The sequence below is a fragment of the Kogia breviceps genome, chromosome 19 (assembly GCF_026419965.1).
Source record: "Kogia breviceps isolate mKogBre1 chromosome 19, mKogBre1 haplotype 1, whole genome shotgun sequence".
Taxonomy (NCBI): domain Eukaryota; kingdom Metazoa; phylum Chordata; class Mammalia; order Artiodactyla; family Physeteridae; genus Kogia; species Kogia breviceps.
Window position 1 is genome coordinate 38,375,818 of NC_081328.1, and position 72,089 is coordinate 38,447,906.

Consider the following 72,089-nt stretch of genomic DNA (forward strand, 5'->3'; position numbering starts at 1 on the left):
AATCCCTAGATTTTTATTAAGTAAAACATGTGTTCATCTTCTCATGTCAGATGGGTTAGTTTCCTGGTCTTTGTTTGCAGGATTTTCCTCCTGAGTTCTTTCTCTTAAAGACAGACCTTCCACTGGAATTCCCTGGCAATCCAGTGGTTAGGACTTGACCCTTTCACTGCTGGGGCCAGGTTCGATCCCTGGTCGGGGAACTAAGATCCTGCAAGCTGCCAGGTGCGGCAAAATAACAAAAAACAAAAAAACCTTCCACTCTGTGCAATTTACTGATTGCTTGCTAGATGATACCTTTCTTTTTTGCTTTGAATAACAATTTAAGATCCTGTGACTGAATGAAAGAATATTGAGTTACTGACTTTTATGCTGTGCTTTTGAGATGAGGATGAACAAGGATCCTGGTGGTCACGCTTGAGGATAATTTCTGGATTTCACAGCTCAGTGGTTCTCAAAAGCAGGGGAGGATTGTGAGAGAGACGAGGAGGAAGATAAAATAATACCCTGGTAAGGTGAATTTTGGAAGTGAGTCTAGGAGAGAGAAAACAGATGTTTAAAGGGAAATTTAAAAGTAGAAATTGCGTACCAATGCCTTAAGACGGAATTGTTATTTCAGGGTATAAACCTGAGACTGCTCTCCAGTGAGTGAGAGTGAGAGCAAAGGGTATCCACTGGTAAAGTGTTTATTTAAAAAAAAAAAAAAAAAAAAAAAAAAAAAAAAAAAGTGTTTTTTTTTTTTAAAGGGAACTTTATTTTTATTTATTTATTTTTGGCTGCGTTGGGTCTTCCTTGCTGCGTGGGCGTTCTTTAGTTGTGGTGAGTGGGGGCTGCTCTTCCTTGCAGTGTACAGGCTTCTCATTGGTGTGGCTCCTCTTGTTGCAGAGCACCGGCTCTAGGTGCGCGGGCTTCTGTAGTTTTGGCTCGTGGGCTCTAGAGCGCAGGCTCAATAGTTGTGGCCATGGGCTTAGTTGCTCCGTGGCATGTAGGATCTTCTCGGACCGGGGCTTGAACCCATGTCCCCTGCATTGGCAGGCGGATTCTTAACCACTGTGGCACCAGGGAAGCCCGACTGGTAAAGTTTTGATTTTACATCATTTCATGTCATTCTTCTTTTTAGATGTTGTAAAGACTCAGTGAGGAAGTAATTCCCAAAGCCCAGAAAAAAAAAGATAATTCTCTCCATCCTAACTTCACCTCTAGGGGTTCCCTCTGCATTTGATAGCTCCACTTCTGCACTGATGATTTCATATAAAGTCCTGAAACACATTGATGATGATTCTGATGTGTGATAAAGAAACCTGTATATAAAGACCTACAAATGTTCTCTGGATCTGCATGCCTGTCAGAAGTAGGATTGTGCTGTTCTGGTTCTTAACTTGTATAAGAAGTATAGATACATTAAAAAAAAAAAAAGAAGTATAGACAGATACAGAGATTAATGCTTCACTTTCACACAGTACCTACTGGTAGAACTGGAGGTTAGAACCATCTGGTTCCACGTGTATGTGTGGTCTCATCTTCTTTGAAAGATTACGTGGAAGAAACTAGGGATAGACCAAAAAGTGAGGATTAATCTTCCTTTTTTATGGTAGGAAATTGAGTCAAAAATAATAATCCTACCTCTTTTGACAAAGCGTCACTATTACCATATGACAATGGCCATGCCTAGTGAATTTCAAACCCATCTCCTGCAAGTTTTTTATTAATTAGACTCACAATGTCTGGTATTTGCATGTCAGTTTCAGGAATGTGTCTTGGTATGTGAGAAAGAATTCACTTCTAAAAGTTCTTAACATCTTTAAAAGCAATTTACTAACAAAAGGGACTTAGAAGGAAATTAAGAAAAAAAAGTGAGAGTGAAACCTCTTTACTTCTTTGAAAAGGAAAGGGATGAGAAGGGGTGAAAATAATATCTTTTCTGACAAAAATTGTGCTGAATCAAATCTTGTGTGTGATGTTAGCTGGACATTTGTGACAATGGGTGTTGTAAGTGTCTGGCTAGTGAAAATGACAATTAGAAAACAACAACTCAGGATAGGCATTCATTTCAAGTGTGACTCAGTAATTATTTGTCATGTAATTAATTGCTTAAAAAGGTATCATGACTTTAGACAAACAGCCCTGAGGTTCAGTCTTGCTCTGTTACTTGGTAACTGTGAATTTGGGAAAGTACTTATTTCATGTCTTCATATATAATTCTCATTTGTCCTTATATGAAAAATAGGGATAATACTATAAGGTCAAACTGCTATTTTTGAAGGTCAGAAACGATCCCATATTGGCAAGTTCATATGATTCAACCTAATACCCTCTACCTCATGGGTAGAAGATTTTAATTTAATTGTGAAGATTAAATGAGAAATGCATATAAAATGCTGGCATACTGTTTAGTTCATAGTACGTGCTCAATAAAAGGGTAGATATTACTATCCTAAGTGAATCACATGATTATTTTCAATATAATAATCACACTCAAGATCATATATATATATATATATCTTTTAATTTTTGACTTCGTTGGGTCTTTGTTGCTACTCACGGGCTTTCTCTAGTTGCAGCGAGTGGGGGCTACTGTTCGTTGCGGTGCGTGAGCTTCTCATTGCAGTGGCTTCTCTTGTTGTGAAGCATGGGGTCTAGGTGCGCGGACTTCAGTAGTTGTGGCTCATGGGCTCAGTAGTTGTGGCACACGGGCTTAGTTGCTCCATGGCACATTGGATCTTCCTGGACCAGGGCTCGAACCCGTGTCCCCTGCACTGGCAGGCAGATTCTTAACCACTGCACCACCAGGGAAGTCCCTCACAATCCTATTTATTTACAAACTTAAATATTAAAATTTAAATCCAAGCTATTCATTTACTAGAATACAATGACAGAGGGCAAATTTATTTTTTCCTGGAAACATTTGCAAGGCAGTTATTACTCACTAAAATGCAAATTTAGTGAAATTTAGAATTTAGAATGCTCACTAGAGCATTGTATCTGGTTTCTTTCATGTAGCATCATGTTTTTAAGGTTCATCCATGTTGTAGCATGTATCAGTATTTCATTCCTTTTTATTGCAGAATACTATTCTATTGTAGGGATATACCACATTTTGTTTATCCATTCATCAGTTGATGGGCATCTGAGTTGTTTCCGCTTTGGGGCTATTATGGATAATGCTGCTATGAACATCTGTGTACAAAAGAACACATTGTATGATTCCATTTATATGAAATGTCTGGTCTAGATTAGGCAAATCCATAGAGAGAGCAAATAGATTAGCGGTTGTCAGGGGCTGGGGGGAAGAGGATTGGGGTGACTGCTAATGGAGCTTCTTTTTGGGGTGATGAAAGTGCTCTAAGATTAGATAGTGGTGATGGCTGCACAATCCTGTGAACATACTAAAGACGACTGAATTGCATACTTTACAAGGATGAATTTTATGGTGTGTGGATTATACTTCATTAAAACTGTTATTAAAAAAATAGTGAGAGGGCTTCCCTGGTGGCGCAGTGGTGGAGAATCCGCCTGCCAATGCAGGAGACACGGGTTCGTGTCCCGGTCCGGGAAGATCCCACATGCCGTGGAGCGGCTGGGCCCGTGAGCCGTGGCTGCTGAGCCTGCGCGTCCGGAGCCTGTGCTCCGCAACGGGAGAGGCCACAACAGTGAGGCCCGCGTACCACAAAAAAAAAAACAAACAAACAAAAAAATAGTGAGAAACATTTCATAACATACAATTACCACGTAAAGAAAGAAAGCACCCGATGATGATTTATGCAGTTTATTATCATAAAGAGAAGCATTCTGCCTTGAGAAAGTTTTTGCTAATTTTGCTTTTCATCTACTTCCATTTCAAGCATAATGTGCTTCATTCTTTTTTTAAAACGATTATTATTATTATTATTATTTTGCAGTACGCGGGCCTCTCAATGTTGTGGCCTCTCCGGTTGCAGAGCACAGGCTCCGGACGTGCAGGCTCAGCGGCCATGGCTCACGGGCCCAGCCGTTCCGCGGCATGTGGGATCTTCCCGGACCGGGGCACGAACCCGTGTCCCCTGCATAGGCAGGCGGACTCCCAACCACTGCGCCACCAGGGAAGCCCTCGTTGGCTGGTTTTGAACGTTTTTAGTGGGAGCCTGAGAAGAATGACCTGTTGGCAGAGGGGCAATTTAAACACCTTTGCCTCACATCCCCACGGTTCTGAAAGCCCAAACTAACTTCCTGTGGAATCTGAATCAAATTGCACTCATGTCTAATACAACGCAAGAAAAGAGAGTGGTCTTTGCTGAGAAGAAAGAGGAATGTTAAAATAGAAATGAAAACGAAAGGGACACTTTTCTTGATTAGATAAGAATTTTAAAACAGAGTAAGTGCCCTGTGTCATATTCAAAATCTTCAGTTAGGAGCGAAGTCTTCTTTTATTTCACATAATTGATGAAATGGAGAGCTCCAACTTTCTGGTATGACATGGGAGCAGGTACGATTGCAATAAATTTGAATTGGGGGCAATAAAACATTTTATTACTGTAGAGATGGTTTCTGAACTGCTTGCTGATGATGATCAGATTATTAAACATTTTAAAGACATTTTAAAATCCACTTATCATTAAGACCAATACCCCTGCCCCCATTTCCACCCTGACTCACTTTATCATAGAAATTTATGATCCAGTGTTCTGGATCATATTGTAATACTTGTATTACAACTTTTATATAAATGAAAGGAGGAAAATCTCTAAAGTGACTGGGGTTTTAAAAGTTGATGGAAATTAGGTAAAAAAACTAAGAAAGATTTATTACCACATAAAAAAATCTGAGATCTTTCCAGAAAAAAAATGTTCACTATCCACTTAGTCCTGACTTGGTAAACTGTGACAAAAATACAGATTATAAGCCTGGAGGATAAAATGTTAATATTTTATATGTAATTAGATTATTTTTTTTAATGTATGGTTTACAGTCAACCTATTATGTAGTCAGGTACTCCAGCTCCAAGGGTAGATGATAGAATATGCCATCTTTATAGAGGTAGCATTTAAGCCTGATTTGCTTTACAATGTCCATTCAGACCCACCTAACATATGTGCCCTTCTTGATGTATGATGCAGCTGAACAGTGGAGTAGAAAGCACAGGTGTCAGGCCTCACCTGATTTCGCAGCTCGTTGATTTGTTCCATATATGCACTGTGGTCCCGACAGGTGCCAGGCGTGTTGGTTTCATACCAGTGCTTGATCTGCAGTTCAAGTTTGGAGTTGGACTGCTCCAGGGACCGCACTTTTTCTAGGTAGCTTGCTAGGCGGTCGTTTAAGTTCTGCATGGTCATCTTCTCATTGCCAACACACAGGTTCCTTCAGCGAGGTCACTCCCATAGCTCACCATGTGTCTAGAGGTCGAGATGTGGGTGCCGTGGCCTCCAGCCCCCCCATACACACTGGGCGTGACCCTGAGGTGCTCTGTGCCCCCTTCCTATATATGGAGCTGCTCAGGCTGAGTGCAAGGCCCTGGGAGGAGGAACTCAGGCTTCAGTGGAAGCTTCTGTGATTGAAATCCATTGGGGATTCTAGGAGGAAGCAGCTGTAGCTTCAGAAGGGATGGAGCAGAGTCTGTCTCTTGGTTGTGGATGACCTTTTATAGAATTATATTATTATATTTTAATTTAATTTAATTTAATTTTATAGAATTATATTATTATATTATTATTATAGAATTCACAGGAGAAACACCTCCTCTGCTGACATGTCACCCTACGATAGACACTATAGTCCACCTTGCTTTGCCTTTTTTTTCCCCTTTGTACAGCAATCTATTTAATACCATTCCAGAAATTACCACTAGAGGCCTTTCTTAGAGGCTTTTCTCAGGGGTGATTTCTTTTTTTTTTTTTTTTTTTTTTTTTGCGGTATGCGGGCCTCTCACTGTTGTGGCCTCTCCCGTTGTGGAGCACAGGCTCCGGACGCGCAGGCCTAGCGGCCATGGCTCACGGGCTTAGTTGCTCCGCGGTATGTGGGATCTTCCCGGACCAGGGCACGAACCCTTGTCTCCTGCATCGGCTGGCGGATTCTCAACCACTGCGCCACCAGGGAAGCCCTCAGGGGTGATTTCTTTTTTTCAACAGAGGAAACAAAGGAAAACAGGAAGCTGTGTTCTCTTAGCCCTTGCACCTGCCTTGGCACATTTTCTTTCATCCTAAGATACACATAAAGCATATTTGCAATCTCTATGAATAATTTATCTAAAAAGACAGATGTGGGTACATAATAGTAAACCACACTAACGATAAAAAACAGTGTTTAAAAATTAAAAAAAGGGGCTTCCCTAGTGGCCCAGTGGCTGCTAGTCCGCCTGCCGATGCAGGGGACGCGGGTTCGTGCCCCGGTCTGGAAAAAAAAAAATCTTTATTTAAAAAAAAGAAAAAAAAAATTTAAAAAAAATCTTTTTCTCTTTTTGGTGAGAACATTTAAGTTCTGCTTTTTTAGTAAATTTCAATTATATTATCAACTATAGTCACCATGTTTTAAATTACGTCTTCAGAACTTATCCATCTTATAGCTAAAAGTTTGTACCCTTTTACCAGCTTCTCCCCATTTCCTTTAAACTTCCTCCTCCAGTCCCTGGCAGCCACTTTTCTAGGCTCTTTTCTATGAGTTGGACTTTTTTTTTTCTTTAAGATTCCCCATGTAAGTGATACTATGCAGTATTTTTCTTTCTCTGTCTTGGCTATTTCACTTAGCATAATGCCCTCAAGCTCCATCTATGTTGTTGCAAATGGCAGGAGATATATATATATTTTTTTCTTATATTCTTCTTCCTCTTTATCTGTTCATCCATTGAATGACGCTTAGCTTTTTCCATATCTTGGCTATTATGAATAATGCTGCAATGAACATGGGAGTGCAGATATCTCTGAGACAGTGGTTTCATTTTCTTTGGATATACACCCGGAAGTGGAATTGCCTTATTGTAGGGTAGTTCTACTTTTATTTGTGTGTGTGTGTGTGTGTGGAACCTCTGTATTGTTTTACACAATTGCTGTACCAACTTACATTCCCACCAGCAGTGCACCAGTGTTCCCTTTCCTCTACATCCTTGCCACCATTTGTTATCCTGTCTTTTTGATGATAACCATTCTAAAAGGTGTGAGGTGATATCTCATTGTGGTTTTGATTCACATAAGAACAATGGTTGATATGTATTGATAAGTCACTCTTCAGAGTCTCTGTTTTACTTTTTTGGGGGGCTGAGTTTATCCTGTTTAAAGATCATATTTTATAAGATGATTAAAATACTTCTTACAAACATAAAACCTCTAATATTTAAAACAGGAATAAAACAGTTATACATCTGGAGATGTAATTGGGGAAAATGAATAAAATGAATTTAGGTGGATACATGATTTTGAAGTTTTTTCCCTAATTCTGATGTCCTAAGACTAGATAATGCATCTAAATTTCTCAGTCACTGCCTGGCTTTAGGTCTTCTCTAGAAACTTAGAATAGATACCATAGTGCTTTGCACCTGACCTGGTGAATGGGGGAGTCTCTCTCCCTGTGTAAGTTCAGCGCAACACCCACTGTGACAGACGGTGCTCCATCCATCCTAAAGCTGTAGCTGCTCGCTCCTAGAATCCCCAGTGGATTTCACCAGCAGAAGCTTCCACAGAAGCCAGATCTTTCCCGCAGGTCTCCCTACTCACCGCTCGAGCAGAGCAATTCCATGCACAGGGCGAGTGTGCTCAGTGCCTTGGGGCTACACCCAGCCTCCATAATCGCACAGTAAACCACTGCAGGTGTGTTGACCTCCATACTCATGGTGAGCTGGGAGTGTGTTCTCACCAGTGGGGATCTGATGAATGGAATTTGTTTTTTCACTCCACCTCATTCAAACTGTCTGGACAAAGAATTCATACCTCCCCTGAAACATTTAAATTGTTTCCTTTATCAGATTAAATCGAAGAGATTGGAAATGGCACAGAAAAAGCCTCATTAACACTCACGCTGATCATTGAGGTTTGCATATGATTAACGCAAGCAAGCAAGCAAAGAAACAAACAAAAAAGAAAAAAAAACCTAAAAAATGGCTTATCAAAAATCCCTGCACTTTATTTCTGAAAATTTTGGAATTTACTGGTTTTAGTGGCTCATTTTTGTTGGTTTTTTTTTTTTTTTTTTTTTTTTTTACTGAAACTAATGGCTTTTTTACTTTTAAGTGTGAGGGCTTTTTTTAAAACAAACATCCTTCTTGAAAAAGGAGATGATACTATATTATTTCTCTTTTACAAACAGTATACTTTAAAATAATACTTTGTATTAGACTTTGCTTCAGTTATATTATGAAAGTAAAAATTACAAGAGAGTTAAACCTATTTCATGCACTTTATGGTTTATGTGTGGACAGTTCTTATATTTTTATCCATTCATATATGCATCAGTCAACACTCACTGAGAGTTCACCACCAATGAAGAATGTGAAATAAGCAGACCTTACTGTTTATTACAGAGCTGTAAATTACCCTGTACATAGATGTCACAGCTAAAATCTGCAGTGAGGAGCTTTTTATAAACACATGAACTGTGTTCTTTTTATATATGTGTATTCACAAATGTAACATGTTTTTTGGTTGTTGCTTCATGGGGGAGTAGGAGGTTGTTTGACTAAGGTCATTGGAACAGCATACTGTTTAAATTTAATGTTTTGCCACAATAGTTTGAGCTAAGACTTTCATACACTAACACGTGTGGTCAAGGTAGGTAGAAACCTTATTTAAATCAAGAGTTAGTTTTATAACTAGAAAGGAATATAAGCTGCAGTTATTAAACATGATAATTTTACTCTCTTCTTTAACACAATTAATTCTTCCTATGGCTGGAGCCAATTACGTTTAAGTGAAAGAGTTAAAATCTCATTAAAATGATGAAAATCGTTTTTAATTTTTTTGAGAAATAACTTTGTCTATGTGTTATACCATGAAATTTTGGCTAGTATTTGTAAGCTTTTGAGACTTTAAACTAAAATACGACATAGTAGGGTTATTAATGTGGGGTACAGTTATCCAATCTACTTATTTGCCGCAGTAGAAAAATTCGTATTGAGAAGATTTCCACATGTTTCTGTAACGGCAGGAGAATTTGATATCTCCTCTATCACACTGAGTTTTGTGCTTTGGTAGATCATTACATCTTATAATGTGACCACAGGAAACCAGGCTAGTATTTCACAGCAATTAACTTTTCTGAATTATACCTAAGGACTAGATACAGATCCTATTAACTCTTGCTCATATGTAAGTCATAAATTTAGAGGCCCTGATATTCCAGTCTGTTGGATGACTGTATCTGTAAATAAATATTTTTTATATCCCAACTTCCATATAACTAATAGGAAGTGCATTTTGCCCTCTGAGACAGATTCCGCTAAGGGCGTTAATGATTAAGTATAGGTGGTAATTTGGAGAGTTATCATAAGTACTATAGTTTCCAGAGGACTTTCAGTTTGTTTGTTTTTTTTCCATCACGGAGAAACTATTGCAGCCCAGATGTAGTAGATGTAGAGTCTGCAATCTCTGGGGGTGCGGTGTTGATGGAGGGGGTGTTTTCTTCCCAGACATCTTAGTTAGGATGCATGCTTTCACTGGTGGAGAAGGATGACATATAGGAACTGTGGGTGTTTGTAGGCATCGTGGTTCTAGACATCACACAGTTAAGTCAGAAAAAAACATAGCCTCTGTGCTTTAAAAACTGATGTACTGACTGAATTAGTTACAAGTCAAATGATACGATGTCTCCGATTTCCTTCAAAATAATATGAGAGGGAGAAAGAGGTTGGGAGTATGGATGATGAAGGAAGTTTGGGTATGACTTGTTTGTTGAAGCTGGGAAATGGGTTTGTGGGGGTTTGTCATACTGTTCTAACTGCTCTAGTATTTGTTTGGAAATTTCTATAAGGAAACATTTTGAGATGCTGATATAGTAAACTTACATTATTGTGTTTTACACGGTTAATCTCTTATATTCAGGTTTTGATTTGTATTTACTTGGTGATCCTGCCCTGCTGTGCTTCAATGAGTTGACAGATTTATTGTCTCACAGTGACTCAAACCTAGTGGGCACTCGATATGACTTGCCATGTAAATGATAAATGAATGAATGAATAAAAGTGCTGATTCCCAACTTGGAGGAGAGAAGAAACATTTGCCAGTGTGGAGAGGTTCTTCCTGACCATTGGCTGCTGTTTCTGCTAGTCATGTTAAGAAATTAAAAGAGTTGCAACCCAGGAGTTCACGTCATGGAGTATGGCATACTGGGTACATCTAATGCCCCTCTCCCGAATATTTCCAATGGATACAACTCAAGTGCATTATACTATTTCCTCCCTCCCCCCTCCCTCCCTCCCTTCCTTTGTCTATCTATCTGTCTATCTATCTACCTACCTATCTTTCTGTCATCTATCTGTTTATTTTTTTCAAACTTATTGAAGACCTAGTATGGAAGGAAAGATTTCTCAGAGATCAAAAAGGAAATGAAAATAGGAATCTTAGGAGAGAAGTAGGTGAGAAAGTTGTCTTGCACCCTGTGAGTTTTGCTCTGTCGTGGAGACATTGAGGTTACTTTACCATGTCTATAAGGGCACAGGAGAGACCAGCACCTGCTTAAAGTGGGAATACTAACAGGGAACATCTATGTAAACCTAGTATCCTGAAGAACTTATGCCTTCAGAGTAAAGGTACATATAAAGAAAGCCACCATGCAGAAGGGTACCATGAGGAAAATATTCTGTCTCAGCCTTGGTGCTTGGTGCAGAGGAAAAATAAATCTTCCCTGAGAATTTGTAACCACAGCTGGCCCAACACAGTTTGTTGTCTTTATTTACATGTGTCTGTGTGTAATCTGAAAGCCTGAAGTGGAGCATTGAATTTAAAGTGGTCCTTGTGGGCTGAGTGGTGCCCTCAGCCAACTGGCAGCAGGAAGCTGAAATCTTCTCTAAAATAATGCAACTTCAACGGAGGCTCAGAGAATCCCTACAGATAAAGTTGCGTGGAGTGTGAGCACACCAACAGACAGTGGAATTGGATCCACAAAGACTTTAGCTGTGGAATTATTGGAAGGAGAATATAATCTACTCATATTAAAGTGTTTTCGTAAATGAAAGGTAAGCTTGAAAATTGGGCAAGTACTAAGAGATTATAAAACTTACCAGAAGCTTTGAAAAAGAACCCAGAAGAAATGAATGCTATAATAAAATGAAAAGTTCAGTGGATGAGGACTTCCCTGGTGGCGCAGTGGTTAAGAATCCACCTGCGGGGCTTCCCTGGTGGCGCAGTGGTTAAGAATCTGCCTGCCAATGCAGGCGACACGGGTTCGAGCCCTGGTCTGGGAAGATCCCACATGCCGTGGAACAACTAGGCCCGTGAGCCACAATTACTGAGCCTGCACGTCCGGAGCCTGTGCTCCGCAACAAGAGGCCGCGATAGTGAGAGGCCCGCACACCGTGATGAAGAGTGGCCCCTGCTTGCCACAACTAGAGAAAGCCCTCACACAGAAACGAAGGCCCAACACAGCCATAAATAAAAATAATTAATTAATTAATTAAAAAAAAAAAAAAAAAAAAGAATCCGCCTGCCAATGCAGGAGACATGGGTTCGAGCCCTGGTCTAGGAAGATCCCACATGCCGCAGAGCAGCTAAGCCTGTGCACCACAACTACTGAGCCTGCACTCTAGTGTCTGCAAGCCTAAACTGCTGAGCCCACGCACCACAACTATGGAAGCCTGCGCGCCTAGAGCCCGTGCTCCGCAACAAGAGAAGCCACCACAACGAGAAGCCCGTGCACTGCAACAAAGAGTAGCACCCTCTTGCCGCAACTAGAGAAAGCCTGCATGCAGCAACGAAGCCCCAACGCAGCCAAATAAATAAATAAAATAAATAAATTTATTTTTAAAAAAAGGTTCAGTGGATAAGTCCAACAATGGATTAAGCAAGGCCAAAGGGAGAATTATTGAACAAAAAGATAGCTCTGAAGACCTTTTCCAGAATGCAGCTAAGTGACAAAAGAGGAGTCAAGAGACATGAAGGCTAGAGTAAGAAGGTCTAACTACGTCTGCTCAGAGTTCCAGATGGACAAGGGAGAACGGGAAAAGAAAACATTCAATGACATAGGAGGTGAAATTTTCCAGAATTGTTTAAAGAAACACGTTCTCAGGTTAAGAGAACTTAAAGCATTCCAAGCAAAATGAATAAAAATAAATCACATTTGTACACATCAGAGCAGAAAATCAAATAATAAAAAGAAGATCTTGTAAGCATGTAACAAGAAAAGAAAGACAAAGGAATAGTGATTAGACTGGTGGCTGATTTCTCAAGAGCAACAATGGACCCCGGAAATGGAACAGCATCTTCAATGGGCTGGGAGAAAATAACTGCCTGGAATTTTCCTTCTCAGTGATAGTATCTTTGAAGAATGAGAGTAAAATAAAGACATTTTCAGGATAACAGAAACCAAGTTTGCCCTCAGCAGGCTCACTAAAAGGAATGCATTTTAAGCTGAAAGAAGATGATCTCAGATGGGAGATCTGAGGTGAGAAAAGGATGATGAATAAATAAAGTGCTAAAATGTGACCAAATTTTAGTGGATATTGGCTTATGAAGGAAAAACAAAATAGAATTAAACTAGATGAGAGCTGGAAGAGATAAATGGAGTTAAATAATTGTTCTAAGGTTCTTGACCCTTCAGGAAAAGGGTAAAGATACAGATGAACTTTAGACTTTGACAAGTTAAGAGTGCATATTACAATTCCTAATTTTGTAGTTTTGCCCTTCAAATGATGAGTAATGGCTCCTAAACTGACCTGAAAATAAACCAACGGACCAGCACAAAGAGCTCAGAAACAGGTCGGCATATGGAAAATTAATTTGTAACTGGTTCAGCATCACAAACCGGTGTGGAAAGGACTAGAGTATTTCCACATTTAAAAGATGGAAATAGTATTCCTATCTCAGGCAAAATTACATATAATATACACAGATATATTCCAGATTCATTAAAGATATAAATGTGAAAGGTAAAATACTATACAATGTTTAAAGGAAAATACAGAATAATATCTCTAGGAATCAGGGTAAAGGAGTATTTCTTAAGCAAGACACATAAAGTGCAAACTATAAAGTACAAAATTGCTACTAATGTAACAATCTTTGTTCATTAAAGGATATTGTAATTATAATGGAGAAAGCCTCAAACATGGAGCAGATATTTAGAATACACGTAACTGACAAGGAATTCGTTTCCAAATCAATAAGGAAAAGAAAAACAACTCAGTGGGAAAATGGGCAAAAATATGAGTAGACTTGCACAGAAAAGGAAAGCTAAATGTCCTGTTTCACACCTGCCAAATTGTTGTTGAGGAAAATTCTCATCCATTGACAGTGGCTGTGTAAATAGGCACAATTGCTTTGGAAAACAGTTTGACAATATCTCAAAAATGTGACCGTGCACATACCTATCATCCAGTAATTCCATTCTTGTTTATATATTCCAGAGAAACTCTTGAACGTATTTATCTGAAGACATGTACAAAAATATTCACAGAAGCATTGTTCATGATGCTAAAACACACACACACACACACATGCACACACACACACACACACACACATACACTTGGAACAATTTAAATGTCCATCAACAGTAGAGTGAATAAATATGTTGATGTATTTTCATACAATGGAATAGTATGCAGCAGTTTAAAATAGATAAACCACATTCTTGCATTCTTGACATGGGAGAATCTTAAGAAGCATGATGTCTAGTGAAAGAAACAAGACACAAAATAATGTATCCAGACAATTCAATTGATGTAAAGTACAAAAACAGGCAAAACTAAATTACATGGGATGAAGGGTTATATGTAGATGGTATGGCTGATTGCAAATGATGGCCACAGAATCCTCCTGCAGCTGTGTGCACAGTCCTTTTGCAAGTCCTTTCAGAATTTGAAGGGTATCTGGACCATTTCCATATTTGAGCCTCCTGATATATTAAATAAATGAAAAAAAAATCCAAACCAAAATTATGTTTGTGTTTTAATTTCCTACATATTACCATTTTCAACACAAAATATAATACAATATATGTATCAATTACAGATTCATAAAAAATACTAACTTTTTTTTTTAAGTGCAGTATAGGCTGTGTGGTCCAGTGCTGGGACACAGTTTGTTTTTTGTTTTTTGTTTTTAAAGATTTTTTTTGATATGGACCAGGAGGGTGGTCTTGGGATGCCAGCGTGTAATAAGGTAATAAATCCTTAGATAAATCCTGCTTGGGTGTTAGAGAGTCAGGAGGAAACAATCCCATTGTGAGGAATCCTGTTTAACCTGGTTTAGAAAAGTGAAGGTGGAAAACTACCATCATCACTACAAGATTCAACAGTGACAATAACCATTGCAGATAGCATAGATTTTTGCAGTTTTGAGTTTTGTTCCTGTGATATGTTTCCTACCCTTATAACCAGGGGCTTTACACCTTTCTGGGGACTTACTAGGTGTCAATGGAGACTTGGCTTATCAACATTTTTTTCAAGAATGAGTTGCTACTATTCGACTCTCACAATGCAAATATTTTTTATGCCTTGTGTTCCACAATGGTCTCTTTGTTTGGTGTTTTCTACTCTTTTAAGCAATGAAAATGTAGAAAAAGCCTGGAGCAATTTCTTATATGTTTGACACATATGTTGAGCGTTACTTAGTAATTGCTACCCAGGGCAAAATATAACAGGATTTTATGGACAAGTCTTCTGCTGATAGAGTGGACGGGCTGGTAGCCACACACACTTTTTCAAAATAAATGCATCTCTGTGAAATGAGCTGTCAGGAGGACTACAGGCTTTGAAAGCCTGGAGTAATTAAGGAGCAATGTGTTGGTTCTGAGGAACTGATATTAATGTTGACACATGATATTTCTGGGCAATTTGATCTGTACCAATAATTCATTTTGTTTCTTACTGCAGGACTCATTCTGTTCCTAAGTCAGTTGAGGCTTTATTAAAGATTTACCTGGTGGCTTTTTAAAAGCCCAGTATTTAATGTGGTGTGTGTTCAGTCATCATTTATGTGTATTGAACATCATAAGTATGACATTTGACCAAAGTTCAGGTTTTAAATCTCTAATTCAGATCCTTTTCCTTCCTAGATTACACTGACATAGTGCCTTAGCATTATCAAAATGGAAAAACTATACAGCAAAATTGACCCTAGAAGCAATGATCAACTAGTTGAAGAGTAAACATGGAAACTGATTATTCTGGCCTGTCACACATGCTAAAACCATGATCCTTAATCTGTTTCATCACAATGATTATGATCATTTTGTCTCCATCATTTTGCATCTCAATATGCCAGGAATTTTATCCAACATTTTTATGTGGAAACTTGAATGAAATATTTTGGGGTAGAACTACAAGAAATTTTTAGAAGATTTTGTCCTTTTTACAGTTCTGTCAGAATGGAATTAACAAGTAGTTTGTATATTATTTCAAATCTTTAATGTTTTAAAATTGTATACATATATACACAGGTGATAATCTCTGAAGTAAAACTGTCATCATTAAATCTTCTTTTCTGGATGAACCAGCTCTTTTGATGAAGAAGGAATAAAATCATTAGAAAAAAAATGACTGCAAAACTGAAACTGATGCAAAAATCAAAAGTCTGTCTTTCAAAGACCATTCCAAAACTTGTGCCTTCATCATAAAACAATTCATTGGTAACTGATTTTGAATTATTCTTCCATTTTTCCTTATAAGCTGATTTGTCCAATGCATCAGTCTGATATGCCCCGTATTAATAACTGAAATGCAGTGTATGTATATATACACATATTTGTATACAATCTGTATCTTTCCCTGGAATTGATTTCTAATCTCATAGCGTTGTGGTCGGAAAACATGCTTAATATGATTTCAATTTTCTTAAATTTACTGAGGCTTGATTTGTGACCCAAGATAAGAGCTATCCTATAGAATGTTCTGTGCGCACTTGAGAAGAAAGTGTAATCTGCTGTTTTTGGATGGAATGTCCTATAAATATCAATTAAATCTATCTGCTCTATTGTGTCATTTTAAGCTTGTGTTTCCTTATTAATTTTCTGTCCGGATGATCTGTCTATTTGTGTAAGTGAGGTGTTAAAGCCCCCTACTATTATTGTGTTACTGTCAATTTCCTCTTTTATAGCTGTTAGCAGTTGCCTTATGTGTTGAGGTGCCCCTATGTTGGGTGCATATATATTTATAATTCTTATATCTTCTCCTTGGATTGATCCCTTGATCATTATGTAGTGTCCTTCCTTGTCTCTTGTAACATTCTTTATTCTAAAGTTTATTTTATCTGATAAGAGTATTGCTCTTATCCTGTTATATTTCTGAACCTTGAAGTTTGAGGACTTTGCCAACAATTGTGTTGAATGAGTAAGCCTATAAAGTGCAGTGACTCTGGAAAGCTCATCCGGAAATATTATCTCCTTCATATCTGCTGTAAATACAAGGATACACCTACCGCCACAAGTGTATAACACTGACAGCCACATAAGGAAACACAGCACAATAATACCCAGTATTGGGTCCCACAAAATGGGCTATCTTAAGAAGGGGCTAAAATATCCCAAACTTCAGTACAGGGCTATGGAGGGATCTTAGGTGAGGTCTGGATACAGTGTCTAACATAGCAAGTACATGGTTGATGGTTAATAAGTGAATGAATGAGCATGAGGGGTCCAATTTATCTGTTTGAAAGAGGAAGAAATTTCTTTGTATTTTTCTTAAAAATCCTTCCTGTTTTTATGGTGTCTACTGACAAAATGTATTTTACTATGTTCCTTTCACTACACAAGGAATTTGATTGCACGTTTCTGTAGGTAAATGAGCATGAAAGAATCATTTCACGTCAGCTTCGTCCTGGGAAAGAACACAGGACGAGGAGTCAAGATTCGCAGGGTTTTAATCACCGTGTTACTGTGACCAAGTTTCTTCATCTTTCAGGAAATAATATCATTGCAGATAAAAGGAAACATTTGGGCTCTTAAGTCTTAAGATCCATCCCATTTTATGGCTTTGAAAGAAGTACCGTATTTATTTACCTCTTGCTCACTCTGCTGGATGATTGGCTTTCTGCTTTGCTCTTACAATGAGTATACTATGTAGCTGTAGCATTTTTTCTCTTTTTATTTTATTTTTTATTTTTATTTTTTTTGTGTGGTACGCGGGCCTCTCACTGTTGTGGCCTCTCCCGCTGCGGAGCACAGGCTCCGGACGCGCAGGCTCAGCGGCCATGGGTCACGGGCCCAGCCGCTCTGCGGCACGTGGGATCTTCCCGGACCGGGGCACGAACCCGCGTCCCCTGCATCGGCAGGCAGGCGGACTCAACCACTGCACCACCAGGGAAACCCTCTCTTTTTATAGTTAAAAATACCCAAGCTTATACTGAATTATAATTAGACTCAAGAGAAACCCTTTGACCCAGTGGTTCCCTTCCTTCAGATGCACCTTGGAATCCCCTGGGGGCTTGATGTTATAGGCTAAGGATATATTCAGGCTTTTACTGTGTTCAGTGTTCCTGTCCTGGAGGATAGCATTTGGCCACAGTTTCTTCAAATCCAAGTACTCAGAAGCCATGGTTCTTTTGTGTTTTTAACCTGGGGACCATTGCCTTAAGCCATCATGGACACTTTAAGGAATGTATCAAAGTATTGGACCAGCTCAGGGTATGGGCACCCCTACTTTCTCCTGACTTGATCCTTCAAATAAATCTACTTGGAATTTGCCTTCAAGGTCCTTCCTGCTAAGTTCTAAGACTGTTGTGTGACAGAGTTGCTGTCCTACCCTTCTACTTTCATTGTTAGTTTACTTCAAAGTCTTCCTATAACTCTTGCGGTTTTTGTGACTCTTGTAACTGACACTCCTGAAAAAGGAGCCCACAGGAGTACTTATTATCTAGGACATTGTGGTCATGAAATCCATATTCACATTGATTTTATTGCAAAAGTCAGATAGCTTAACAAGTCTATATGTTAATTTGCTTAGTATTCAGATTTTAAAAATGTTTTAGCTTCCCAGATTCTCCCACTTCAAATCAGAAGTCCCTGACCTCGTAATACTTGGTCTGTGGCACTTGTCTGCATCTCTGCAAACCTCGACCACCCCTGGTCTCCATAGCATGGCACCCCCCTGCAGTCAGTGACAGTCAACAGGGGTTTTACTTCACCTCTGAGCAAACAGAGAATGAGGCAATGTGAGATCATGATGTGAAAAAATCTCCTTTTCCCTGAAACTCCTTTATTAGGATGCTTGCATTAAAATGAAAAAAAAAAAAAACCTAATTAAAAAATGTTTATGTATAACGTGGAGCAGAGTTGCCTAAATGAGCAAAAATACTTTAACATTCTAGCCTCTACTTTCATTGGTCAGAGGAATTCAGAGGCTGCCCTGGGGAAAATTGTGAGGCCAGAGGGTTTATGTCCTGCATCCCCAGCCTCCAGTCAAGAAGGGAAGCCTGCCAGCTCCATACCTTCAGGCTGCCCTGTGTATCTTTGTCAATTGTCAATGAAGTCATTATATTCAGGCTGTTTGTGGGTCAAACAACTGGAATATCGGCAATTTCATAGGGCTCGACCTATTTTGCTTGCTGTTTAGTTAATTAATTAGGCTGCGACCAGGTCTTTGCCGCATGCGGATGTTTAGTTGCGGGCATGCGGGATCTTTTAGTTGCCGCACGTGGGATCTAGTTCCCTGACCAAGGATGGCCCCCTGCATTGGGAGCGCGGAGTCTTAACCACTGGACCACCAGGGAAGTCCTTGGTTCGACCTATTTTGAACAAAACCCTTGGTCAGTATTCTATTTCAAATGAGGAAATAAGTTCTTTTGCTCATTGTTAAGGTAATTTGCGTCAATGAGCTGTTGTAGAAGGCTGCAGTTTAATTTTTATTTTTAGTGGGAAGAGAGTCTTACGGGAGATGATTCCTGGTCGTTCTTTGCTACCGTACCTGTCATACAAATTACTGAGATTTAAAGTTGCTAACGTGCCTTGGGCATGAACTGTGAAGGTTTGTTATTCTTTTTTTCGGTACGCGGGCCTCTCACTGTTGTGGCTCGTGGCAGAGCACAGGCTCCGGACGCGCAGGCTCAGCGGCCACGGCTCACGGGCCCAGCCGCTCGGCGGCATGTGGGATCTTCCCGGATTGGGGCACGAACCCGTGTCCCTTGCATCGGCAGGAGGACTCTCAACCACTGCGCCACCAGGGAAGCCCGGTTTGGTATTCTTTTACTCCCTCAAGAGGCTGTGTGGATTTTGATTTCAGTTCAACCCGAGAGCCCTGACCAGGAAAAAGAATATTGAGTTCAGGCCTAAATTGCCTCTCTGGTCAGCAGGGGGAGCACTTGCCCTTCATATCTCATCACGGCTAAAGCGACCGCTCCAGCGCATCTAGGGAAACTCGTTTGTGAGTCACCATTTCCACCCTTCCTACTCGGTTCAGTTGGCACTTTGCAAAGAGCAGCATTACTTCTCGGTGAGCAACAGTTGGCCAGTCACCTCGAAAAGCATTTAGCAAACTAGACAATTTTAAAAGTAAAAAGCAAAATATATCCTTTATCTTATTTTTATTTTTTTGCCATAAGCGTGAATGACCCACAGGAAAAGCAGATTCTTTTCCATCTTTTAGATTATTACACCAGCCTAAACTATCCAGGTGTTCTTTAAATTAGCCGCGTTTGTGTTTGGTTGTGTGCCAAACAGTCAAAGGCCCTCTCAGCTGTAGGAAAGTTTTAATAGTCTGTCCCTAATTCCTAGCAGAGATGTTGGCATAGATGGACCAGACCTTTCCTGCTGTAATTTCAACTCATTTTACCCCGCTGTAATACCTATAGACGGGGTTGGCACTTTTTTTTTTTTTTTGCAAAGGCCAAATGGTAATTATTTTAGGATTTGTGGGCCAGAGAGACTCTGCTGTAACTACTCAGTTCTCCTGCTGTTGCCCAAAGTTGCAGACATGTAAGCGAGTAGGTGTGGCTGTGTTCTAATGAAACTTTATTTATAATATGACCAACCTGTAGACATCTAAAATATTAAAAAGCCAGTTAATATCTTACTTACATATCTGTTGTTTTGGTTGTTTGTTTTTTGCGGTACGCAGGCCTCTCACTGCTGCGGCCTCTCCCGTCGCGGAGCACAGGCTCCGGACGCGCAGGCTCAGCGGCCATGGCTCATGGGTCCAGCCGCTCCGCGGCACGTGGGATCCTTCCGGACCGGGGCATGAACCCGAGTCCCCTGAATCGGCAGGCGGACTCCCAACCACTGTGCCACCAGGGAAGCCCCATATCTGTTATTTTAGGTTTCTTATAAACTCAAACTCTTTTACAGTTAACAAGAAAATAGTCAAATCGGAATGTCTATCTTGTTCCATTCCTATTTGGAATCGAAGCCTGGTCCCCCTTACGACATTCCTGACAGGGGTCATTGCCCTCTGCTTGCGAAGCTCAGGCTTTCTGTTTTCCCTGTAAGCAAAGCAGTGGCCCCAAAGAGCTGAGAGGATGATAGAAGTCCATGGAAGTTTTTAAGTAGATAACACAGCAGTTTAGAAACCAGTGCTGCTGGAAGTGTGAACTTTTAATCTTTTCAATCATCTCATTTAATCCATATGTTAAAGGAAAGATGCCACAGTATAAAGCAACAGGCACTGACTGGCCTGAAATATCCCAGGAAAATCTGGTTTAAGATTTTTCTGGGTGTTGACCCAAGAACATTTTTCTTTCTGCCTTTTGATCTGTTGAAAGATACACAAGCTACTTGGATGCCTTGAAGACATAGATGCCAGTGTGGAAATACTTTCTGACAAGTTGTCTTGCAAAGGGAACCCGCACTTAGAGCATGGGTAATTGTCAAGGCAGGAACTGGAACTGTTTTTTTCTGCTGCCTGACCTCAAACCCATTTTTGTACTTGTTCTGTAAATGGATTTTGTCTCTTACAAGCCTGAGTGGGTTTAGGGGAAATCGAGGTAACACAATTGCTGCCTGCAGCTTTAATTCCTCTCTGGTTCCTCCTAACTTCCCCTCCCCCACTCCACTTCTGATAAAAAGAAGGTTACATGCTCCTGTCCCTGCCCTCAAAGAAACATTTAGCTGGAGCTGACCACAGAGGACAGGAAATGAGAAGTGAACAAGAGAAGGAGAACCTCTGGAGGTGCTTTTATATTGAGATGATTTTATGTAAATATGTAAATGTCAGAGGTTACTTGGAGGCACCTAAACAAAGCTGGTGGTGGGGAGAGCAGGAAGCAAATATCTGCGAGCCCCAAGCCTCCCCTGCTCTGGGACCCAAACAAGCACAGGGGTGCCTTCCAGACATCCTTTAAGCGTAGCAGAGACCACATAGAAAGCTTTATTTCTAAAGGGTTATGGGAGAAGGCTCTGAATTCTCCCACTTACACATTCCTGGTGTGGGGGAAGTGAGGCAGATCTGATTCCAAGCACTACCAGGAAGATCCTGGAAGAGTGTATTTGTGTATCAAAGCCTTGAACTCCCAGACCCGGACTCCACCGTTCCCCCACTTCAGGCGTCTATGTATCCCTCTCACCAGCTTCCCAGCGTCTGGGCCCCTAGAAGGGTCTCAGGCTGTGGTTTTAACCCTGTGCCTGCTGTACAAATAGTTAGCGGACCTGCACTTGTCACTGCTGGGCTTTTTTCTTCCTTCTGCCTCCTGCGATGGAGGAGGGAACCGACTCTGGACATCTGCTATTTGAAGGCAGCACTAGTGTGGTGTGACACAGAACCTGGCCCTGGTCACTCTGACCTCTGGTTGGCCCAGGGACAGTGTGGCTGGAGTGGAAGAGAGGAGACTTGAGCGCTATCACGTCCTCCCTTGGGCCATATTGGCCTCAGGGGCATCCACACGAGAAGTGGGGGCAGAGGAGAAAGATAGATGATGCCTTGTCTCCTGTAGAGAGGCCTCTTCCAGAACCTTCCAACCACCTAGCATTGTAGAGGGAAGAAGAAAGGACAGCGTGAGAAATGGAATCACTCATGTCCCTACAAAAAGGTCTCTTACCAGTGGTCCAGCCCCTTGTATATGCAGGAAAGATTAAAGATGCTGTCTCCTTCCCCAGAGCTGCCTATCCATAGGTGTGTTACCTCTCCCAACAGCACTGTAGCAAATGCTGTTCATAAACTTTTAGGTGACTCTTGTCTTTGTGTGTATGTTAGACCTTCCTTTGAGAACCAAAAGTTAAATAAATTTAGATTTTCCGTGGCTTCCCCAAACACTTGGATTAATGTTTTCTTGGAATGCCCTTATTTGATTTGCCAGCTGATTATAATTTTCAGAGGACACTCATGACAACCCAGGCGTGGTGTCTACAAAGCTCCACGTTAAGGCAGCTTGCATCGCAAACCTGCCATTCAGGTAATGACTGCCACCCTCTGGAAAAACAGGCTGGGGCTTCATGGGGGAAGTCCATGTGGTAATGCCTGGATGCTTGGGAAGGGTGTGAGGCCAGCTGTAGGACTTGACTCGGTGGAACTGGGCAGAAGGGTCAGGGATGGCTGTATGAAGGTTTTGTTGAGTGTAGGAGAAATTTTCAAGAGGGTGGAAAGAGCTTTACTGAAGAGACATGCCTTCTTTTTTGTCTCTCAGCTCAAATGAATTTCCTTATAATGACACCAGCAAAGGTAGTAATTATCATGACTACCTACCATGATTATGGGTGCCAGGAATTGCAGTGGGGCAAAGGGACTGTTTTGTATATTTTAATTTACTTCTCTGAAGTTCTGACCTTATGAACTTCCTTGTTTTGTCTTCCTCATAGTGACTGACTCCATAGCGACATACGCTAGGAACATCATCAATACTTCTTTTTTTTTTTTTTTGCGGTATGCTGGCCTCTCACTGTTGTGGCCTCTCCCGTTGCTGAGCACAGGCTCCGGACGTGCAGGCTCAGCAGCCATGGCTCACGGGCCCAGCCGCTCTGCGGCATGTGGGATCTTCCCGGACCGGGGCACGAACCTGTGTCCCCTGCATCGGCAGGCGGACTCTCAACCACTGCGCCACCAGGGAAGCCCCCGGCTTACTTTTTTCTTGCAGTTATTGGCATTTTGACAAATAGGTTCCAGCTTAAGAGCTAATACCTTAAATTATTTTGGCTTTTCAATAATTCATGCATTTGCTATGAATTTTAAAAATTATGTGATGCTTTCTTCAGTTCTGATGTTTCCATGTGTCAGAGGTGCTATATATAGGTAGGAATGAGATTTGAGTCCTAGGAGGGCTTGGCTAACCTTTCTAGACTTTACCTTCCTCATCTCTTAAACAAGTGGATTCAATCAGTTGCTTGCTGTGTTTTCTTCTAATGCTACTATTTTTTGATTTGAACTTATGCATGATGCCTAATTAACTATTAGAGAAATATAAAATGTGCATTTAGGAAATTTAGGAAATACTAAAACAATCTGATATTTCATTAAGGACAAATTTACTTAGGTGTTTCTGATATTAAATCTTTTAGTCTCTTGGCTTAGAGATGTTTTCCCTAAGGAGCCTCTTATCTGCATATGTTAATATTTTACTTTGCTGTGAAAAAATTCTAAGAGGTAAAAGAAATGAAGAGGCTAAAGTAACATGACAATTTTTTGTCATAGAAACTCATTATAGGAGCTTCACACTTTGGGAAAATATTTGACTAGGCACCTGAAAGATACCTTACTAAACTCAGGTAGAAGTAAGTTTGCAAAATTTTGTGAAATATTTTTTAGTATTTATCTTTCTTTTAAGTTTTTATTCAGCTGTCCTTCCTGGATGCAGCTCTCTACAATTCTGTAAAATGAAACTGTTCACAGCATTTGGGAGTGACATGAAGGAGGTCTTATTTTTCCATTAGTTAATTCTTATGGGATTAATAAGAATTAATTAATTCTTATGGGAGTATTAAAAAATTAATAATATGGAGAACATGCAAACAAATACAAAAGCACTCACCTGAAGCTGCTAAAGCAGTAAGTTCTCAAAATTAGTTGTACGTTGTAATTACTTGGGAATCTTTAAAATATATGGATCCCTAGGTTCTAACCTTCAAAAACCTTGATTTAATTGATCTATAATGTAGCCTAGGCATCAGAATTTTTTAATCTCCCCAGATGATCCTGAGGTGCAGCCAAGTTTGAGAACCCCTGTGCTAAAGTAATCCCTTTCTCTTACCTACCTTTTCCCACTGTAACTTGTAATTCAAGTTCTTCCTCTCCTCTCAGCTTTATGACCTTTCCACCTATATACAATTGCTACATTCCTTAATAATGAACTTTTATGAAGTTTAGTTTCCAAATTCACACATCATTAACAGAGTAGGTGTATAAGAGCATTAATGGAAAAATGAACTTTTAGTAAAGGCATGCATTTGACTGGATTGAAAAATATTAAATGGATCTATCCATTCAACCATGTTATTATGGTACTATTGGAAAATATGTTGACATAAGTATTCCAAAATAATACTTGATACCTCTCTGGATTAGCGAAGTATTTCTTTAATTGGATTTTGGGTAATGGAATAGCTATTATTTACTTAAAGTGTTTCTGTAATGGAAACAATAGAATTTGTAACCAATTCCTTTATGTGGATTGGGTGTGTGGGGGTCAAAACCAAATACAAATGAAAATTTCTTTAGTTGGCAACTCGCCTGAACCTACAGGCACTAATCAGGTTGTAATGGGTATTTTGAAATATTTTTGGACTTATTTAGATGTAGGAGAGATGTTATTCTGTATTGCCTAGAGCCTAAACTCATGCAATTGTCTCTTTATTCAGGAAAATGGTTTAATTTCTCTCTACTTGTCTGAAAAATTTATATGTTGAAATCTTAACCCCCAAAGGTGATGGTTGTAGGGGGTGAGGTCTTTGGGAGGGGCTTAGGTCATGAGAGTGGAGCCTTTATGAATGGGATTAATGCTCTTACAAAAGAGACCCCACAGAGTTCCCAAGCCCCTTCCATCATGCAAGGATACAGGCTATGAACTAGGAAGCAGGTCTTCACCAGAATGCAACTGTACTGGTACCTTGGTCTTGGACATCCTAGCCTTCAGAACCTCTCCAATAGTAGATTGGACCACCCCCTCCAGTAATGGGTTCCCCATCCCTGGACATGGCCCAAGAGAGGCTGAAGGACCATCTGTTGGGATCTTGCAGAGAATGAGACCAGCTGTTCTGTGATGGTTACTTGGACTCTGAGTCCCTGAACCTCTAATGCCTTAGAACATTTTAATCATAAACGAATCAGAAAGTGCCACCTGTCCCAAACTGTGGCTTCTTAGAACTTTTCTGTGAGATGTTAAAAGTAATCTGAGAAAATAGGGTTCCCAGGTCAAAGGTATTTGGGAACACTGGGTTAAACTAAGTAAAATTTTTGCTGTGGTTTCTTTCTCTTTCTTTTTCCTTTTCTTCCCTGCAGCAGTATTTGTTCCATCTTTAATACTAAAATACAGCCTGATTTTTCACAAAGAGGATAATAGTACACAGTATTCCCAGCCATATCAGGCCATAGAACACATCTTTTATAATACACAATTAAAATCTCATGGGACACTAGTGTTCAACAGAATATAGTTTGGGGAATTACGTGAAGTCACTTCCTCTTAATTTTCTAGGGGTTTGGTCAACAGATCCCATAACTTAATAGAGATATAATAATATTAATGATCATTTTTATCTACTTTACTGCTTGCAAAGAGCTTTTATATATATTCTTTAGGACAATATTGAGAGCTCACTTTGTTCTGTCTTATCTAATTTGTTAATTCAATATTCCTGGCAATTTGGGAAGAAAATACAAATTGAACACAGAACATTCAGGAGTACATGAGGGGTTATGAGTACTGCAGAATGGATAAATGTGCTGATTTATTTTTAAAAAGTAGATTCAAACAATGAAAGAATTTTTTTTACCTTTCACACTCGACTTAGATTCTTCCATTGTCCTATAAAAGTGATAAAGGCTCGTTTTAGTATTAGCAACGATCATAAAAACTTCTCAAGATGAACTAACTTCTTTTGCCTGCTTGTAAATTCATAGCTCTTTCATGAGGATAACTGTCTGAGTTCTGTAGTCTCAAGGTCGTGAGTTCATGGGAGAACCTTCCTGGACGCAGAAGGCAGAGAGTACTGCCTCCTGCTGACCCTGGGGTCAGGAGAAGTCTGCTGGATCACCTCCATCCTTTCAGCCAGCTGTAGGCTTTGCCTTCACTAGGATCCTTTCCAGGGTCTGGATCGGAAGCTTGGAATCCCTGGACTTTTCAGATTGTTCAAAGCTTGTTACAGTAACATTTTATTTATGTGTCAAAAACACTTCTAACCCTTTCTCTTGGATCATAAAACATATGTGCCCTTTTTGTGGACAGGTATACCAAAAGTCAGAGATACTAGATTGAAAATCTAGACATCTCAATCTCTTATGAATCTTTTCCTGCTGTTAGAATAAAACATTCCCCCCACCTTTCTTTTTTATTTTGGAGCCAAAATTGTGTGCATTCCCACTGGGAAATACTATAGCCAAACCTTCTTAGTTGGTTCTTTCTAAAGATTTTAATATATTAGTTGAAACTGTTGACCTCATATCTTAGTGTCCTGGGAATAATAGCTGATGAATTCACACTTGCTACTTAATGGAATGCAACCTGATCTAAATATCTTCAGAAGAAATTCAGCATCAACCTTTCTTTCTCTAGAGTGAGGATGGCCAACAGGACCATAAAGTATGTGAATGCACACAAGGGCGGATACCCTTTCCGTTCTCCTCCCTGCCAGCCTTTGCTTTACTCTCCATTCTCTCCATCCAGGAGCTGGCGGTAGGTGGCGATTTCCTCCTCAAGGTGGGTTTTGATGCCCAGGAGGACCTTGTATTCGTTGCTCAGATGCTCCAGATCATGGCGTAGCTGCATCAGTTCCTCCTCGTAGTGGGAGATGATTCTTTGTATGTCCTGGAGCTGGCAGGAATACCGAGACTGGGTCTCTGATAACGTGTTTTCTAAAGCGGATTTCTGAAAGAGGAATGATATATTATTTTCATCAATTGACTGATGGCCTGATTCAATAGCCTGTGCTTGCTGAGTAGTGAGAATACACCAACCACTGTGCTGGGTGTCTTTGGTGGAGCTGGGACTGCATGACGAGGAGCAGGCTGACTTATAGGTTTGGAACCAGGCAGCGAGGCGTCAGGACTTTCTGAATCCCATTTTCTGGGCATAGAGCCTTTGTGTCAGGGAGCTCTCGGCAACTTCCCTGCATTTCTGTAGTGCCTATTATTTACGTGGCTTGTTTGGGAGTGGGTGTATGCCACCTTGCCCTGATCTCTTCCTTACCTCCTTATGCTTACATTTTGTCTCTGGCCAATCTGAAAACTCCTAGAGGGAAACAGCAGCTGGACTGCTGCCTCTTTGTATCTTCAGAGAAGGGTCTAGGGTAGGGATGCCAGAAAAAATAGGGGACACCTGACTCAGTTTGAATTTCAGACAAGCAACGAGTAAAGTTTTAGTATAAGTATTCCCCAATATTGCCCCAATATTGCACGGGACTTGCTTACACTAGAAAAACCATTTTGTTGTTTATCTGAAATTCAAATTTCACTGGGTGTCTTACATTTTAATTTGGTGAATCTGGCAACCCTAGCCCCAAGCAGTGCTTTTTGATTATGACAATGGTAACATTTGGTTATTTCTGAGGAAATTCTGAAAGCTGCAAAATGAAGGATACAGAGAATTGAGTTCAAGTCCCTGTTCTGTTTGGATTTACCACCTGCTTTTCTGGAGCACATAACTTTGATCTTAAAGAGAAACTCATAACTGTGCTAGATACTCTCACTTTATCAAGGCTGCTAACTTTCAGGGGGCCCTTCCTGCTGCCTGGACATTAAGCCATATGTCCCTGGTCTCGTCACTCTCCTGTTCTCCCAAAGGGCTATTTCATTCCTACTCCTCTGTCCTCAAACCTCCCTCCCCCCATCCTTTCGTTTAGCCCATGGCCTTGCTTCCTCTGTCGCCGGAGAGATGAAAGCCATCAGGAGAGGACTCCCACCAGTTCCCGCCATCACTTCCACCCGCAGATGTGAATCTGTGTCTGATACTTATTCCCCTCCTGTTACAACGCATGAGCTGTCCATGCCCCGGTTATTTCAGCAATTGCCCACCTTCTTGCAACGTGAATGTTTTCCTCTCTCCTAGATTATTTCCACCAGCTTTCAGATAGAATAATTTCTCCCACCTTAAAATTTGTTCTCTCTTGAGCCCATATCTACCTTCAGCGATCAGCCAATTTCTCTGCTGTCCTTTGTGTATGGCAAAGTTCCTCAAAGAGTTATCTATACCCTCTGTTTCAAATTCCTCCTGACCTTCCTCCAAGGCTCAAGGCTATACTGTTTCCCCAGGGCCTCCCCTTCTCTCCCCTCCTTTTTTCTTCTCTTTGTTCACTCACTGCAGCCACACTGGCTTCCCAGCTGTTCCCTCCACCTGGAACCACCTCCCCATAGCCACATAATGCACCTCCTTATCACTTTTAGGGTTTGGCTCAACTGCCACCTTAACAGTAAAGCCTCTCTCTACCATCTTGTTTAAAATGACTGTTCTTCACCTGGCATGCCTAACCTACCTCTCATGGTTTGTTTCTTTATAGCACTTTCCTCCCTCTAACATATTACATATTTTGATGATTTGTGCATTTTTTTGGTCTATCATCCACAGTAGAATACAAACTTCCTTATTATCGAATCTTCAGTACTTAGAATAGTGTCAGATACTAGGATGCGTGAAAATGGATTTATATGTCTTGCTGATCTCACAGGGTTGTGGTGAAATAGCTAATGTTAAAATGTTTTGAAAGCTATAAAACACTGTAATCATGCTTGTGTTCAGTATTATCACCTTGACAGTGTACATTTTAAATGTCTGTTCATCGTCACCCATTCCTAAAGCATAACAGTAATATACCACGTGCACCTGCAGCAAAATGAACTAATTATTTCTCCTCAAGACTGAGGGCAGAGTAGCACTTGGGAATGATATTGATGAATGATTAGAAGATTCAGATAGGCTAAAAAGGGAATCCAATGATAGGTTTTATTTAATGACTTTTGAGTGCTTATGACGTGCATAAAAACATTTTACTGAAAACCGTGATGATTAAAGAAATAACTTATACACAAGAACTTACAGTTTACTGGGTGGTAAGATACACACATAATGAATAAAGCAGTACTTTGGAGTCAGCCAGGCCTGGATTTGCCTCCTATTCATGTTGGCACGAGAATTTCTCTTTATTGGAATTTGGGGGGCAGCACGGTTGTAAGTGGGGAGAGTACTGATAGAGTTTATGAAGGTGTAAATCTGCCCAACCCCCCTGCTACAAACCACCATGTGGCTTCACCATTGGCCACTTACTAGCTGTGTGACCTCGGCCCATTCACTTAACTGTTTGGGGCTTTGGTCTCCTCATCTCTAAAAGGGGGACACCAAGACCCACCTGGCAAGGTTAATGTGAGGATTGATGATATTTAATGTAATGAATATGGCACAACACGGACACCTCAATAAATGGTAGCTCTTATTATCCTCATCATGGGCAATCTGGATGGAGAGTGGGAATTTGGATGGAGAGGTGTCCCAAGGGAGTTGGGGAGATCTGGGCCTGGGGGAGAGGTCAAGGAAGGCTTTGTGGAGAAGGAGGTACCTGACCCGGGGTTTTCCCAGCTCAAACTGACCTTGTTGCACTGTGCCTGCGGGTCAATCTCCAGGGCCTGGAAAGTGCGCTTCAGCTCACGGATATCACTTTGGCTGCCCTGCACAGCTGTTGGACGGGCCACCTCCTGGGTCACGGCTGCTAACTGTGAGACCAAGCAAAGAGCAGAGGCATTGGCATTGGGACCACTTGGAAATGGAACCTTTGGGAAGTTTGGGCATCTTTCTTTTACCTGCTCTTTATACCAGCCGTCCAAGTCTTGATGCTTCTTTATTATAAACTCATATTCCTGCCTCATGTCCCCCAGGACCTTAATCAGATCTTCTCCCGGGGTTGTATCCACCTTCACATTGACCTTGAAGTCATTTGGTACATGATGTTCTTCCATTTCCTGTTTAATAACAGAGAGAGAAAATGAATCAGCTGTGACATCAGAAGGCTGGAAGTGTGTTAATGGACAGCAGTTCACAGATCTTTAAAAAACTCAGCTGGAACTTCCCTGGCGGTCCAGTGGTTGAGACTCTGTGCTTCCACTGCAGGGGTCACGGGTTCGATCCCTGGTTGGGGAACTAAGATCCCACATGCTGCATGGCGTGGCCAAAACTAAAATAAAATACACATTAAATTTTAAAAAAAACTCAGCTTATGTGGTGGCCACTCTTTCACTGGTTTGATTTGGTTTCTCATTTGTTGATGACAAAACAATACGTTTTTTCTCTTATAATTTTATAAAGTAAAGAATAGCACCAGGCAGGGTAATCAAATGGCCTCTGTGATTACTGACTTAGTCCCTGGTTGAAAACGTTTTGCAAAGCATTATGCTTACATAGCATGTAAAGAACTCTTCGGCAAATGTTCATACATGAAGTGATGACACAATGAAACAGTTGAACATTTCAGGTTATAGGCCAAACTTTGGGAGAGCAGTTCCGTAACCCAAAGCCAAAAGGTGTAGAGACTTTCAAAATCTTGTCAGTGAATATGACTCTGTAGGGCTGACGCCCATAGGGTATCATAAAACCAAGAAACCACAGGAAAGGTTTCATTAACAATCACTGTCTAACCAGCTGTGCAGAAGCTGAGGCTCTTTGATGTTCATAAGCAATTTTGTTTGCCTAAAATGGGGATTGTTTTTCTATCCTTTCATCAGAGTCTCAGGGACTTTAGATGGATGGTAACTTTTTAAAAGTGAGTTAAGGACTTCCCTGGTGGCTCAGTGGTTAAGAATCCGCCTGCCAGTGCAGGGGACACGGGTTCGAGCCCTGGTCTGGGAAGATTCCACATGCCGCGGTGCAACTAAGTTCATGAGCTACAACTGCTGAGCCCGTGTGCCAAAAAAGAAAAAACAAAAACAAAAAAAAGTGAGTTAAATGTTTCTGGAAATTAGGACTCAGTTTTTGCCACCAGTTATATTTACCTGGATCAGTGGCAGATTCTCTTTATTCTGTTGTCCCCAATTTGCTGCACGTTGGGTTAATGAAAGATAGATCCCACACATTTATTTTTCTGGTATATTTACAAACAGGTCTAGATAAACATTGTATATTAACAAAACTGTTGACCTATGTCATCGTTAATTGCGATTGTATTTTGGCTGTTGTATTTGACATCTGGGTAGATAACCCTGAACTTGGAAAAATTAGACATTGAGATGGTTCCTTATGATTATTTAGGTTGAAGACAATAGGGCGGGCATTCTGACGGTGGTTTCTCCTGTAACTATTGAGTCACCTGAAATGTGCAGATTAAGAGGTATGCTATTTACCTGGAGGCCTGGGAATCCTACCTGCTCATGATGCTTCTTCATGAGGATGAGCCCTTTCCTCACCCCCTCGACCTCCTGTTCCAGGTCTGTTGTGACAATGGTCAGATCATCCAAGTTATTTCGGAGACTCTCAACTTCAATTTCCAAGTTTTTCTTGAAGAAGTGTTCATTTTCATACCTTTGGTTAGAAGGAAGAGAAGAGTACACTTGCTGTTGGAAGGAGTCACCTTAGTTTAGAGGTTATATCTTACTTTTTACGTTTAATAAGAGCAAATGCATACAAGCTGTGCATCATTCGTATGTCTGTTTCATGAAGGGTTTTCTATGATGGTGACTCAACGTTATTTTTTTTTTTACTAAAGAAAATGGAATAATAAACAGCCATATGCCCGTCACTTAGATTTAGCAACTATTAACATTTTGCCATATTTGCTTCATCTATATTCTATTTTGTATTTTAAAGTAAATTATAGACATTATGACATTTCACCCCTAAATACTTCAGAATGTATCTTTTAACAAAAAGACACTTTTCTAAATAAGCATAATAACATTATCACACCTAAAAAAATCAATAATAACTTTTAAATATTATCTAAGGGTTTGTATTCAAATTTCCCCATACCAAAACTACTTTTAAATTTTTTTGGTACGCAGGCCTCTCACTGTTGTGGCCTCTCCCGTTGCGGAGCACAGGCTCCGCACGCGCAGGCTCCGCAGCTATGGCTCACGGGCCCAGCCGCTCCGCGGCGTGCGGGATCTTCTCAGACCGGGGCACGAACCCGTGTCCCCTGACTCGGCAGGCGAACTCTCAACCACTGCACCACCAAGGAAGCCCCAAATGGCAGCATCATGAAGGGACTTTCGTGTTCCTTGGTCCAAGCCACTAATTTTACAGATGAGGAAAACTGAGGCCTGTGGGGCAGGGAGGGCGTGGAGGACAGATCGTGGGTTAGTGGCAAAGCCAGGGCAGGACTCTTTGTGCCACATAGCATTGTAATCTTTGAGTCGAATCTTGATGGAGTCCTGTACCACACTTCTCTTTCATAATGGTGATAATGGGACTTCCCAGTTTACATAGCCCTTTGATATTCTTTATTTAATCCACACAACAACTCTTGATGTAGCCAGGCAAGAGTAATTTTTCCCATTTTACAGATCCGGGGCTCATGGATGAGTGATGGGGAGCTGATCTGCATGTGTAATGTCAATCAGCAAGGGAATTGGCAGTTGTTACGGACTTGGTCTGTGCTGTTTCCACTGCTTGGAAAGCCACTGCTTATGTAGCCTAGGCCTGCTCCCCTGCCTTCCAGACGTAGTTCAAGGGTTATTGATTTCAGCAATCGTTTTCTGAATCTTCTTGCGTGAGTTGGGTGCCCCTTCTTTGAGGAAACTGCCTTTTCTAGATCCCAAGATGCTCCAGGGGGCAGACAGTATCCCCACCCCAGAGTAGAAGCTTGGAGCCCCACAGTGGAAGCCGGGAATCCCCCAGTGAGGTCCAGCCACCTCTGGGAGCTAAGTCCACCCCCATTCTTTCACTCACTACATTATACTGCATTTGTTACACTCCTTGGGGACTGCAGGCTTCTTGAAAACAAGGATAATGTCTTCTATCTTTAAAGCACCAAAGTCTGGCTTCTCATAGGCATTTAATAAACGTGTGTACTAACTCAATAATGAACTTTTTTAGAGTCAGGATTTTAACTCAGGCCTCTGATGCCATCACCTCCTGCCTCTTTTAGGAGTGTGAGTTGTAAAAACAGAGAGTAGGAAAAAGCCTCCCCAAGGGGGAACCAGCCAACCACAAAGGCAAAATCATTCCTAATTACAAATAAAATCAACTAAAGCACACCGGCTCTGTTTGTCCGCCCTAGCAACAAAACCTTGCAAAAGTCCTCTGGACCTTCCTCATCTCACTGTGTGAAAGATGGAAAAATTTAGTCAAGACTTAGAGGGAGGGCTTCCCTGGTGGCGCAGTGGTTGAGAGTCCGCCTGCCAATGCAGGGGACATGGGTTCGTGCCCTGGTCTGGGAAGATCCCACATGCCACGGAGCGGCTGGGCCCGTGAGCCATGGCCGCTGAGCCTGTGCTCCGCAATGGGAGAGGCCACAACAGTGAGAGGCCCGTGTACCACAAAAAAAAAAAGATTTATTAAGTACTTACTTGTGTTAAGTACTATGCCAGGTGCTGGCACTATAGAAATGAACACGATATTCAAGTTCCCCCACCCTTATTGTACTTAGTGGAATACAAACAGGAGATGAAATGTATATGCCATAAGTGAGGATGATGAGTTTATATCACTAATAATAGAGGAAGAGTGGTTCAAAAGGATTCTATGTAGGCAGGATTGTACCTGGCTGACCCAAACAGGGAAAGAAAGAACGAAGGAAAGGAAAAGAAAGAAAGAAAGAAAGAGAGAGAGAGAGAGAGGAAGGAAGGAAAAAAGAAGAAAGAAAGAAAGAAAGAAAGAAAGAAAGAAAGAAAGAAAGAAAGAAAGAAAGAAAGAAAGGAGAGAAGAAGAAGGAAAGGAAGGAAGAAAGGAATAGTGAAGGAAGGAAGGAAGGAAGAGAGAAAGGGAGGAATTCCATACTGATACCATGAATCAACTTAACATGTAAAAACAGCAGGGGTGATATTAAAAGAAGAATTTGGGTACAGATGTTCCTCAACAATGTATATGCAAAAACAATGGACACTGACTGGTTGGAATATATCAAGTAATTTTCTCAAAAACCTGCAGTTAGTAGGTTAAGAACATGCATGACGCAAATACTCATCTGTCTGATTTCAATCCTCATGGTCCAACCTCTCCTGTCTTCTTCTGAATGGAAAATATATGGATGAACGTAGGAGGAGTGATTCACAGATGACCTCTCACTATGTGAGCATGCTATATAGCCTTCCTGACCACACACAGAGAACTGGTGATGCATTGAATATACAAATCACAAAATGGGCACATATGCAAGGAAAAGGGATGAAGGGACGTCCAAATCTCTGGGTATGGCACGGGGGATCTCAGTGTAACTAAAACAGAGTAGAAAGTTCCTAAGCATCCAGGTAAATCACTCTGAAATTGATTTTAACAATGAGGAGGACCTGCTAAGCAAAATTAATGATGATAAACTTGCTACAGACAGACTATTTTAACTTTGTGATAACCAGTCAAGAAAATTGCTTGCCTGACTGGCACTGTGTTCTAAAGAGCAAAAACATAATTGCTATGTTTAGAGGAAAAGGAATGCAATTTCCTGACAAAGGGCACAGAAATAAAGGGCAGAGTTAATAAGGGTAGGAAAAAACTCAGAAATGTCATTCTGATTGTACAGTCAAGATGCTTCTGATGGAAAAACAGTTCAGGGGGCCTAGAGTAAGTGTAACCTGAAATATGGAGAAACTCTTTAAAAGAGCTTCCCAAGGATGGAACAGACCTACCCAGGGCGTATGAATTTTTGATTTCTGGACATTCAAGCCCTGGAACTGACAACCACTTGGCAGAAAGTTTATCAGGATTCCTTTCATGCTTGAAATTCTTTGAGGTCCCTAAACACTCTCTGCCTTGACCCAGCCTTATTTGATTGGTTGGTTCCTGACATGTTATCATTCTCTGAAGTTCATAAGCATTCAGCCACATAATGCTGGGACTTCCCTGGTGGCACGGTGGTTAAGAATCTGCCTGCCAACGCAGGGGACACGGGTTCAAGCCCCGGTCCGGGAAGGTCCCACATGCCGTGGAGCAACTAAGCCCGTGAGCCACTACTACCGAGCCTGCTCTCTAGAGCCCACGAGCCACAACTACTGAGCCCACGTGCCACAACTACTGAAGCCCACGTGCCTACAGCCCATGCTCCGCAACAAGAGAAGCCACCGCAGTGAGAAGCCCGCACACCACACAGAAGAGTAGCTCCCGCTCACCGCAACTAGAGAAAGCCCACATGCAGTGACAAAGACCCAAAGCAGCCAAAAATAAATAAGTAAATAAATTTAAAAAACAAACAAACACATAATGCTTGAAAGAAAATATACACACTGTCACGATAATGGTCATTCCCTTGTAGAGGGGTGAGAAAGGCTATTTCCCAAAAGGCAATCAGGGCAGAATTCACAACTTTGATAAAGTTATCAGGGACTGGCCTTGAACCTGCAGACTCTGGAAGACCTGATTTTGTTTAAATACTAAGTGGGAAGCCGTCTCTTGGAGCAGACTCATGTTAGCCAAGCCCATAAAGCAAGGACACCCATTTATGGACTTACAGGAGAATTAACTGCAACAGGAACTTCTCAGCCACCACACGAGCAAGGAATCAGCACAGGAAGTTAAAGGAACTAAATGTCAGATAGCATTTGACGCATTCATTTCGCAATAGGTCTCACCGGTGGAACCTGAAAACTCACAGTACCGCGACTAACTCTCCATCTCCCCTGAGCAGTGCTTGGCTGGGCACTGCCAACGTTTGCTTGACTTAACTCTGAGATTCCGGTGTTCACCAACACTCAGTTAAGTTTCACATTTCTTATATCTTCAATCAGACCTGAGCCGATTCCTCAGACTTTGAAGATATCCTTCTTTTTGACTTTACGTAATTTGATTTTGCTCCTTTTTAGTGTGGATCCTGACTCTTGGGTGGGATCTCACTGTGGTCCCCACTGGTCACGCACCCACACTCACACACTTGCATTGTGAGCACCCGTGATGTAATTCATGTTTTGGCTCATTTCTACCATAATATCTGTTGGCTATTTATAAAATTTCTAATTGTATTTTGAGATGACTTAGGGTTTATTTACCTTTGCCTTCCCTTCCAAGATTTAAAAAAATAATAATAAAAAGAATCCTCAGTGACATAGAGTTATCATCAGAATATTGCATTGACTCTTATTTTTGTGTGTCTTTGTTCACCAGGTTATAACCCAACATCTCCAGCTTGTTATGAGTGACACGACATTGTATTCCTCCCTCCCTCCTGCAAATTACTCTAGTGATTACACTATAGTTAATTTACTCTTATGATTTGGATGGAATTTGAAGGGCTTTGTATCCCTAGGTTGGGCACTCTGGTGCAATGTAATGCTGTTAAGGAAAGAACAGGGGTTAATTTCAGAAAAGCAGTCTCCGTTTCTGTTTCCTTTATTCAAAGTAGAGAACACTCAGCTCTTTCATAGCTGGAGACCTTCTCCTTGGAACCTCTAGTACATGGTTCAGGAAGTGCACCTCGGGATTTTTCTTGTGTATGTGCTCGAATTGAGAATGAATGTTACATCTCCAAGCCCACACTCTGGACTAGATTTAATTTAATTTAAGGAGAATGGGAGAACTCTTAGAAATGACAACAAAAGAAGCTATTTCAAAGTCAAATTAGTCACCAAAGAAGGAGAAATCTTACCTGCTAGGAAGTAACTTACATAGCAAATACAGGAATAAGAATTGGAAGTAAAATTATAATAATTCTCACTTCAGTAAACAAATACAGATATTATTCTGGGAAAATAAAGGATATTCTACAACAGGAGAAATTTAGAATATTAAGAATTGTTGGTGGTAATTGATCAGAGAGATGTTCACAATATTTCAGTTTCTTTATGTAGCCCCATCTTAGGTGGTGTGAACTAAAAATACCACCTGCCATATCAGTAAACAAAGGATGTTGCAGCCATCAAGCCACTATGACCACCGCGGACCGTGAGCTCTGAGGAAACTCAGGATGGAGACAAGCCAGCAACCCACTGCCAAGCCCTCAGCCACTGCGGCCACCTACCAATGGTGCACCCTGAGAAAACTCAGGATAAATAGGCATAGGACACTGGCCCCAGATAGCTGAGGTGCATACCGAAGGAATGATTTCAGTGAGCCCAGATTCTTGCATCTTTCCACACATAGAAAAGCACTAATATTGAGCTGCATTAGCTCTTTCTATATTTAGGAGATTAATCCCTTGTCGGTTGCTTCATTTGCAAATATTTTCTCCCATTCTAAAGGTTGTCTTTTCGTTTTGTACAGTATATGATATCACTTATATGTGGAATCTAAAAAAAGGGTACAAATGAACTTATCTACAAAACAGAAATAGAGTTACAGATGTAGAAAACAAACTTATGGTTACCATGGGGTGAGGGATGGGGGAGAGATAAATTGAAAGATTGGGATTGACATATACACACTACTATCTATAAACTATTAATAGGAAACTAATAAGGACCTACTGTATAGCTCAGGGAACTCTACTCAATACTCTGTAATGACCTATACGGGAAAAGAATCTAAAAAAGAGTGGATATATGTATATGGATAACTGATTCACTTTGCTGTACTACACCTGAAACTAACACAGCATTGTAAATCAACTATATTCCAATAAAAAATTTAAAAAAAGAAAGAAAAGCACTAAATTCCTTAATTTGAGATATCTTTATATCTTAATTTGAGCTATTCTTTTAATTTTAACAGTAATCTTTTGATGTTCTGAATATCTGGTCTTTGTTGCAAAAACTCCTATATATCCTGGCTCTCCCCCTCACCTCTTCGGAGCAGTCTCTCAAGGTAACTCTGAGTCCCAGGCTTAAGTCCTCAGTTTTGTCCGCTGAATAAAACATATTGCTCAACTTTTAGGTTGTGCATTTTTCTTCAGTCGACAGTGGTTAGAGATCCCTTGCAAATGATGGCAAGAACTACTTTCCCAATGAGATTCCAGTTCAGTCTTTTAATCTAATCTATTTTTAAAAACCATATCCTCCAGGCTGACTGTTCAGGCCCTAGTAACTGAAATTGCTCAGTATTCCTACATAACAATGGTTTCCCCAATTGCTTCATTATTCGTATATCCTTTTTCCTACCTTTCATGGTAACTTTGAATAATCTTTGTAGCTACAATAGGGCCTTCCTGTTTAATCTCCTAATAATCTCTATTCATTTTTAAAAGCTCTAACTGATATGAGCCCTGAGTCCTTTAAAAATTTCCATTAAGAAGATGTTTTACAATGTTTACAAAGCACTTCCAATCTCTCACCATATCCTGTGACCAGAGGCCAGATGGATAATCTTATTTGGATTATGAAGGTCATCTGAGGGGGTGTCTGCAACATAGGACAAAATAACTGAGCCAGGTTTCATGTGTTGATGTCTCAGATCAGTTGCAGATTTTAATCAGAATTGTCCTTTCATTCTCATTTAGTAGTTCTCCATCCACCCACTCTGTTAGATTCAGGCAATATTGGGGAGCCTTATGGTTAGAAGACTAATTCTTGGGGTTTTGGTTCTTTTTGTCATGAAGCTGAGCTCCCAATAATTCATTGAAGCTGAGCTCCCAATAATTCATTGATGAGGATGGACTAAATTAAGTGGAATTTAAAAAGCTCAATTTATCAGTCTGACACAGTTGCAAACATGGGCATGTTTCATAAAGGATATCATGGTTCAAACATAAGCCTTTTGCCTTTGATCCTCAAATCCCTGGAGCATTTAGTATTTGTGCCATCCATACACCCCTCTCCCTTTTCCTGGACCTCTGGTACCTTGGATCTCCAGTCTCTTGTCTGAGCTGTCCAAGGCTTCAATGCTCCTTGACTTTTAACAGTTCTGCAGACTCATAAATCAAACCCACAATTCAGGTCACTCTCATCTTTCATCTTCCAGCTAACCCATCACCTAGAATTTATGGAAAGATCTAAAGAGTATATTTTTTAAATGTCTATTTACAAATGTTAATAGAAACAGGGCCCTGGCACGTCCTGCCCAGTCTCAAAACTGACACAACAAACCCTTCCCAACCTCTCCTAAAATCTCTCAATTAGAGGCCTTCATAAGAGGGGTAGAATCCTGTGTTATCTCTCCCCAGGCCTTCTCATTTGAGGACCCTTGATTTACAGCACCAACATGGACTATTATCAGGCTCTTCCTCCATGCCCAAACCATAGATCAAAAAAGTCTAAATTGTATAGAGAGTGTAAACTTGATAAGGAAAGCATGCATACTTCACCTCTTCTTTATTATTGTTGTGTTTACAATGGTTGTAACTGTCCCTGGCCAGAAAGCCTTCAGACCCTCCTTCTTAACAAAAGCATTCCTTACCCAAGATAAGGGTATAGTGAAAAACCAAGCTCTTTAGTCTCATTCAGATTCTTGCTTGATTAAGGTTGGAAAGAGACAAATTTTAAATGATCTTCTACCTCTTAAGGTTGATTTCCAGCAAAGTTAACCCAGTTCTCCCTAAGCATTCCCTTTAATTGCCCGATAGTAGCAAATATAGCAAAGCACAAATATACTTAATATACAAAACAAGCAACTTAAGTAAGACCTCTCCCCCAAAAAAGGATTTTTCTCCACACAAATAGGTGATTTTAAGATGCAGTAAAATTTCATTTGAGATCCATTGGTAAAATTATGATTATAACTTAAGGAAAGAAGACTTCTCAATATTACTTATGTATGTAAAGGATAATATTTGAACATAAGGGTGTAGAAAGAAAATAGGAAAGAAGGGTTAATAGCTCCAAATGGGTGTGAACAGTATGGAGAAAATTTAGTTTCTCTAAATGAGTTCTAGTTTTAGACTAGACAAATTACTTAGACAAATTACTCCTCAAGTACTAAGATATCTTCCGTGTGAGAACACTGAGCCCTTGTTGGTGATATTTGAAAATTTGAAAATTCATGGAGAATCTAAGACATACAGAGACTAGATGGATATCAGTATCAGAGGTAATTTTCACACCATCTGAGCTGACCAAAACAAGAAGCAGACTCTCTTAGGAAGTAGTGAGTGTCCCAGAGTCTGCAATCTACATACCAGGATTTGAATTATATGAGCTGTTTTTCTTGCTGACTCTTAGTAACTTACGATGTCCATGAAGACTTCAAACAATCTCTCTCTCAGCTATTGCTCAATTCCCTGTTATACAGTAGGGAATTTATCATTATTGTTGTTGTTGTTTTGTAATAACATTTATAACATTTTCTGTGTTTCAAATTATTGTCTTCATTCTGTTTAGTGCCTGAACAACTACTTTCTCCTCTTTCTCTTTGCTCTAAACTGGTAAATATTAACTTCCTTTGCACAGATATGTCCTAAAAAAAGGTGCACCTGGTGCATCCATGCCAGCTGGACCTCCTTGCATTGAGTGACATACTCTTCCTTCCCCCTCTTTCCTGATAGTTCAATGGCGTCAACTCGTCTTCCGATGGTTTGAGATACATGTAAAACAGGCTACTTACATTTATTCCTCGGGTGAAATAATACATTATCAGGGAAATAACAGGATTTGATTTAAGAAAACACATCTTAGTCTTCATTGCCCTTGTCAAAAAGTTGGGCTTTACGAGCCACTAGTGATAGTTTGGATTTAGCTAATGGGTGTCGTTAGAAATTGGATAGGCATAAGATTCTCCATCCCCGTCATCCACCCTGCTGATTGTCTTAATAATTGATTAATTTTTCCACCTTTAAAATGTCTTTCTTTTACTCTACTTTGTTGTGCTTATATTTGTTTTCTACCCTCTACAGTCATTTGAATGGTCTTCTTTGCAACTAAGGCATTTCCCAATTTATCACCTAATAAATTCTACTCATCCTGCATGTCCTTTAGTGACCTAGATCGTGTGTACAGTGTGTCTTTCACAAGCCCTTAGATTTGGAGAATATTTTATATTTTACAAATTTCCTCCACTCTATTCCTGCACACAAAGACAAGAGACCAAATTTGAAGACACTGGACAAGGATTATGGATCCCACTCTGAGCTGCCTTAGAGTATAAGTAAAGATCCCATCTAAATAGCAACTTTCTGATTTTGCTTATAACAGCCCTAGACTATATATCATAAAGTCACTATCATCACACATTTCTCCAGCTCCAGCTAAGTTCAGGGCCCTGCCCAAAAGTTTCTGAGAAAGTAGATTATAAGAGGAAATTTACTTCCTGATGTCATTGGACTATTGTTATAAGATGAACCCATTTATATGGGCAAACTGAAGAGATCAACAAAAATAACACCAAATGTCATACGTCACACAGATGGGAAAATTCTACGTGTTTGTTTGGGACTCAACTTTTAGGCTCCTTACATGTATGTTTTGGGCCTTTTGTGTGTCTCAGACATTGCCTTCCATTCTGTTTTCTTTATTCATAGCCACTGGGATGACTCCCTATGGATCTTTGGTTTCAAAATTGACCTTTATGAAGCTGCCTCAATCATCATACAGATTCTTTTGCCCCCTCTCTTTATCAAAGTCCATTATGGCAATCTCACATCTGGGATTATGAAGATAAGATAAAAAATAAAGACTTTTTGCTCTTCAAGAATGGAATTTCTCAGGACAAGTCTGACGTGTACCCTAGTTATTAAATAGATATCAAAAGAAACAGAAAAATGGCCGGCAACATTTCATTCTAAAAGACACTGGTAGAAAGAATGGCTTAAGTTGTCTTAATTCTTTAAAAAACGTTTTCCCGAGTGTGATTATTATCTTAATGCCTTTTAAAATACTTTCCAGTATATAAAGATACCAGAGAGAGTTATAAGGAGATGTGAGTTAGGATTTGACTGAAAAAGGCCAAGAAGGGAATATGCTAGTTTGAACCATAAGAAATTTTCATTTTTGTAGATCAAAAATAATTGATAATGTGCAAATGAATATCTGAGGAATGACAGAAGTGGCCCTTACAGGAGGACAGATGCCACAACATTCCTCAAGCGTGTGTTTTTGTTTGTTTGTTTGTTCGTTTGTTTTTGCCACGCAGCTTATGGGATCTCAGTTCCCCAACCAGGGATTGAACCCAGGCCACAGCAATGAAAGCCCAGAATCCTAACCAATAAGCCACCAGGGAACTCCTGAGTTATTTTTACAATAAAAGAAAAATGAAGATTGTAAAATTTCCTTTCTAATTAAATGGGAAAGCCTGCAACAGTGAGAGAGAGAAGAAAGAGAATGAGAGTTTAACTCTTTTTTATTTAAATAAGGAAATCAAACCTTATTTCAAAATAACACCAAGAAGCTTAAATGAAGGAAACGCCTCAGTGTGATAGTGCAAAAAAAATGTTCACATGATGCATTTGCAGCCACCCCTCACCCAACTCATGATCTATGAGCTGTCAACATGTCAGCAGCTGGCAACGAAAATCCAGGCTTATAAAAGTGGTCTGTTCTCCTTAGTTCAAGCTTAGACCCGGAAAGAGATAAGATAAGATCTGAGATCTCCCTGTGGAATGTAGCACAAAGAATGTGAAAGTTATGCTAGAAAGACTCTTATCTGGTGCCTGTCTTTTCAGACAATGGGAAATAATCAAATTGAAAAAATAACTAAACATTTACAAGGACAAATAGATTTTACAAATGCCTAGATTCTCAAAATAAACTCATGGTATTATATACTATGCACATTATGTCCCAGAGCACTGAGAGACTGGAAGTAAACCACACATTGACTTTTTTTTTTTTTTTTTTAAGTGGGAGAAGGAAGGCTTTATAACTTGCAGCAAGTAAGGAGAACACAGAGGATCTTTCCCAAAGCAGTCTTTACACATTGATTTTGAGGAACCTTTGAGAAGAGATGCTGAATGTGTTGAGACAAGCAAATGCCATTCCATTTTCAAGTTTCTGCAAATCATAGAATGGGTTGTTCAAAAGACCTTTTGTGGACCCCTAGAAAAAGAACATGGGACCACTTAGGCCAAGTCATGTCAAATAATTTAACTTTTTATTTTGGCCAGATTAGTTGATCAATGAAATTCAGTAAGAAATGAATCTAGATTTCAGCAGGACAATTAAAAAGGACTCTCATAATAGCTTGCGAAGAGAATGTGGAAATATAGACCGAATTCAATGACAATTACCAAGACACGTCTCATTTCCAATGATAGCATCTCACTTCATCCGATAATAATAAACACTTGACCCCAAGTTCAAGCTGAGACCCTGGATAAAAGATGGGCTAGAGGGGCAGTGGGACAGACTGCCCCGCTGTCTGTGGGGCAGATCCACTGGGTAGTCTTTTCTGCAGATACTCAAAGCACCTGGAGTTTGCTAAGGAAGAAGCGCGATGGCTAACTTGGACTCAAATGAAAGAGCCATATATCTCAAGTTTATGTTAAATCTGAACCTGAAGAACTCCCTCTTGCATCCGATGACAATAAAGATATAGGTACGACTGGAGGAGGAATATGAACTTAGGAACAGGCATGCAAAGACAGGAAAGGGGGTATCAACACAGGGACCAAGAAACCATTTGAGGAGTGATGGAAATGACCCCTACAGGAAGACACATGCCACTATACTAAAAAGGGACTTAGTCATTCAGATCCCAGCAGATTTCCTGGTGGGGCTGAGATATCTAACTTAAAGAATAGTACTTAATTATATCATCAGGCAAACATGACCTTGGGGGAAATATGGGCTGTAATTCAGAAAAGGAGTATGACCATTTCACATCCTGAGCTGGTTAAAAAGCAGCTAGATCTTGAATTAGGCTCTGATGATGTACCTTTCAAAAGAATATTGAATAATTGGAAAGTGCTTTGAGGAGAGCAGCTATCCTGAGGGTAGAACCAGAATTCAAATCACATAATGAAGAACATCAGTTCTGAGTGGTGGGTTCAGTTCCAGACCACCAGAATAAGGCAAATATTGCTATACAGCGAGCCACACAAATTTTTGGTTTCCCAGTGCACATAAAAGTTATGCTTACGCTATGCTGTAGTCTGTTAAGTGTACAATAGCATTATGTCTAAAAATGTAAATATCTTAATTTAAAAATATTTTATTACTAAAAAATGCTAACCATGATCTGAGCCTTCAGCAAGTCATAATCTTTTTGCTGGTGGAGGCTCTTGCCTTGATATTGATGGCTGCTGACTGATCGGAATGGTGGTTGCTTGATGCTTGGGGTGGTGGTAGCAATTTCTCAAAATAAAACAACAGGACTTCCCTGGTGGCACAGAGTTTAAGAATCTGCCTGTCAATGCAGGGGACACAGGTTCGAGCCCTGGTCCAGGAAGATCCCACATGCCGCGGAGCAACTAAGCCCGTGCGCCACAACTACTGGAGCCTGTGCACTGTAACAAAGAGACGCCACCGCAATGAGGCATGCGCACGGCAACGAAGAGTGGCCCCTAATGGCCGCTACTAGAGAAAGCCCGCACACAACGACTAAGACCCAATGCATAAACTCCAATAAAGATGTTAGGAAAAAAAAAAAAAAACCCAATGCAGCCAAAAATAAATTAATTAACTTATTTATTTATAATAAAATAAAACAACAATGATCTTTGCCATATCAATCGACTCTTTCTTTCATGAACGATTTCTCTATAGCATGCAATGCTATTTACAGAATTTTACCCACCACAGCACTTCTTTCAAAACTGGAGTCAATCCTCTCAAAGCCTGCTGCTGCTTTATCAACTAAGCGTATGTAATATTCTAAATCCTTTGTTGTCATTTCAACAACCTTCACAGCATCTTCATTAGGAAGAGTTTCCATTTCAAGAAACCACTTTCTTTGCTCATCAACTCCACATCTGTTAAAGTTTTATCGTGACATTGTAGCAATTCAGTCCAATCTTCAGGCTCCACTGCTAATTTAGTTCTCTTGCTATTTCCACCACATCTTCAGTTACTTCCTCCAACGAAGTCTTGAACCCCTCAGGCATCCATGAACATTGGAATCAACTTCTTCCAAACTCCTGTTAATGCTGATATTTTGACCTCTTCCCATGAATCACAAATGTTCTTTTTTTTTTTTTTTTTTTTTTTTTTTAGCCGCTCTATGGCATGTGGGATCTTCCCAGACCGGGGCACGAATCCGTGTCCCCTGCATCGGCAGGCAGACTCTCAACCACTGCGCCACCAGGGAAGCCCCACAAATGTTCTTAACGGCATCCAGAATGGGGAATCCTTTCCAGACAGTTTTCAGTTTACTTTGCCAGGATCCATCAGAGGAATCACTATCTATGTCAACTATAGCCTTGCAAAATGTATTTCTTTTTTTTAAACAACTTTATTGGAGTATAATTGCTTCACAATGGTGTTTTAGCTTCTGCTGTATAACAGAGTGAATCAGCTATACATACACACATATCCCCATATCTCCTCCCTCTTGTGTCTCCCTCGCACCCTCCCTATCCCACCCCTCCAGGTGGACACAAAGCACCGAGCTGATCTCCCTGCACCATGTGGCCGCTTCCCACTAGCTATCTATTTTACACAAAATGTAATTCTTAAATAATCAGACTTGAAAGTCAAAATGAATCCTTGATCCATGGGCTGCAGAATGGATGTTACGTTAACAGGCATGAAAACAACATTAATCTTGTACATCTCTATCAGAGCTCTTGGCTGACCGGGTGCATTGCCAATAAGCAGTAATATTTTGAAAGGAATCTTTTTTTTCTGAGCAGTAAGTCTCAATAGTGGGCTTAAAATATTCAGTAAACCATGTTGTAAACAGATGTGCTGTCATCCAGGCTTTGTTGTTACATTTATAGGTAACAGACAGAGTAGATTTAGCATAATTCTTAAGGGGCCTGGATTCTCAGAATAGTAAATGATCATTGACTTCAGTTTGAAGTCACCAGCTACACTAGCCCCGCAAAAGAGAGTCACCCTGTCCTCTAAAGCTTTGAAGCCAAGCATTGATTTCTCTCCAGTCATGAAAGTCCTAGCTCGCATCTTCTTCCAATAGAAGACTGCTTCAACTACAGTGAAAATCCGTTGTTTAGTGTAGCCACCTTGGTTAATTATTTTAGCTAGATCTTCTGGATAAAGATCTTGCTGCAAGTCCTACATCAGCCCTTGCTGCTTCACCTTGTACTTTTATGTTATGGAAATGGCTTCTTTCCTTAAACCTTATGAACGAACCTCTGAGAGCTTCACCGCTCTCAGCCTTCACAGAATTGAAGAGATTTAGGGCCTTGCTCTGGATGAGGCTTCGGCTTAAGGGAATATTGTGGCTGGTTTGATCTTCTATCCAGACCACTAAAACTTTCTCGTATCAGCAATGTCTGTTTCACTTTCTTATCATTCATGTGTTCACTGGAGTAGCATTTTTCATTTCCTTCAAGAACTTTTCATTTGCATTCACAACTTGGCTAACTTTTTGGTCCAAGAGGCCTAGCTTTTGGCCTCTCTTGGCTTTGGACTTGCCTTCCTCACTAAGCTTAATCATCTCTAGCTTTTGATTTAAAGTGAGAAACTTAGAGACTCTCCATTTCCCTTGAACACTTACAGGTCATTTTAGGGTTATTAACTGGCATATCAATATTGTCATGTCTCAGGGAATAGGGAGGCCCAAGAAGAAGGAGAGAGATAGGGGAACAGTCGGTTGGTAGGGCAGTCAGAACACACACATCTTTTTTTTTTTTAACTGAAGCTGATTTACAATGTTGTGTTAGTTACTGGTATACAGCAAAGTGATTCAGATATATGTTTTTTTTCTTTTCCATTATGGTTTACTACAGGATACTGAATAGAGCTCCCTGTGCTTTACAGTAGGACCTTGGTGTTTATCTATTTTATAGTTAGTAGCTTGTATCTGCTAATCCCCAAATCCTAATTTACCCCTCCCTGCCTTTCCCCTTTGGTAACCATAAGTTTGTTTTCTATGTTTGTGAGTCTGTTTCTGTTTTGTTAATAAGTTCATTTGTATCATATTTTAGATTCCACATATAAGTGTTATCACATGATATTTGTCTTTCTCTTTCTGGCTTACTTCACTTGGTATGATAATCTTAGGTCCATCCATGTTGCTGCAAAAGCATTGTTTCATTCTTTTTTATGGCTGAGTAGTATTCCATTGTATGTATATGTGTGTGTGTGTGTGTGTGTGTGTATCGCACATCTTTATCCATTCATCAGAACACACACATCTTAAATTCACCATCTTATCTGGGAGTGGTTCATGGTGCCCTAAAACAATGACAATAGTATCAAAAATCACTGATCACAGATCACCACAACCAATATAATAATAATGAAAAAGTCTGAAACATTGCAAGAATTACAAAACGTGACACAGAGACACAAAGTGAACAAATGCTATTAGAGAAATGGTACCAACAGACTTGGTTGCTGCAGTGTTGCCACAAACCTTCAGTTTTTTTAAAAAAATGCAATATCTGCGAAGCACAGTAAAGTGAAATGCAATAAGACAAGGCATGCCTATATTTTTCTCCAAACTTCCCTGTATTTTTAAAATTGCCCCCCTACCCAGGAGATAAATATAAACAAAGATTTAGTTATAAGCACGCTCAGGCTTGGCAGAACAATGTTTATAATTGGAGGTTTGGATGTTTTATGAACAAGTTCTAGCAAACCTAAAAGCAACTAATAAATGCTTTGTTATTTAAACTGTTGCCAAGCATAGGAGGAGATACAAGGCTTCCAACACGCCTTTTACACTTGACATGTTTAAAACATGCAGTTTGTGTGATAGCAAGCGGCCAGTGAAAAACACTTGCCTGTACAACAGAGAAATCCGTAACTGGAAAGATAAAAAGAATAAGATTGACTTAGATGGGTCCAAAAAAAATAGCAAAATAAAATCTGAAATTTCAAGGATGTCAAGAATTTGGGTATTAATAAGCAAATTATTAAAGTAGATGTGATTCCTTAAACTTAAACGGTAAGGAACATTATTGAAAATTCTGTTCAGGACTGAGGTAAGATGTGCTCCGCTACCCAAAGTCTCCTCCTTCCCCCAGCTGAGGAATCTCCATGGAAGATGTGGGAGAGAGAATTTAAACAGGAAATCCATCAAAACATCACTTCTAGAAGACATTCCATCCACGGTAATTCTTTTGCCATATCAAGGTCCCTCTCTCCCTTTTTTCTTCTTTTTAATTTTCTGTTTGGATTTCAGTTGCAAATACTTGAATCAGTTATATCCCTTATGTGGCACATTATCACTTGGTCTTTGCAAGTTCCCTCTTATTTATTTTTTTCTTTATGTGCTTACATATCAATTAATTTAATTCCTGTTCTCCTTATGCCCCATTCTCTTTCAATAAGCACCTGTTTTCTTCTGTTTAATGCATTTTCCCCAGCAGGCAGCTTTCAGACTTCTTCTTCACCATCACCTCTCTTGGGTCTCCTCCTGCCAGCCCACACTTCAGGCCCACACTACAGATTTGGACTTGCCAGCCTCCATAATCATGTGAGCTAATTCCCTTTAATGAATGCATATAGATAGATAGATAGATAGATAGATAGATAGATAGATAGATAGATAGACAGATAGATAGATAAATAGATAGAGATAGATAGATAGATACCCCCTATTGGGTCTATTTCTCTGGAAAACCAGCCTAATACAATACCCCATGGAAGGAATCACCTCCTGTTACCTACCCACTCTTTATTCTCCTAGTGGTGGACCACAGATTTCCTTTAAAATCTATGTCATGCCACAGTGAACATCATCATATGTGTCTTTATGGAGCTGTGTAAGAATTTGGGGGGGGTTGATGCTTAAGTCATTTTGCAGGCCCAGAGCCCCTTTATTAAAGGGGAGGCCAGATCCTCTTCAGGAAAGACTCTGTACCTTTGCTACAAGTACACACTATAAATCTTCCTCTAAGCTTTTCCCCTAAGAAAACCAATCCAAAAACTGTTTGGATTCAATAATTACCCACTAGAAATAACGAAATTCAGTCAAAAGTTCCCTGAGACTAATTGTTCTTAAAACTGTTTTCTTAAAATGTCAAAAACATAGCAAATACCTGCTAAAATTTTCTAAAGAATTTTTAATTTTATTTATATCGGCCATTAGGTGAATTGATCATTAAAACCAATGTTAAGTGACTTAACTCTTAGTTATTCTCCATGGCCAAAGCCTCATGTTTACTTTAATCTATGGCTGCCCTGAACCATTTCTGTCTTTGGCTTCCCAAGTCTTTTCTCTGTGGGAAGACTGAGGTCACCCAACTCAAAGAGCTCTTGGTGGTGTAAAGGTTGGAAGCCAGGGAATTGTTTGTCCTTACTCCCTTGCAGCTTAGGCATCTATAATTCTAGACACCAACTACCCTTGCATACCAACGCAGACCCAAGGTCATTGCGTTCAAATGGAACCTAAAGGAAATCTAAGTAGGGCTATATTGAAAGGAATGAAAGCACAGTCATGCCAGTCTTATTCGTTATACTTAACCAGTCACATTTTTATTAGCAATTGGCAGAAAAAGAGTCTCCTTAGGGCTTCCCTGGTGGCGCAGTGGTTGAGAGTCCGCCTGCCGATGCAGGGGACGCGGGTTCGTGCCCCGGTCCGGGAAGATCCCACGTGCCGCGGAGCGGCTGGGCCCGTGAGCCATGGCCGCTGAGCCTGCGCGTCCGGAGCCTGTGCTCCGCAACTGGAGGGGCCACAGCGGTGAGAGGCCCGCGTACCACCAAAAAAAAAAAACAACAACAACAACAAAAAAAAGAGTCTCCTTAAAGACTTGGCAGTATCCAAAGAGAGAAAAACTGGAGAAAAGGCTTTGCCGGAGTGAAATGAAATGATAATATCAGGAAATGCAAGCTATAGCATGCACCATGCTTGCTGAAAGGTTATCCTCGGTGAAGAAGGATCTCTTAGGCTAAATTCCCTCATCGGCACCTGGAGGGAAAGTGGGACTGGACTTGGAGTAAAGTTAGCAAGCAGGCGGCATTTTTGCTCGGCTGGCGGCAGGCACCGCGGGATGACTGTTCACTCGTGGACAGCAGCAGACTTCAGAGGAGGTGTGAAGAGTGCGCTCCCTCAATGAACTGTTGCCTTACTTCTGCCGGACTCATAGCTGGCGTGGCAGGAAGTCATCAAGCAGGTGCCGGCTTTGCAGAGACTCGGGGCAGTTGGTGAGAAGCAATCGGAGCCACCACTGGATGATTTGCCAAAACCTGTCACACAGCAAGCTGGTTGGCAGGAAGGGGATCTGCAGCCACTCTGATTGAAGGAAGAGGGTTCACCACAATTTGGTTGGCCAGAAAACATGGTGTCGCAGGAAGCTAGTTTGTAAGGGTACTTTACCAAACAAGGGGGCTGGCCGTTAGCCCCTGGCTGGCCGATGAAGGATATGGAAGGAGCTGGTTTGTAGTGAAGCGTCTGGCAAGGGAAGGACACACAGCAAGTAGGATTGCAAGAACTGAGCCCACAAGTAGACGGCTGGCAGGGAACTGATGGGCAAGGCTTCAAAATGTAGCAGATCGGTTGGTAATAAGTTGACTTGCAGGGCCGATCTTCACCACTAATGGCTTGACATGAACCTGCTTGGCGGCAAGTTGGCTGGTACAGACTAGCCGCACAGACAGTCGGTGGGCAAGAAGTTTCAGGACAGGAAGTTACCTCAGAGTAGGATGGCTGGCAGGACCTGGAGTCACAGCAGGCTGATTGGCACAAGTTACCTCGCACGATCCAGATGTGTGGACAGGTTGCTGGCAGGAGCTTTGTTGGCAGGAGCTGGCTTCCCAGCACTTTGCCTGACTGCCGACGGATTCCGAGCAGGAGGGGCTGGCAGGAGCTAACCAGACAAGGAGACTGACCAGTGCCAGATCCGTAGCAGGCCGTGCAGGAGCAAATGGGTTGGCAAACAAAACCCACACAAGAAGTTACTGGAAGGCAGGTAGGTTGGCCAAGAAGCAGGCTCACAGCCACTTGGGGCACTGCGGCACGACTGACGGTTTTCTTGGCATCTAACCCGTTGCCACGTTCTGCTCTGACAGGAACTAGGCAAACAGATACCATTTCTGAAGCTGCCGCCATTTGAGCATGTGGAGATGGTGGGCACAGCTGGAATGGCATTGGCGTTTCCAGGACAACAGCTGTCCACCATGGTGCTGGTGCTAACCGTGCTAGGAAGCTGCAACCTCAGTATACGTGAGTTTGAAAGACATCTAATACATAGGGGCTTTTATTTCTATTTTATTTTATTTTATAAATATATATATGGTCTCTGGGGCTTGTTTATATCAATCAACATTACAGGGATAAGGTTCACTCATTTTGGTGCATGTAGCCATTGTCCAGGTGTTTTCACTACAGCATAATATTCTATTGTGTGAATGAATATAACACAATTTTCTTGTCTGTGTTGCTAGGCATTTGGATTGTTTGTCCTTCATATTCTTCATCTATAAAATAGGGGAAAAGAAATCTTACCTCACAGAATTTCTGTGATTTACCTGAAACACTGAGCCTGTGCTTGGTACAGAGATTTTAAAACCTAGCCAACTTGTCTCTTAACTCTGAAAGGAGATAGAGATAGATCCCAGTGGCCTAATAGACAGTAACTCCAACACCAATGTGCAGGATAAGTTTCACCTTTGACTTTCTCCCTCTGCCTTTGTCTAACCCAATGGCTCTCAAACCAGGGTAATTTTTGCCCCGCCCCCCTTGGGGGGCAGTTTTTGCCAATGCCTGGAGCTATTTTTGATCATCACACTCAGGGGATGCTACTAGCATCTAGTTGGTGAAGCTAGGGATGCTGCTTAATAGCCTACAATACAAAGAACAGTCTCCACAACAAAGAATTCTCCAGCCCAAAATGTCAATGGTACCAAAGTTGAGAAGACCTGAGCTACCCCCTCTTGTGTTTAGGGGAGCCCAAATTGCACCTTGAGGACAAGGGGTAGCCCTTCAATCTGTGCACTAAGTGCAAGAGGTGACTGTTTTGAAGAGACTCTGTCCTTGGCAATTGTAAGAGGATGTGTATGGAGTTTACACAAAGAGTATGTCTTATAGGGACTCAGAGAACATATCAAAGTTCTTGCACAAGAAACCCAGGTTACTTTCCTTATTGTAAGTATGACCTCCCCACTTGTTTTCATTTCACTGTGGACCCCAAAGCCATGTCTCCCCGCTCAGTCTCCCTATACCAAAATCCATGCTCCACCATTCAGCTCTCCACACCAAGGCCAGGGGGACGTTTCAAAACCCAGTAGTTTTCATGTCACTGCCCTGCATGTGGTTCCTCAATGCCTTCACATCAGCCCTGCACCAAACCCAGATGCCTCTGTCCAGCACACAAGGCCTGACGAGGGCAGGTCACTGTCTACTGCTCTGACCTCAGAGCTTACTACACCTCTGCCCAAGCTATGCCTAATGAGCAGTGTGTTCACAAGCCCCATTCATCTGTATATGTTTCCTCTGCCTGGGAAGCTCTTCTTTCCTGGTTTTTAACTGGTTAATTCCTACTTGTGCTGAAAGACTCAACTTTAGTATCACATCCCCCAAGAATTCTTCCCTGTTTCTCCCCAGGCCCTGCTGAGTTCAAAGCACCCTATGCTTGCCTGTACCCCAGGACTTAGCCAGTGGAATGTAGTAATTGCCTCTCTGCCTGTCTCCCCATCAGAGAGTAAGCGTCGTCCCGAGAGTGAGGCTGAAACTTCTGTCTTCTCATTCCTAGAACCCATCACAGTCTCTTGCACCTAACAGCTATGTAATAAAGCTTCTTGGATGGTTGAATGGATGAATGGAGCTGCTCTCAAAGATGAAGAAAGTCAGCTGATGAGAATATGACATGAACCAGATAGCAGTGAGAATAGTGTGTCACTTCAACTTAGCCATGCTTATTGGACAGTTAAATATCTATATGGCATGGAAGAGGTCCCCAAGGAAGAGGAGCACACACATCAAGGGAGCACTTGCATGAGGACAGAAACATATTTATTCCAGGAAAGAGACTTGAGATGATGTGGCAAAGCAGCCTTTTTCCGCTCGATGGCAGCAGCAGACAAGAACCCAGAATGTCCCCCTCTTGTGCTCAGGAGGCCTTCATTTGGGCCATTAGGGGACTGACATTTCTGATGAGTTCTTTGAAGCATAAGCAGGTGGCAGGTGATGGGGCAGAAAGGAAGATTCTAAGTGAGAATGAGCTTTGGGGAGGGCAGTCAAATTTTCTCTCTAGCTGGAGGCATGCGTTGCAGGAATCAGTGGGCTGGGGCCAGTTCAGCAGTCAGCAGGCTTGGTGGCAGCAGGCTGGCTGGCTGTGGCCTCCTGGGTGGTGTGGGACTAATGGGCTTGGCCTCAGTGGGGTAGCAGGGAGTGGCCTCTGAGAGCTCCGCCTTGCAGAGCGTTGAATCAGCATAATCCGGTTGGCTGGAAGTGGACTTCTTGCAATCCCTTTTGCAGAAGTCAGCGCAAGGCACGCAGGAGCGGACTGGGCGGCAAGAGACAGAAGTGACACGTGCTGGACGGCGCAGGATGGAGTACTATGGGCGAGGGCAGGCCGGGTGGTAGGAGATGGACGTCACATATGGCTGCCTGTAGGTGATGGGTCCAGAGCAGATTGGGCGATAGGAAACTGAAGTGGCGCAAGGTTGTTTGCAGGAGCTGGGTATGTAGAAAGTTCAAGAGCAAGTTGGCTGGCAGATGGCAGATGCAGAAGACCCCAGGGGGCAGCAGAGAGGTCAGCAGGATGTAGGTGGGCAGGAAATGGGCTCACAGGAGATGGACCAACAGCACTTGACTACGTAGCAGGTAGGTTGACATGGCCTGGACGCACAGACACTTGCGGAGCAAGGGCTGGGCTCAGAGCAAACAGATTGGCAGATGCTGGAGATGCAGCAAGAGGGCTCTTGGCAAGTGCTGGAGACAACGTGGCTTGCAGGGGCTCGGAACACAGAGGACGGGGCAGACGCAGCTGGGCTCACACACCAGAGAAACACACGTGGCTGGCTGGCAGATGCTGGGCTCCGACCCAGATGGCTCACAGGGACTGGAGTCGCAGCAGACAGACTGGCAGCTGTTGGCCACAGAGCAGACAGAAGGACAGCAGCCAGGTGTGGGGCACACCAGCTGACAGCAAGCGGGCTCACAGATCACTGGCTTGCAGGAACTAGGCACAGTGCAGATAGCTGCACAGCAGCGGGGCTCACAGGCCACTGGCTGGAAGCGGCTGGGCTTGCAGAGGACGGGCTGGCAGGAAGTGCGTGCACAGAGGACTGCTTGGCAGGAAGGGGCCTCACAGCACACAGGCTGGGCACAGCTGCTCACAGGACAGGAGGGCCGACGGCATTATGAGCCACAGCTGGATGATCTGTAGCTATCTTAAGTCACCAGTTGCCATGTCTGGCTCCGGCAGGAACTGGGCAAGCTAACTGGCTTTCTGCAGCTCACCTCCGTGGAGCAGAGGGAGATGGCTTGCATGGAGGGTGCATTTCCGAGAACAGCAGTTTCCAGACACGGTGGAGGTGTCTCTGCTCCCTTGTGAGAGCTGAGAGGTTGCTGCCTGACGGGGATAGCTCTCCAGGGCCCTCACTTTTATACCCCCATCCCTGGTATGTGCTGTTTTGAGCCCCTGCATCCTTTCCTCATTGCTGTTTGGGCCAGTTTTCAGAGGTACATCTTATTACGTCAAGGTTTATTGATCTGGAAGTTATTTATCTACCGATAAAAAAGCTGTTCGTTTATTGACTTGTTAACTTTGGGATCCTCGAAGCTACAGGTCGTCTTGGAATAAGCATCATTGCCTCCAAGCTGAATGATCTGTATTTCTGAGCATGCTGAAGAGAGGAAGAAGAAGGAACTTGTAATTTAACCATCTTCTAGTTCTTTGCACCAGGCCTTGGGCCAGACACAGGGGATGCCCACATGAATAAGACCTACGTGCCCACTCTCATGGATCTCGCTCTCTGGTGGGCAAGCAGACTCATGCAATGCCATAATAAACTCAACAATAGACATAAAGGGATTATCAGAGAGGGCCAGTGATGATCTCAGTGGAAGAGGGGATATCTGGGCTGCATTTTAAATGCTGCACTTTACAACAATTTTAAACCACCAGAAATCCCATGAGGCAGGGACTCATCTCTCCCCATTATAGGTGAAGAAAAAGAAAGGGGGTTAGAATCAGAAAGTTTGTCACTTGCTAAAGATCACACACAGTTTGCCCCCTAATCTAGGGCCACTCTTCTTCGTCTTCACCATCCTGCTAGGACAGACTTTTTTCAGGAACCACGTGTCACAGACTCAGTCCACAATGCTGTCCTCCATTCTGTTCTGTGAGCAGCTCCCCCTAGAACGCTGGCTCTACCTATCCCTGGAAAGCACTTGACCTAGCCTCTCTGCTTCTCCTCCCTCCTTTCCTTCCATGCCCCACCCCCCCCACCTCAAGAATTCAGTAGACCTCCAAAATCTTTCTTGCCTTTGGTGATTTTAGCAGCTGCTAAATGAAAGACACCTCCGAGACCCAAAGAGTAAAAAGCAAAGACAAGCGGTCTTTTGCAAAGACATTATGAACAAAAGCAAAGAACATGAATGCTTTCTCAAAGCATTTTGTCAATGCTACCGCTTGAGACAGACATGAGGAGAAAATGAACCCTCGGTTTCTAAACACCAAGGCCTGACATCCTTGCTGAGTGAAGGACTTACCATGTTCTTTCAATATCAGTGCAAAAGGCAGGCTCTCCTTTGGAGAAGCTGGGCTATTGTGCCAACCGTTCATTATCCCTTCATTCATTCATTAATTTATGCAGTCATTCACTCAATTTCTCTTTTATTCATCCATTCAACTCAGTCTTCACTGGATCTGTGTGAGGGATACAAAAAGAATGACTTGTAATTCCTGCCACAAGGAGCCCAAGTTTAGAAGAAAGTTACATACATAAGTAATTATGGTACAGTACAGTACAAGTGCTACAACACATGGGTACATACAGGGGCACCCAGGAGAAACACCAGCATGGTTTTGGGGAAGTTAGGGAAGCTTTCTCAAGTAATAGGATGGCCACATTGAATCCTCAAGGAAGAAGGATAAAAAGGGATGGTAAAGGTAGGAAAAGAATCAGCTATGGAAACCAAAGACAAGAGCGTGATACATTCTGGGAGCAACAAACGGTCCTATAGACAGGATGAAAAGTACAAGGGGACAGGATGGGACAGTGATTAGACTAGAGTGGTTATCAGGCACTCATAAAAGGCCTTGTGGACCATGATCAGAATTTGGGTTTTATACTGACCCCTGGGATTTGTAAGCAAAGGAGTAACTTGACCAGGTTTGACCTTTAGAAGGTCTCTCTGTCTTTGGAGAAGGGATTGGAGAAGGAGGGCAAGTCTGAAGGTAAGGAGACCAGGACCCTTTTGCCATGGATGCTCGTCCTGGAAAAGCAGAACTAAAAGCTGGATGCCCTGTGCCTTTTGCTGCAGGTAGAGGCTGCCCTAGAAGGTCTGGTCATGTGACTCCTCCCAGGTAGAAAGGGCATCCTCATCCCAGGCCATGTGAGCAAGGCAAATATTTGTGTCTGTGTGTGGTATGTGTACAGTGCCACATGCTTGTTTGGGCTTGGTGAGTGAGCATTAGTCACCAGTAATGACTGCCCTATGAAATGCAGAGACACTCCTCATAAAATTGCAAGAGGCCGGGAGCCACGTTCCCTCTGAGCTGCATGGAAACGGAACACTCACACTTCTCTCTAAACGGGCTGGAAGAGCGCTAGTCAGAGCCTGCAACCCTCCTGGCCCAGCCCTTTCCTAGACAGAAGGAGGCGGTGGTGGTGGTGTTGAAGGTGGAGAAGGAGGAAGAGGATGGGGGGAAAGAGGAAGGGAGGGAGGAAGGAAGCAGATCATTGAATATCCCAAACATCGCATTAAAATGAAAATGCTGTACACTTTTTTTAAGAGTTCCAACTTTATAGACCAGCTGGCAGCACGAGGGATTAGCATGCAAAACACCCAGAGTATCATCCCAGGGAATAAAATACCTTTAGAAAGAGACTAGAATCCACAGAGGATTCAGGTCCATGTGTAGATCCTGAGATGGGTCAAAATTCCTGTCTCCATTTTGGGCTTTGGTACTTTGTTATCCTCTTGGGATGATAATGGCATCCCTGGAGCCTGAAGACTCTGCCCTTTGGAGAGCAGCACCCAGAGAAAGGGGGTTGGGAGTGGGAGGTAGAGGTGGAAGGTGACAGTGGGCATGCAGAGCTGGATCAAAAGACACACTCTCTCCCTTTTAACTTCCCTCTCCTTTTTAGATGGACCTGGAGGTAAAGCAGTCTCCAAGAAGGGCTAGAAGGACTGAGAATTGGGGAAAGAGGGGAATGGGGGGGTGGGAATGGGTCACTTGGATATGATAGAATGCTCAGTACTTCACAGGATGTGGAATTTTAGAACTGGGAGGAACCCCAACAGATCATGTGGTCCAAGGTTTCTGAACCCGATTTTACATCAGAATTGCCTAAGGAGAGGGCTTTTGAAAATTACAGATCGCCAGTCCACACCCCAGTCCTGTTAAATCAGAATATGTCCTTGGGGGAGACCTTCAAGATGACAGACGATTAAGACATGGAGGTCACCTTCTTCCCCACAAATACATCAAAAATACATCTACATGTGGAACAACTCCTACAGAACACCTACCGAATGCTGGCAGAAGACCTCAGACCTCCCAAAAGGCAAGAAAATCCCCACATACCTGGGTCGGGCAAAAGAAAAAAGAAAAAACAGAGACAAAAGAATAGGGACAGGACCCAAACCTCTGGGAGGGAGCTGCAAAGGAGGAAAAGTTTCCACACACCAGGAAGCCCCTTCACTGGTGGGGATGGGGGGTTGGGTGGGGGTGGAGAAGCTTCAAAGCCATGAAGGAGAGCACAGCAACAGGGGTGCAGAGGGCAAAGTGGAGAGATTCCCGCACAGAGGGTCGGTGCCGACCAGCACTCACCAACCCCGAGAGACTTGTCTACTCACCCGCCGGGGGTGTGGGTGGGATCTGGGAGCTGAGGCTCAGGCTTCGGAGGTCAGACCCCAGGGAGAGGACTGGGGTTGGCTGTGTGAACACAGCCTGAAGGGGGCTAGTGCACCACAGCTAGCCTGGAGGGAGTCCAGGAAAATGTCTGGACCTGCCAAAGAAGCAAGAGACCATCGTTTCAGGGTGCACGAGGAGAGGGGATTCCTTTTCTGTGTGCCCACAGAAGGCAGAGCACCACCTAAGTGAGCTCCAGAGACGGACATGAGCCACGGCTATCAGCTCAGACCCCAGAGATGGGCATGAACTGCTAATGCTGCTGCCACTACCACCAAGAATCCTGTGTGCGAGCACAGGTCACTACCCACACCCCCCCAGGAGCCTGTGCAGCCCGCCACTGCCAGGGTCCCGTGATCCAGGGACAACTTCCCCGGGAGAACACATGGCATACCTACAGCTGTTGTAATATCACCCCAGCCTCTGCCACCGCAGGCTCACCCCTCATTCCAATTATGACCACCATACCCCTCCCACTCCCTAGCCTAAGTGAGCAAGAGAGACCTACTAGCTGCTGCTCTAACCCCCGCCTGTCTGTGGGGGAAACAGATGCCTGAGGGTGGCCTACACGCAGAATCAAGGCCAAAACCAAAGCTGAACCCCAGGTACTATGCAAAAAAGAAGAGAAAGGGAAATTTCTCTGTACCACCTCAGGAACAGCAGATTAAATTCCCACAATCAACTTGCTAAACCCTGCATCTGAAGAATACCTGAATAGACGACAAATGTTCCCAAAGTTGAGGCAGTGGACTTTGGGAGCAAGTGTAGACTTGGGGTTTGATTCCTGCATCTAATTTGTTTCTAGTTTTATGTTTATCTTAGTTTAGATTTTAGTGCTTATTATCATTGGTGGATTTGTTTATTGGTTTCATTACTCTCTTCCTTTTTAAAAATTTTTTGTTTGTTTATTTTTATTTATTTTTAGTTTTTTTTCTTTTTCTCTTTTTGTGATTGTGTATGTGTATGCTTCTTTGTGTGATTTTGTCTTTTTGGTTTGCTATTACCATTTGTCCTACGGTTCTATCTGTTTCTTTCTTTCTTCCTTTTCTTCTGAGCTGTGTAGCTGGCAGGGTCATGGTGCTCTGGCTGGGTGTTGGGCCTGAACCTCTGAGGTGGGAGGGCCCACTCCAGGACACTGGACCATCAAAAACCTCCCAGCCCCATGTAATATCAATTGGCAGGAGCTCTCCCAGAGATCTTTGTTGCAGCACTAAGACCAAGCTCCACCCAATGGCCAGCAAGCTCCAGTGTGGGATGCCCCATGCCAAACAACTAGCAAGACAGGAACACAACCCCACCCATTAGCAGAGAGGCTGCCTAAAGTCATACTAAGTTCATAGACACTCCAAAACACACCACCGGACACAGCCCTGCCCACCAGAAAAGCAAGATCCAGCCCCACCCACCAGAACACAGGCACCAGTCCCCTCTACTGGGAAGCCTACACAAGCCACTGAACCAACCTCACCCACTAGGCAGACACCAAAAATAACGGGAACTACAAACCTGCAGCCTGCAAAAAGGAGACCCCAAACACAGTAACTTAAACAAAATGAGAAGACAGAGAAATATGCAGCAGATGAAGGAGCAAGGTAAAAACCCACCAGACCAAAAAAATGAAGAGGAAATAGGCAGACTTAAAAGCAGCAAGGGAAAAGCAACAAATAACATACAAGGGAATCCCCATAAGGTTAACAGCTGATCTTTCAGCAGAAACTCTGCAAGCCAGAAGGGAGAAGCAGGACACATTTAAAGTGATGAAAGGGAAAAACCTACAATGAAGATTACTCTACCCAGCAAGGATCTCACTCAGATTTGACAGAGAAATTAAAACCTTCACAGACAAGCAAAAGCTAAGAGAATTCAGCACCACCAAGCCAGCTCTACAACAAATGCTAAAGGAACTTACTCTAAATGGGAAACACAAGAGAAAAAAGACCTACAAAAACAAACCCAAAACAATTAAGAAAGTGGTAATAGGAACATACATATCAGTAATTACCTTAAATGTAAATGGATTAAATGTTCCAACCAAGACACAGACTGGCTGAATGGATACAAAAACAAGACCCATATATATGCTGTCTACAAGAGACCCACTTCAGACCTAGGGGCACATACAGACTGAAAGTGAGGGGATGGAAAAAAAGATATTCCATCAAATGGAAATCAAAAGAAAGCTGCAGTAGCAATGCTCAAATCAGACAAAATAGACTTTAAAATAAAGACTATTATAAGAGACAAAGAAGTACACTACATAATGATCAAGGGATCAGTCCAAGAAGATATAACAATTGTAAATATTTATGCACACAACATAGGAGCACCTCAATACATAACGCAAGGGCTAACAGCCATAAAGGGAGAGCAACAGTAACACAGTCATAGTAGGGGAATTTAACGCCCCACTTGCACCAATGGACAGATCATCCAAAATGAAAAACATAAGGAAACACAAGCTTTAAATGATACATTAAACAAGATGGACTTAATTGATATTTATAGAGCATTCCATCCAAAAAAAACCAGAATACGCTTTCTTCTCAAGTGCTCATGGAACACTGTGCAGGATAGATCATATCTTGGGTCACAAATCGAGACTTGGTAAATTTAAGAAAATTGAAATCATATCAAGTATCTTTTCTGACTACAACGTTATGAGACTACATATCAATTACAGGAAAAAAAAAACTGTAAAAAATACAAACTAATGGAGGCTAAACAATATGCTACTAAATAACCAAGAGGTCACTGAAGAAATCAAAGAGGAAATCAAAAAATACCTAGAAAAAATGATAATGAAAACATGACAACCAAAAACCTATGGGATGCAGAAAAGCAGTTCTAAGAGGGAAGTTTATAGCAGTACAATGCTACCTCAAGAAACAAGAAACATCTCAAATAAACAACCTAACCTTACACCTAAAGCATTTAGAGAAAGAAGAACAAAAAAACCCCAAAATTAGCAGAAGGAAAGAAATCATAAAGAGCAGATCAGAAATAAATGAAAAAAAATGAAGGAAACAATAGCAAAGATCAATACAACAAAAGCTGGATCTTTGAGAAGATAAACAAAATTGATAAACCATTAGCCAGACTCATCAAGAAAAAAAGGGAGAAGACTCAAATCAACAGAATTAGAAATGATAAAGAAGTAACAACTGACACTGCAGAAATAGAAAGGATCATGAGAGATTACTACAAGCAACTATATGCCAATAAAATGGACAATCTGGAAGAAATGGACAAATTCTTAGAAGAGCACAACCTTCCAACACTGAACCCGGAAGACATAGAAAATATGAACAGACCAATCACAAGCACTGAAATTGAAACTGTGATTTTAAATCTTCCAAAAAACAAAAGCCCAGAACCAGATGGATTCACAGGCAAATTCTATCAAACATTTAGAGAAAAGCTAACACCTATTCTTCTCAAACTCTTCCCAAAGTATAGCAGAGAGCAGAACACTCCCAAACTTATTCTACGAGGCCACCATCACCCTGATACCAAAACCAGACAAAGATGTCACACAAAAAAAGGAAACTACAGGTCAATATCTCTGATGAACATAGATGCAAAAATCCTCAACAAAATACTAGCAAACAGAACCCAACAGCACATTATTTCTTTCTTTCTTTTATTTTTATTTTTTTTTTTGTGGTACACGGGCCTCTCACTGTTGTGGCCTCTCCCGTTGCGGAGCGCAGGCTCCGCGGCCATGGCTCACGGGCCCGGCCGCTCTGCGGCATGTGGGATCTTCCCGGACCGAGGCACGAACCTGTGTCCCCTGCATCGGCAGGCGGACTCTCAACCACTGCACCGCCAGGGAAGCCCCAACAGCACATTAAAAGGATCATACAGCATGATCAAGTGGGGTTTATCCAGGAATGCAAGGATTCTTCAATATATGCAATTCAATCAATGTGATAAACTATATTAACAAATTGAAGGATAAAAAACATATGATCATCTCAATAGATGCAGAAAAAGCTTTCAACAAAATTTAACACCCATTTATGAAAAAAAACTCTCCAGAGAGTGGACATAGAGGGAACCTACCTCAACATAATAAAGGCCATATATGAAAACCCCATAGCCAACATCATTCTCAATGGTGGAAAACTGAAACCATTTCCTCTAAGATCAGGAACAAGACAAGGTTGTCCACTCTCACCACTATTATTCAACATAGTTTTGGAAGTTTTAGACACAGCAATCAGAGAAGAAAAAGGAATCCAAATCGGAAAAGAAGAAGTAAAGCTGTCACTGTTTGCAGATGACATGATACTATACATAAAGAATCCTAAAGATGCTACCAGAAAACTACTAGAGGTAATCAATCAATTTGATAGAGTCGCAGGATACAAAATTAATGCCCAGAAATCTCTTGCAATCCTATACACTAATGATGAAAAATCTGAAAGAGAAATTAAGGAAACACTCCCATTTACCACTGCACCAAAAAGAATAAAATACCTAGGAATAAACCTACCTAAGGAGACAAAAGACCTGTATGCAGAAAACTATAAGACACTGATGAAAGAAATTAAAGATGATACAAACTGATGGAGAGATATACCATGTTCTTGGATTGGAGGAATCAACATTGTGAAAATGACCATACTACTCAAAGCAATTAACAGATTGGTAAATCAAGGATTTACTCTCACTGGGTTAAAATCAAGGTATGGAGTTGCATTTCTATGCACTAGCAATGAACAATCTGAAAAAGAAATTAGAAGGAAAATTATATTTCCAACAGCATCAAAAGGAATAAAAAACTTAGGAATAAACATAACCAAGGAGGCAAAAGACTTGTACACTGAAAAACTGCAAAACATTGCCAAAAGAAACTAAGGAAGACATACATAAATGAAAAGACATCCCATGTTTATCGATTGGAAGATTTAATGTTGTTATGATAACAATATTGCTCAAAACAATCTACAGATTCAATGCAACCTCTATAAAAATCTCAGTGATGTTTTTTGCAAAATGGATCATAGACCTAAACATCAGAGCTAAAATGATAAAACTCTTAGAAAAAAACACAGGGGAAAATCTTCATGACATTGGATTTGGCACTGATTTCTTGGTGATGACACCAAAAGCACAGATAACAAAAGGAAAAATAGGTAAAATGAACTTTACAAAAATTAAAAACTTTAATTTCAAGAGAATGAAAAGAGTGAAAAGGCAACCCACAGAATGGGAGAATATTTTCAAATCATATATCTAATAAGGGATTAATATCCAGAATTTATAAAGAACTCCTACAACTTAAAAGAAAAACAGAAAATAAGTATTGGGGAGAGATTGCAATCCTTGTACATTGCTTGTGGGAATGTTAAATGGTTCAGCCACAGTGGAAAACAGTATGGAGGTTACTCAGAAAATTAAACATAGAATTACCATATGATTCAGTAATTCCACATCTAGGTACATAAACACACACACACACACAGACACATACACACACAAAAAAATTGAAAGCAGGGATTTGAACGGAAGATGTATGTATACCAATGTTGATAGCAGCATGTCACAATAACCAAAAGGTGGAAACAACCCAAAATATCCATCAATGATGAATGAACAAACAAAATGCATTATATACATACAATGGAATATTATTAAATCTTTAAAAGAACTAAATTCTGATACATGCTACAACATGGATGAACCTGGAAAACATTATACAATGAAAAAAACCAGACCCTAAAGGACAAATAATATACAATTCCATTTCTTTATGCAAGGTACCCAGAATAGTCAAATTCATATAGACAGAAAATAGAGTAGAGGTTACCAGGGGCTCAGGGCAGGGGGGTTTGGGGCGTTATTGTTTAATGAGTCCAGAGTTTCCATTTGAGATGATGGAAAAGTTCTAGAGATGGGTAGAGGCAATGGTTGCACCACAATGTGAATATACTTCATGCTACTGAATTTTACACTAAAAATGGATAAAATGGTAAATTTATGTTATATATATTTTACTCAAATTTTTAAAAATCAGGGTGTTGGCAAGACTGTGTTCCTTTCTGGAAACTCTTCATTAGAGTTAAAGAAAGATACCCATCTTCATGAACACTGATATCACTTTCAGTACTCTGAGATTTCCTGCAGCACCAGCCTGAGTGTTCACAGTGCCAGAGACTAGGCTTATAATAGCCCTACTTGGGGACTAGTTTTATCCCTTTTAAGAAATTATAAATAACTTGCAGCCAGGACTGTGTCTTTCATTATGTGCCTCTCCCCTCCCCACCATCCAGGGTCTGCACAGAGCAGGTATCCAACAGGCACTGGTTGGATTGAACAGAGGAAGGCGGAAGTATTAAAGGAAAAGTTGGTGGGTCCTCTGAGCCCCAGATCCGGGGAGGGGAAGTGAACAGCTGAAGCCCAGGCTGATAACGATCCCCAGGAAGGAGATCAGAAGGAAGGAGGGAGTCCTGGGCACAGTACGCAAGCCAGATGGTCCCTTTGCTCCATGGTCCTGAGGCTGCCTGAACGACCAGTCACCCAGATTATACAGCGCTGGACCTAAAACTTCCTGCTGAGAAAAGATGAGCTCTCCACAGCCTCTTTCCAGCCCCCAGCTCATGCCTCCTCACTTTAGATTTGGATAAAATCGGCTCCAGGAGATGTCCTGGTCAAGAGAGGTGAGGAAGAAAATCCAGGAATGGCCAAAGGGAAATGGAGCAACACAGCAGCTGCCCTACCCTCTTTCCTGCCACCCTGCCTCACCCATGGGGTCAGGATGCCAGGCCAGCCATCTGCCTGCCAGCCTCTCATATCCAAGAGTGAGGCTATTATAGGGCTCTGCTTTCAACTGGCCCTTTTATAAAGTGCTCAAGTGATGGTCATGGTGAGATAAATGAAGACCAGTGAGAAAGGCATCTGCTTTGCCAAGGAAATCAAATTTATTAGGAGGTTACAAGGGAAGGCTGGTGGCACGTGGGAGGGTTCTCTGGGCTAGCTAAGAAGAAACGGTCTCCAACGAAGGAAAGGGTAGGCAGGGAATTATCTGGAGTAGGTTGGGGAAGTTTCTTGACCACCTCCCCAGGCAGCTCCAGCCATGCAATTGTGTTTTCTGGCCCATTTGGTGGAATGAACCAGGGCCAGGTCAAAGCTCCGGAACACCGGGCCCTGCCTCCTTGCTCCTCTGGCAACCACTGGACGCTAGCACATGTAGGAGTTGCAGGGCCCGCAGTGGGGGCGGGGGACGCAGGGCGAGAAGCGGGCAGCAGGAGCGCAGGGGGTGCAGGCACTGGAGATGCAGGGGATGATGGTCTTGCCACACGCATTGGTCGTGGCGCAGGGGTTGCAGGGCAGCCTGGAGAAAAAGAATGATATGGAAAGCGAATTGAGGGCGGCTTGTAACATACACCAGAGAGACCCCAAGAGTGGACTGCTCTCTGGGACTTGGCCTGACCTGTACCAGAGAAGGTCACAGGCTCACCTGCTGCAAAGCTCACTGTCAATGCTAATGGTCTCCCTGTCATAGCATGTCAAAGGTGCTGGACAGAGGCTCAGAAACTCCCATCTCAGCTCCCAGCAACGTCCAGTCCTAGCTGGTGACCTTAGATAAGTCATTTACCTTCTCCAGGCCCCAGTCCCTTCACCTACAGAATGAGGAGAATACTGATCCTGCCTGCCTGACGGTAACAGGGCAGATAAGGTAGCATGTGGAAATGTAACTTCAACACAATACGGTATTGTTAAGATGTAAGAAATATCACTGATCGCATATCAGTGTCATCAGAGTAGAATGCAAAGAGTTGACTACGCAGTTTCAGTTCGTACATCACACAATTCCTGCCGCTTTATGTTTTAATGATAGCCACATTGTTTTCTGAGTTCTGTCTGAGCATTGCGAAGGCATAATGTCCTCTCCAAGGTATGCAATCTTTGCCTGGAGTCCAACTGAGAAGTACGCCTATGTGTGCACGGCTTCGCCAAACACCGGCAGCTGAGTACTCACTTGCAGTCCTCGCTCTCCAGCAGCCCCCGGTACGTGTTGATCTCACACTCCAGCCGGGCCCGGACATCCAGCAGCAGCCGGTACTCCTGGCTCTGCCGCTCCAGGTCCCTCCTGATCTCCGCCAGCTGGGCCTCCACGTTGCTGACCAGGCACTGCACGTGGGCCAGCTGGGCGCTGTAGCGGGCCTCCGTCTCCGCCAGCGTGCTCTCCAGAGAGTCTCTCTGTCGTGGGGAAGGTAAGGAACGTCACAGAGCTGCTCCTGAAAGGGCTTCTCCACAGGATCCAAAGAAGTCACAGGCTCCAAGAGTTAAGGAGAGAATGGCCCGAAGGCCGGCCCGGTGCCTCTGACTCCCGGACCTCCCTTTCTCACCAGGAGTCTGAACAATACCCACCAGGCTGTGCTGGGCCTGCAGCTCCACCTCCAGGGCATGGGCCGTGCGTCTCAGCTCAGTGATCTCCGCCTGGTAGGACTGCAGCTGCTCCGAGCTGGACACCACCTGCCTGTTCAGCTCCTCGGTCTGAAACACCAAACGGGAGAAGACAGGATCAGACCCTGTCTGAAGGGCCCTGAGGGGCTGAGGGGCCTGAGAGGCCACATGCTGAGAGGCCCACCTGCCTGGTGAACCATTCCTGCACGTCCCTGCGGTTGCTCTCCACCAGGGCCTCGTACCGAGACCTGGTCTCGTTGAGCACATCGTTCAGGTCCACGGTGGGGACGGCGTCCACCTCCACGCTGAGGCGGTCTCCAAGCTGTCTCCGCAGGGAGTTGGCTTCCTGTGGATGTAGAAAATGCAAGGGTGACCATCCTCAATAAAAAGTGGACCCAAAGAAATGGCACTGCTTGTCAAAGTCCTGTTTGTCGATTTCCTCGGAGAAGACACTTTTAGTGGAGCGGCTATGACAACGGAAGGCAAAGTGGTCTGCGTTCCATGTGTTCAGCTCTTTCCCACCATGACTGTGTCATGGCACTTGGGTTCAAAAAAAATTCCCAAGGATTCGCTTGGGGGCCACTCAAGGACGGATAAATGCCCCACTTTCCCAGTTTGCAGACTGGCTGCAGATGACCTCATAAGAAAAAGAATTGGCTGTATAACTTCAGATTGTCTATCACAGCATTTTTGCCTTCAAGTAAGATCATGTCATGGCCCCTCCCAGGAGAGAGAAGGAACCCGAGATCATTCGTCATCAAGACTTTGAAAAAGTGGAGACTCCAGTTCACCAGGATTGATATTTTGGCCTTGAGGGGAAGGAGAAATGGCTTTGCATGGCATGACCAGAGCAATGCTAGGACTCCTCCTACAGCTCAGTAACCAATCACAAGCCCATGGAGGTGCCCTGGGAAACTCAAGTGAGGCACCAGTTCTGAGTGAAAGACAGCTTATCTGGGAACGTGGATAGGTTTCATCTCTCAATGTTTTCTTTTATCCTGAAGTTTTGGTGTTTTTGAAGGAAATTTAAAAGGTTCTTATTCCCGATTCTGCCACCCCAAATCACTAAAGCCACTCTCAGCCTGAGGCTGAGTCAGGTTTCTTCATTTCTCATTTCTGGTCTCACCTCCTCGTGGTTGCTCTTGAGGCAGATCAGCTCCTCCTTCAAGGACTCCACCTGGACCTCCAGGTCGGACTTGCACAGGGTCAGCTCATCCAGGACCCTACGCAGGCCATTTATGTCCGACTCCACCAGCTGCCGCAAGCCCAGCTCCATCTCATACCTGCACAAGGACAGGGTCAGAGCAGTAACTGGTAGACCTTGAAGACTGACAAGAATGATCTTGGATAAACCCATTCACCTCTTCTTCCCTCTTTCAGCAATGAGTAGACCCAAGAGGCAGAGGGTTCTGGAGGCTCAGTCAAGACCCAATATTGATTCAAAAATTGATTTGAGTCCTCATCCACTTTTGTGACTTCTTTCTTGGTTCCCCCCAATCCTCTGCAGAATCCCTCACAACTGATGGATTGAACTGCTGTTCGGTAAGCTATGGAAATCCCTTTTCTTTCGCTAGAGATTGAACTAAAGGAGCGGACCCTTGTAAATTCTGAACAACTCACTTGCTCCTGAAGTCATCTGCGGCCAGCTTGGCATTGTCAATCTGCACTACCAGCCTAGTGTTCTCTGCCTTGGTGCAAAGGATCTGGGGAATGAGAGGTTGCTAAGTGAGGATTGAAAATAAATATGAAACCATCGACTTCTTTAAAAATGCTTAAAAAGCCATTTTGAAGGTAAAAGGAGGAAGAAAGAATCACAATGACGTAGATGCAAGAAACATAGTTCTCTCCCACAGATTGAGAATCCTAGCAAACTTCCCCTGCTTAGAGAGGACAACAAGGCCGCTCACCTTCTGCTGGAGCTCCTCGATGGTCCGGAAGTAGGACTGGTAGTTGGGGCACACAAGGGGATCTTGTTGCTGGCTCCGCTCCCGGATACGGCTCTCCAGCTCTGCGTTGTCTCGCTCCAGCTGGCGCACCTTCTCCAGGTAGCTGGCCAGCCGGTCATTCAGGAACCGCATGGTCTCCTTCTCGTTGCCATTGAAGGAGCCCTCGCAGAACCAGCCGCTGTTGCCCACTTTGGCGAGGATGTTGCAGGACCCGGGCAGGGTGGAGCTGCGCCAGCTGGGGGGCACGCAGGGCCAGGAAAAGCGGCTGGAGTGGCAGCTCAGGCTGGGCAGGGAGCAGCTGTAAGGCATGGTGATGGAGGGAGTGAGGTGACCGGCTGAAGACAGAGTCCAAGTTCTCCAAGGAGCTTTGGAGTCTACTGCGTCTGGGGAGCATTTATACCCCATCCCCAGAGGGTGTGGACACAGTATGTGATGTCTTTTTTCTTTTTACTTCTTCACTGCTTTTCAAATGCCCTTCCCTTCAATCTGTTATTGGCCTTCCTCCGAAGAGTCCCTTCTCCCATAAATGTTTTTACTTGGCTTCTTGTTAAGTCAGGACTCGTCTTCAGGCTAGGCACCCCTGAAATCAGAGTCCTGCGGTAGACCTTCAAAGAGGCCACACGGTCTAGCCCAAGTATCTGCCCTTGTTAATTGGGAGTTAGTCCATCTAGTGACATTCTTTTGTGTCACGTGATCTGCTAAAACCATAGTCAGATTCATCTCCTGACACACCTGGCATTTCCAGGGAGGGACTAAGATTGAATCAAGGAACAAGTTGCATCAAAGGGCAGCAGTAGACTCCCTTTCCATCTGCTTTGAGAGAAGAATCCTTCAATGATTTAGCACCCCAAGCCTTGAAGACTTGAGCTGGATAAAGATTGACTTGGGCCATGGCCAAGAAGGATGGACTGCTGTTTGTGTAAATGTCACCTGCCTATCACTTAAGAGGACTGTAATGGGAAAAGAATGTAAAAAAAGAGTGGATATATGTGTATGTATAACATATACGTGTATGTATATGTATGAGTCACTTAGCTGTACAGCAGAAACTAACACAACATTGTATATCAACTATACTCCAATAAAAACTAATTTTAAAAATAAATAAAAATTTTTAAAAAGGACTGTAGAGGAATTTTAAAGATAGAGGCTTTGATAATTAGTTTGAGAACAAGGAAGATTCTGAAAGAAGAGATCGTTTAGAAAGAAGGCTGAAAAAATGCAAGCTGAGAGATCCAGACAAATGCACTGAAACTATCTAAGGAAAGTATGTGGAGGCAGGTGTGAGAAAGGAAAAAGGCAGTACTTGCCCAACTTTTCCAATGAGGTATCCATAGCATTAGAACAAAGTAGGCGGTAACTGGAAAAGTCAGGAGATAGCCCAAAGGAGCCTCCTCAAGCATGAAAACATCGTGTTGGCTTTAACATAAAATGTTTTAAAATTCCCAGTTAGACTTTCTAACATTTTGCCCAATCCTCCAAGTATAATAGACACACCAGGAAGATACCCCGTATCCTCTCCTAGGCTCCCACCATCAGCCTTCCTGTGTTACATGCAATCTGGTTTAAGAACCAAAGGTTGAAAAATACCAAGGGGTGGGACGGGGTGGTGGTCATGTCACTGAATCCAAGGACCTGGGCGCCCTGGAGAGGAAATGAGGAGACACGGCTTAAGCAGGGGATTTTGCAAGGCAAGCTTGGAGTCATTTAGGGTTGATTTGGGAGGTGAAGGAAGGCACCAGAAGTTCTGAGGAAGGGGTGACCAGAGTTCTGAACATAGAAGTTGCATAATTATAGGCACCACCAGGTACCACCTGCATCCTGCGGAGCAGCACCCCAAACTCCGCTGCGGCTTTGGCTGCCGGCCAGAGGCAGTTTTATTGACAACTTATTGGAGTCCTTCTCCCCATCGAGCTTTCATGATAGTATTCACGTGGCGCTCTGTTTAAGTCTTGGAGGAAAGGTCTTTCATCCACCCTCTCCAACACCATTATCGCTGCTTATTATAATGCCATTCAGACCAAAAGCTCCAGACTTATAATAAAATCAAAATCTCTTTGTTTTCCTCCAAGGCAATTAAAGGGGGAGAAACAAGGTGGGCAGAAAAGATCTACAGACATGGAACCACAGCTTCTGAGGCCTCAGACAGAAATGCCATTGTTCTAAGATGTCCAGACCAGAGCATTACCTGCACAGTCCAGTCTGAGATTTGTTCGTGGCTGAGAAATGCACTGCTGTCTACACCCAGGCTGCAAAATCTCAAAAGGGGGCACTGCTACCTGTTCCTGAATGATGTGTGAGGACGAGAAAGGAAGAAAGGAACAGGGGTAGTCTGGCCAGCACGGCTTCAGGTCACGTCCAATAAGCAACCACACAGAAGACGCAGCAGAGAACAGGTTACACCTGTCACCTGCCGGCTTCTCCTGGAGATTCCTTTCTTCCCTGCAGAAGGTGAATGGCCCAAGAATTCAGGAGCAAGACAGCAGATGAAATGGCTGGTAAGTAAACATAATGCTACCATTCCTTGTAAATCTAGCTTCTTTCTTGCAATGTTTTCAAAATATCAATAGGCTTGAGTCAATTTGCTTCTTGAATTAGTGGAGAAGATGGGACCATGGGGTTATAAGGTCTCCATGGTCTCACACATATTAAGAGTAGACTTCATGTACTCTCTTGATTCCTTAATTGAAATTTGCAAATCTGATTCATTCAGAGAGAAACTGAGCAGACAAGGGACTATCAAATCCACTTTTTTATTTAGTTCAGTTTTTTCAAAATACATCTAATGAGCAACTTCTCCATTCTGGGCATGGGACAAAATTGAAACAGAAGAATCACAGTTCCCTTAGTAGATTATATGTTTATGAATAACTCAGGCTAAAATGGGTCTCCAAAATATATAAGAAATAACAAGAAGATAAGGAAGTGAGATATTTAAAAGGTGTGATACGGATGTTTGGAAATATGTTTGTATTTAATGTAATTAGAAAACTGTATATATGGGCTTCCCTGGTGGCGCAGTGGTTGAGCGTCCGCCTGCCGATGCAGGGGACACGGGTTCGTGCCCCAGTCCAGGAAGATCCCACATGCCGCGGAGCGGCTGGGCCCGTGAGCCATGGCCACTGAGCCTGCGCGTCTGGAGCCTGTGCTCCGCAATGGGAGAGGCCACAACAGTGAGAGTCTCGCGTACCGCAAAAAAACAAACAAACAAAAATGTATATATGACATTAAGGGCAGCAATCATTCGTTGAATTTCTACCAAGTGCCTGGCATAGTTCCAGGACAGCAGGATGGGGGGATGGGGGCGGGGGGTGGGTGGGGAGGGGGATACTGGTGGGGGAGAGGAAGATGACATGCTCTCAGTCCTGCTGAGCAGACAGCCTTGTGGACTAACTCTAACACGAAGTAATATAATTGAGCCCTTCACCTCCCCTCTGAAGAAAAATAATTCCTTCCTTCCCCCCTCCCACTTTTCCCACACCCATCCCAGCCCCAAATTCCAGTCAGGCCATTTCAACCCAGTTCATGATTCTCAGCCAG

At 42.3% G+C, this 72,089-nt stretch overlaps 2 protein-coding genes and 1 pseudogene across 2 annotated transcripts; all 3 read right to left on the minus strand.

Moving 5' to 3' along the window:
- Nucleotides 1–26,819: 26,819 nt before the first annotated feature.
- On the minus strand, nucleotides 26,820–51,285 carry LOC131746922 (keratin-associated protein 29-1-like). Its single transcript, XM_059048697.2, is given in 8 exon segments — nucleotides 26,820–27,044; nucleotides 29,756–29,878; nucleotides 29,966–30,124; nucleotides 31,520–31,725; nucleotides 50,237–50,848; nucleotides 50,851–50,962; nucleotides 50,964–51,083; nucleotides 51,085–51,285. Coding segments are annotated over 8 exon segments (1,758 nt in total).
- A 2,114-nt stretch (nucleotides 51,286–53,399) lies between these two features.
- LOC131747062 (keratin-associated protein 16-1-like) lies at nucleotides 53,400–55,896 on the minus strand (annotated as a pseudogene).
- A 9,477-nt stretch (nucleotides 55,897–65,373) lies between these two features.
- Nucleotides 65,374–68,858, minus strand: LOC131747063 (keratin, type I cuticular Ha1-like). The gene is made up of 7 exons (XM_059048977.1): nucleotides 68,511–68,858; nucleotides 68,224–68,306; nucleotides 67,730–67,886; nucleotides 66,788–66,949; nucleotides 66,568–66,693; nucleotides 66,176–66,396; nucleotides 65,374–65,527 (listed from the first exon to the last, which is right to left on the minus strand). Exons 1-7 carry the CDS (start codon nucleotides 68,856–68,858, stop codon nucleotides 65,374–65,376), a joined length of 1,251 nt encoding a protein of 416 aa, XP_058904960.1.
- Nucleotides 68,859–72,089: the final 3,231 nt, after the last annotated feature.

Bases quoted from the DNA above. Each gene is read 5' to 3' on its own strand.
- LOC131747063 (XM_059048977.1), bottom strand. From the start codon at position 68,858: ATGCCTTACAGCTGCTCCCTGCCCAGCCTGAGCTGCCACTCCAGCCGC. The intron at 68,307-68,510 runs GTGAGCGGCCTT...CTCATTCCCCAG, and splicing joins TCGAGGAGCTCCAGCAGAAG to ATCCTTTGCACCAAGGCAGA. The intron at 66,397-66,567 runs GTGGGTATTGTT...TCCCCACGACAG, and splicing joins TGCAGGCCCAGCACAGCCTG to AGAGACTCTCTGGAGAGCAC.